Source organism: Enoplosus armatus, chromosome 14 (genome assembly GCF_043641665.1).
Source record: "Enoplosus armatus isolate fEnoArm2 chromosome 14, fEnoArm2.hap1, whole genome shotgun sequence".
NCBI classification, from domain to species: domain Eukaryota; kingdom Metazoa; phylum Chordata; class Actinopteri; order Centrarchiformes; family Enoplosidae; genus Enoplosus; species Enoplosus armatus.
Genome location: NC_092193.1, coordinates 14,095,198 through 14,163,633, shown reverse-complemented (window position 1 = coordinate 14,163,633; position 68,436 = coordinate 14,095,198). Strand labels below are relative to the sequence as shown.

The window sequence follows — 68,436 nt, the reverse complement described above, 5'->3', positions numbered from 1 at the left end:
ACATAACAAAATAAGATTTTTAAAGCTCAGTCCAGAAAAAAGAAAAGCGTGTGATCAAACCTCAGCAGTTTTCCAGTGGCTGTGGTTAGTGCAGCCCCCCCATAACCCAGCTGGGTGATGAAAAGAGATATTTAAAGCAACAGGAAGATTTTAAACCACATCTACTTCATAACAAGCCCTCCTGCGTCTAGTCACAACTATTCAATCCATCCAACTTTTGTCAGAATGTCTGTAAAGCTGCACTTCAATAATTCAGCCTTTCAGAATACAAATTTGGTAACTAAAGCAACATTTGTGTTAAGTTATTACGGTACTTTTGTTAGAAATGGTTAAAGTACACTCTTTGAAGAGCCATCACTCAGAAACTATTCACAAAGATACAGACTTTTTGCAGCAGTTTGCATTTACACTTGAAAGTTCTTGAAAGTGTTTAATCGAATGACCTTTAAGCTTTGAGGTTAATAAAATAATTTCCAATTTTTCAAACACCATAAAAAAGAAACAGCAGGCTACAATAGCACAGACAGCAAGTTTTTCATGAAGAGTTCATGAAAATCTGCCCCGTCAAGTAAAAACCCTCTCCTTTGTGTTGGCCATCAAAGAGGAAACAGACAGGAAGTAGCTGCAACAGGAAGTCCAGGCACGTTGAAGACTGCTCCCCTGGAGACCCCCGGGATCACAGCTCAGCACACACAACATCACTGTCAGCAGTGTTTATCTCCGCTGCCTGACTGCTCTTTGTTAGAAACAAACTAATTCACTTAGTGATCTAGGTTGCCAACTGCTAATGATTTCTAAAGTTTTTACAGAGATTAGATTATTAGTTCATTAGCCTGGGTTAATATGTTGTTAGTACGTGGTGTTGGCTCACTGCTCCTTTAAAATAGCGCTGATCTCCCACTTTATACAGATTACTATCTATCACTATTTTTTTGCCACTATAGGAACAGGCTGTGACTTCACCACTGATATATATCATCACCTTTAAACTAAACTTGTTAGAAAACTTTACTGATGTACACATCTAGCAGACAACATTATCATTAATTTAGTGTCGTGTTTCTGGCCAACTGATGAACGAAAGTCCATTATTCACTCTCTATTTGGTCTCTACCAACTCCAGAGGGACATATCTGGCTCTTTAGCTGCTAAATGCTCCATAATGTTCACCAGTCAGCTGCACACTGTGTCTGTCTGTTGTTTGGTGCTGGGCAGGTAGCATACAGTGGGTATCTACAACTTTTTTTTAAAACAGCTGACTGCTGCAGCGAAAAACAACTGAGTGAACCAAAACAGAAAAGTAAAACCAGGCCGTGAAACCCAAACAATGAGCTGAAGGATGCTAAAACACTGAGGGGAACTGCAGACTCGGGTGATAATTCTCTGATAGGTGTCATACAGGCAAAACCATCATGTAAGCACTTACCCAATCACAATATTGAGTAAATCTGCTTTTACATTACATTCATTTTTGTCCAAAGCAATTTACACGTTTTTCCTACGTATACACATTAGGAGCCATTTTAGGTTTCAGTGTTTTGCTCAATGCCACATAGTGAGAGAAGAGGCTCGGGTTCAAGCCACTAACCCTACAATTAACAGCCAACCCTCTCTTCTACCATCTGTGGCAAACATATCCATGTGCTGGATATTTAACATTTATTTATTTTCCTACAGTACGTTAGTGGACAGCATGAACTAGCTCCTCATTTCAAAGCAACCAAACATATGAAACACAGAGCACAAAGCCATGAAAATCACTGCACAGCTGTTAGCTGATCAAGTCCCCTCACTTCAGGGAAAGAGCATGCATGTTTTCATTCAAGCATTCAGTCATTTCCACCATCTGATTTCACTGATCAGTTCTCTCATAGCTTTAGAAGCAAAGCAGTATTTCTTCCATGGCTGGAGAGAATACTCTCCTGCCTCTCAATGGTAATTTCTTCTTTGTTGTGACACTGATGGACTTGCCTGGTGTTGGTGATGCTGGTTATATCACTGCTGCGACCTGAGCGACGCAGCTGAATCCAGCCAATCATTGTGGCATCTTTGCTGCAGTTGATAATGTGATGTAATCCTTTGGTGTAAAACTCACCATCAAATGACAGATCAGATTTTTGTCTGACAAGGTAATTCACCTTGTGTCAAAAATCTCACCTATCCATTTAAATGTAATGTATGTACTTGCGATTTGTCAAAGATCAACTGAAGAGTCAGATATCATTTTCAAGTTTCAGATTTGATTAAATATTAAATTTATAACCACAACTGGCTCTTGAGTGCAGTTACTCCGATCCAACACTGAGGTAATCAAATGCAAGCCAGTGATCAGTAACTACCAGCTATATTAGGCCCAAGAGACCGTTTACAAGATCAATTCTGTTCATGATTCCTCCTGAAGTCCTCCTCCTCTCAAAAATGTGTTTTGGTTATAGTTACTTCACTTGGATGTTTGAGCTTCACTGTGCATATGATGTACGTGCAGAGTTTGACACTAGAAAGCTGTTTTCACATTCGTCTGCTGAAGGGGGGAAAGTTTCTCTGCGCTCCACTTGAATCTGAATTTAACACGACGACGTACAAGCAGGATTGTGTGACATCACAGCTAGTTTGTAAGTCAGTCATTGTTCAATATGAAACCTCCAGCACACACACACACACACACTGAGGGAAGACTTTTCAGTGACGTAGGAGGCATCTTGTTTCCAGCAGTTAAACTTTTGAACTGAACAATATTTACATATTTAAAGATTCTGGATTAGAGATAAGAGAGAGAGAGAACAATATTCAATTAGTTAATTGAACTCTTTGTGGAAAATCAGACAAATAATTACTCAAAGCAGAGCAGTTTTATGTGTCTGCTGGGGATCTTTAATAATACTTGAATACATTAGGCGAGCACTTAAGCACTGTTGTTAAAATCTGAGGCGACCTTTGTCGGCCCTTTTTTGCTGCCGCTCCATTTTGTTACGAGTTCATATGATGCCAACAACATGGAGACACATCAGGACAAAAGTGTGGAGACTGTAAAGCTGTGCTCTGACATTTATTACTCACCCACTCACAAAACTCCACATGCACACACACGTCAGTCCACATCTTTACAAAGCATCTTAAAACCCATTTGTTTTCTCTGGCTTTCTTTTCATTTCATACCTTTCACTTAATTCTGTTTCTTTTTATGAAATACATTCAAAGGGGCTTTACTGGCATGGGAAACAGAGAGGATGTGAGAGGATTAATGCATTAAAAAGACATTAACACAGCTCATGCACAAAATTTCTGAACTGCTGAGTTCTAAAAGCAATGAAGCAGTGATTCCCTGTCTGTCTGTCTGTCTGTCTGTCTGTCCTCTCTGCCTCGTATACATCCCTCTTCCCTCCTTCTTCTTACTATAAATCACTTTGCAACTGTTTTGAAAAGTACTATATGAATATTTTTATTTCCGCTTCATGTGTATGTGGCGCGCTCATGCACATCCATCTCTCTGAAGTTTCACTACAAACTTTTAGCTGATGAGAAAGTTGTTACATCTGATCACCAGATTCAAACCATCGCTCATCCGTCCAAACTAGGCCAAACGAGGCTCTGAGGACTGGCTGGTTATGAATTGGGCCACAGTTCTCAGCGGCGCTGGGAGCTGAAACTGTGTCACTAGAGGGATGGCAGCAGTATGCTAACAGCCCCAGGTCTTGTTGAACTATGAGCGGCTGTCTCACATGTTGCTCTCCTCCACCTTGTAAGCCTCTCCACCATTTCATGCTCTCCAAGAGTGAAAAAAGCTCTATTCGCAGCTCACTGCTGGATCAATGGGTGTGATTCAGAGGTCTGTCTTTTCATCTCTCTCTCTTTCTAGATTTATCTGTCTGTGTGGCGGCCACTCAGAGACTCCCAGGTCTGTGCATGGAGGAGCAGCCGTTAAAAGCCTTCATTAGGAGCCGGAGGAATTACTCTTTAAGAGGGCAGTCCGCCAGACCACACTGAGGACAGGGGACGGGCCAGAGAGCGTGGAACATATAAAGAATAATTACTGACACGCAGGTCCATGTGAAAACATCACCACTGTTACTATCAAGAAAAGAAAAGCATAACAGTCGACTGCCTATCAGCTGTTCTACTGGGCTTAGAAAGGAATTACTTTAGTAGAGCTGAAACGATTAGTCAATTAATCAATTAGTTCATCAACAGATTCGTTCAATAATGGATTAAGTCTTTGTCAAAGCCAAAATACAGAAAATTCCAGCTTCTCAACTGTGAAGATTTGCTGTTTTTCTTGTCTTACATTATATTATAGTACACTGAATATCTTTGGGTTTTTAGCCTTTTGGTCATTTAAAGACGTCACCTTGGGCTTTAGTACGTGTGATGGGCTTTATTCACTATATTCTAACACTTTATAGACCAAAAGATAAACCGTTTAAGTCATTTTAAGTAAATATGTCCAACATTTCCTCTTTCCAGCTTCTCAGTTGCAAGGATTTGCTTCGTTGTCTTAGGTGATAGTAAACTGAATGTATTTTAGTTTTAGATTGTTGTTTGGACAAAACAACACTTTAAGGCTTCATCTTGAGCTTTAGGAGAGTGTGATTAGCATTAATCAACATTTTGAGTAGATATTTTAGAGCATCTTGACTGCCTGCAAGTAAAACAAACAGAAAGAAGTCATTAGACGTATGAGCAGCTTCAGTACAAGAGACGGTCAGTTTACTGTGTGTGTAGAATTACAAATTGCACTTGTTGACATGATGTGCTGACATGGTGTTGACCACTGCCATCAACCTTTAATTAAATATTTCAACTTTTCTTACATTACAATATTTGGTATTTTTCGGTTGTTTTTATGGGCATGAATGAATGTTTGTGTGTATTGTGTTTGCAAACTCGCTTGCCTCAAATTGCATTGACTTGTCTGACATTGTTGACAGTTATTGAGAAAATAATCGACAGACTGACTTTAGCTGCTGTCGTAAACTTAATATAACAACTCGAACGTTAGATCCTCGCAACAGTTCAGGCTGACAGTAAAGTACATACATCTTACATAATAGGCTTGGCCTGACTTCTCTTGCAGCAGGTTAAATCAATGACACCGTGACATGAGCAGTGATGTAGAGGATGTGACCTGTGAACTCATATGAAAAACTAAAATACAGACCTGCAATCATCAAGCCTGAAATTGTTTACATTATTACTCACTATATGGATACAGGAGACTTATACGTTTTGATTCACTTACTGCTGTTTAATAAAATAGAAAGAAGAAGAAATTGTTCTATTTGTGTTCATAATAAGAAGTCGTGTGTAGTTTAATGTGGTTTATATGACAGTGAGTGTCTGATTGCAGGTTGGTGTTTACAACATAGTCCCACTCGTAAGCCCCCCCTCCAACTCAACATCTGTCCACATTATTACAGATGTTAGATCATTATCCTAACAATGTTTCCCACCAATCTAATCCAGAGATGAAGACGATTGGGAGGCGCCACCTACCCGAGCCGAAAGCCTTGGCCACCAGCCACGTCAGGCTGCAGGATATCTTGGCCCTGGTGAAGTCGTAGTGATCGAAGCTCTTGATGGCAGGGACGATGAAGGTCCGTCTCAGCCCTCTGTCATCTGCCGCATCTCCCATCGTCTCTCTCTCTCTCCGGATCTACACTGCAGCTGGAGGACCAGTCAGCCCGAGGAACTCATCCTGACTGCGGATGACATCCCGTCCAGAGGAATTCAATGCAGCAAAATTTTCCCCCTTCTCCAGAAAAAAAAAAAAACTTTGAGCGTGGCCTTGATTGTTGGAGAGCACGACGAGTTGGATACCAAAGAGGCGCTCCTCGGTTACATGAGCACCATCCTCAGTCGCATGTCCTGAGGTTTCACTGGTAATCTTACAGCCTGACAGCGCAGCGCAGTTTAGTAGCAGGATTTCTGAAGATTTCCTCCATTCCCTGACATTTCTCTCCTCAGGTTGTCCGACATAACGGAGCAGCTGTGAGGCAGAGGAGGGAAGCTACAGCCCGACAGCAGAGGACACTTTCACACATCAACCACAGAGGCGGTTTGTGTCCATGTTGTTCCCCCTTTTCTTTTCTAACTGTTTTCCTCTCTCCCTCTGTCTCTCCGCGGCGTCTTCTCTGTGCTTTTCCTGCCGCACTGATCGGAGGATAGAGCGCACTGCGCACGCGCGATCCACCCACCCAGTCTGTTCAGTCCTGACAGGAGTCACCACAATGTGATGCACACCAAGGTGGAGTTAACTGGCAGGAGGGTTTCTGACTAATCCAGATGTTGTTTCCATGGAGAAACTGGAGAGATTCAAATGTTTTTTTAGTTTTTCACAAAATATATCTGTCTATATGCCTATATGATAATAGCTGTACATTTTGTAAGAAAGAAGAAGAGTCATGAATACCCCTATTATGTATATTTATTTTGTTTTCACTAGAAATTTGGAAAGATTTAAAAGAATATTTAGTTGGATAGGCTTTGATTGTTGCTTACTTTGAGTGCAGCGCTCCCACTCCAAAATATTAAATTAAAGGCTACAATTAGACAAATTGCACATATATAAATCTATTTTCTCAAAATCTTGCCCAAATTTCAGAGTATTTTTGTTTTGCATTACCTTAGTATGAGGATTCCTTGAAAGCAGTGACCGGTATAAAAAAAGGCAGTTTCAAGTGTTTGAAACACGCAGAAATTGCCAAAAGTACCATCAAGTGTCACTTTTTAATTCAATTTTATTTATTTACTTTACTTCATTTTAAATTTGTGGTATTTTGACGTGGAATGTGAACAGAAGGTCACGACTAATCATTGTAATATAACTGATTATCGTACATTGATTCTGTTAAAAGATGTTAAAGATGTTAAGAAAAGGAAAGAAATGCAGATTTTAGACACAATTTCTTAACTTAAGACTTTACACTTTTAAACACCTCAACTTCAGAGGAAGATGTGTTCTTTGTAATCCATTACTTTTATATGTGACGGCTGTAGCCCAGTTACTGAAGATCGACATTAGATATAATATTGCTCTTTTCTGGTAGAAATCTTGTGTCACATGTTTCATGTCTTGTTTTTGCTTCATTGGAATGAATTCTTACAATATTTAGAGTATTTAGAGTAAGAGGTGCAGCACATTATCCTATTAAAAGATGTCATCAGTGGCGTGCACAGACTCCTATGGGTAGGAGACAAAATGATAGAGGGACACTAGGGCCCCTGCACATATATAAACAGAGTTCAGGCACATATGTATACACATAAACAAACACACCATAAGCAAGAGTCAGTGTTGGGTGCTCGCCTGGCTGATAAGCAAGTCTGAGCAAATAGGATGCCATCAGAGAGAATACAGTGTCACCTTGTTTGTGTGACAGTTGGGGATAAATGAAGCATGTAGGTGTCCCCTCAGGTGAAAAAGGTGAGGGGTTACACCTATTACAGAAAAAGAATGTGCTTCATTATTTTCCCTATGTCTCACCAGAATGACCCTCAGGGTGTTCAAGTACCTCTCTGATGTGAGATCAGGGGAAACATGAAGCATGAGTATCCCATTCGGGCACGGACATAAACCTGGCCATCCATATCAAACCTATCTGGGAGGACCTGTATAGGATTCTCACCTGACAGTGACAATATGACACCTTTCTCTAGTTTAGATTCACAAACAGCCATACTGAATACTTCTTCTACCACTGATTGAAGGCAAAACACGCATATGAGGGGAAGATTGAGTAGAAAACCAGCAAACACATATGAGTTAAACAGCAACAGCCACAGAGAGACTTCAGGTGTCACTTAAAGCATCAGTATGAAGAACCTTCAAGTACATCAGAAAACACTACACGAGGAAAAAAACGACCTAAACAAAAGTATTTGTGAAAATGAACAGATGCTAACAAGGAGATACAAAAAGAAAAGAACAATAAACAAAAATGTAAAAAACATGGGAAATTACTGAAATGTTTTTTACTTGATCTCCTCAGGTAGTTTGTTTCACTGCTTGTCCTCATTTTCAGTCTGAACTATTAAAAGCAACCTGTCTGGGAAGCTCAGAGTGCAGATATGGGAACAGTGGAAAGGTCCCAGTCAAGTGTGAACCTCCTTTAGCTCTCAGATACCAGAATATTAGTGCTATTGGATGACACTGCACTTCAAAGATCCTGTGAAGGGTGATGGGGAGTTATAATGAGCGTGTGACAGCATTGCTCTCTAGTGCCTGAAGTGGGTTCATACAGCTGATGAGACCAGGAAGTATACATCACATATCGGTCAGTAGATGGCAGTCCTCTGCTACGTATTCATCTAAAACACCCCAGCTCTGCTCAATAGACCCTCTTTACAGCGTCCTCTCAAATCATTAAGATGGCACTCAATTGCTCTTTTGACAGTTTTATTGACCCTTCTTTCACCAACAGGTTTAAATACAGTCAAACAATCTGCAGTGAATATCCCCCCACAGTGGTTATTACAGCAATTTAGTGTTCAGAAAACATGATTATTTCTACATTTTTCACAAATAAACTCCAGAAAGTGTCTTTTTTTAAATGTTCATCTTTAAGCTTATTGCTCCTCCTCTCTGTACATGTACTTGTCTTTGTCTGGACCTCCACCCACATCACCCACAGTCATTTGAGAGTCATTACCAATCATAATGTAATTTGCATTTTCAATATGTATACTTGGTGGTGGCACAGTGGCAGGTTTGTGTGCCATTACAAGCCTGAGGCTCTCTTGCTCCAGGAACTGTGCTGTTTCACACTCTTTGATCAACTGCCTTCGGCTCTGGTTTAAATGCTTTAGTCTCTCCTGTCTCTCAATCTGCATTTGCACTCTCTGCTCCTCAGTCCAGATCATCCTCTGTCTTTGAATCCTCGCCTGAGACAATGACTTTTGGATTTTTCTCTCAAAGCTCTTGTTCTCCTCGAGTGGAACTATCGTCTGCAAAGCCATAGGGATGCTCGCTCTGGGTATGCAGTTCTCCCGTGGCAGCAGAGGGATAACAGTGTTGTACTTGTGTTTCTTGTTTATGGAGTTGATAAGGGCAGAGTTTGTCTTCACCTCCAGCATGCGAGTGTTGAAGTTGCGGGTAAGCAGCAGGAGAGTAAAGGCTGAGTTGTTGATTGCGTCCTCCACACACCTCAGAGTGCTCTTTCCAGGGACGGCAAAGTCCCCAGAGAAAGTTGCACCTTCACTACTGATGACTTTCTCCAGTTTTTCCCTCATGCTCTCGGCCATATCTGCGTCCTCTGGCGCATGCAAGATCGCAAAGGCATAAAATGTTGCCTCTTCCTCCTCTTCTGCGCCTTTACTTTCTTTCATTTCAAGTGTAAGAGGCATCTTAGGTAGGACAAAGTTTGTTGCAGTAGGTAGTGCGAGTTTTGGTTCAGCGGTTGGTTTGCTGGTTTGGTTTGGAGTCTCATTCTGAGCGATAAGACTGTCACTGTTCTGTGCATCTAATGTTTCATCCAGTTTTGAGTGGTTCTTTGCTCCAAACATAGGAGGTTCATTGGATTTAGGCTGAGGCTCCTCACATGTCTGAGACTGCCCCGGTGCATTTTCTGCTTCACACTCTCTAACAAGGAGGACAGGACCGTTGGCTTCATCTGATGTTTCTGGGGTTATTTTGTCGTCTTGAAATGAGGCCGTTGGAGGTATGCTCATCTCTAGATGAGTGGGGTATGAGGGCATTGAGGAGCTCGCCTGCAGGGGGCTGGGCAGACTGTGACCTCTCTCTGACTGATCCTGAGTAACTTTTAAAGTTGAGTTTCCTTGATCCAAGCTGCTATGAGGATCATGGTAAGACACTGACTTGAGATCTGTGGGGGAGCACATCCACTCTGCAAACTCAGGCCCACAGACAACTATAGCCTCCTCTTTGAGTCGATCATACTCCAGATCCTCACAATGGCTTGTTTTTTGGCCGTCACTGGAAAGGGCTCTCTTATATGCCAGATCTCTCAGACGTGGATCACACAGCCTCTGTTCTGACAAAACTTTGTAAAGGCGAGCCAACCCTGCCAAAGATTCTCCTGTTAGCTCCTGAAAATGACCACAATGAACGCCAAAGTCTTCTAGTTTCCCTCCACTTATCTGCCACTTTTCAGCCAGATAGTCAGCGAGGTAGTTGTCCCTCAGCGTCTGGAGTTTGTTCAGGGCCCGCGCCTCTTTCTGGAGAACGATCAGACTCAAGGCGTGTATGATTTTATCTTCAGGAGACTCACCCAGCTGGAATGTAAGGCTTAGCAGTCGCTCTGGAGGTGCTTTAACTATAATGTCAAAGACGTCTCTCAGTCCCGTCCCCTGATTTTCTTGTCCCGCGTGACTCATTTTCAGTTTTACTGTTTTACTTGCTACTCAACCTCCAGCCTATGACAGAAGCTAATCGGATCATATGTGGTTTTCCAACATATTCTTCTTCATTTCTTCAAAACACTTTTTGCTTTTGTTGAGGTGCACAATTTCATGGACATTCTTGTTTCTGTAATGAGATAAAATCAATGTATGGTTTTGTACTTTGAATACGTGTTACAAAAGTTGTACAGTTGTTTGTATATATAATATATAAGTTGCACTTATACAATTGCAAGTTGCAATTAAATTAAATAGATTCAACTTTGTATTATTGTTCCACCAAATTGTCCTTTAAACTGATTTTCTGACACTAAAATAATCAAAAACTTGATAACAGTGACTCACCGGCATGGACTTCTTGCTGCCGTAACATTACATTTCGTCTGTGAGCTTCCAGCTCAAACAAGGAAGTCACTTTCCAGTTCAGTTCGACCAGAAGAAAACTCTTTTCTCTTAACACGAGAAAAGTGCACATTTGAGATCGATTATATAACACCACTGGACGCTGTGATTATTGTCAAACTTTTGCTATAAAGTTCATCAGTAACTGTACCTTTGTCAGTTGTGGGCCTCTGCCAGCTTGAAGCACTTCGGCACATAATGATGATTTCACAGGTTGTGAAGTAAGGGAGCTCATGAAGGACAAAAGACAAAATCAGGAAGAAACATTCATGACTATTAAAAACCTATGCTCACCTCTATAACGTGTACTTTGTGACACTTGACACTGAGATTTCTCACAACAGAGCAGCTAATCTGCCAAACAAAAGTCACTGGTGACGAATGTGGAAATGTTTAGCTCCCTTCTCTCTTCAGCGCACAATAAGCGCTCTGCTGAGAGGCAAGTGTATTTTTATCCACGGAGGAAACCTCCAACCCTGTATTTACCAGGGGTGGGGTCACACCAGGCAGAGTGCAAGCCACCATCAAATCCCTCAATGCAGTGCAGACAGAGAGCCTTTGTGTTCTTAGTGCTGAGTGCAGTGTGATATGTTTACTGTACGACCACTTCTGAGGGATTACGGTAACTCTAATAGGAAGTGTGGTTTCTCTGTCTATTGTCATTGGTATGTATGTGCCTTTACAGAATAAAGTATCAGCATTCAGTTGAGCTATATAGCACATGCCACCAAGACCGCAGCTCTGTTGCTTCAAGCTGAACCCCATCTATAGCTAACAGTACACCAAGCCAACTAACAGACTGCATGAACATTATCTCAGAAAAGGGAGAAAGCACTAGTTTTCTGTTTTTGCGGTTTGACTTTTGTGGGAGAGTGGGGGGGGGGGGGGGGGCTTTCCATGATGTAGTTAATATGTAAATAACTGTATCAAGGGATATATATATATTTTTTTTTTTTTGGGGGGGGGGGGGGGGTACTCATGGTATTGGAATTATGACCAGGGATGGGGTTAAATAGCATTTTATCAAATCTGAATCAAGTTCTGAATCCACTTATTGAATCCCTTATTGAATCGTTTTAGGTAGTTTGTTGAGGAATGAGTACATCCCCTTAGTTAAAAGAAAATGTTTCATTTCACTCAGTATCATACTCAAACCACAGAGATTCAACTGTGCTGAAAGGGTGTACTTTCACCACATATTCTGTCACTGCCCTGTGACTTCCATTAACCCTGTCCTGACTCATTTTTCCTTTTGCTGCGAGGGAAAACTGTGTTCGATCCTCGCTGGGGGGGCTGCGGAAAGCCATTGAAGCAAAAGCAAAAACGACACAGTGGAAATATTTTTAATTCTACTTTATTATTCAGCAAACATCAACTTAATAAGTGTCAGATTTTACTGCATGCATGATGCACTAAACGTTACCTGAGGGTGAAATGTTGTTGCACTACATGTCACAGAATGTGATGGGTCACAGAATAAGGTGTAACACCGGCAGTGAGGTGAGGTGGAGCACTTGTCCTTCTCAGGTTATCAAAAATGCTTACTTTAACATGATTCTGTTGACTTTGTTGATGCGTAGCCACTCGTTTTAGTTGAGGCCGACACCGCCATGTTCAGTCAGTCAGTCTTGTTATCTGTGTTGCTGAGTTAGCACGTGTTTGTATACATCACCAGTTTTTGCAGATGCCTGTAGTGTCAGAAACAGACATGAGAGACTCTAATCATCTAAAAGAGAGATGAAGGAGGGATGTGTTGGCCGCAGAGCTCAATGAATCCTGGTATTTTACTGATCTGGAACCAAATCCAAAATGGAGCCGGCTATATATGACAGACAATCAGACAACTTACACTACATTACACATAAGTTAAAACATCATCTGATCTAATTAATATTCATAATTTTATTTGAAATCTAGGGCTTTCAGACCCTCAGAGCTGCCACAACTTTATTCAAAAATAGAGAGCGGCTGGAATATTCAAATTTTTGTGATGCTTGCCATAAATTTGGTACTTTCATATTTCAAATCTAATGTGTGCATTGGCTGTATTATTTTTCCATAATGACACAGAGATTTTAATTGGGGTACATGATTAAACGAGTTGTACCACTTCAACACTGTTCAGTATTATTTTTTGGATATTGGGGTGAAGGGTGTTTTTTTAAATCAAGGAAAAGGTGCAAAGAAAATATTAATAACACTTAGGAGGGTCTTTCCTTTTCAATATAGTGAAACGTAAGCCCCCCCCCCCCCCATAGCCATAGTATGCAAATGAATTTTCATATATGCCCCGGTATACCTCCCTAACACACACACATATGCAAGCAGATGCACACATGAAAGCACTCACACAAAACCCCCCACAACAACACACACACATCCGCACAGCCTCAGGATCATCCTCAGTCAGTTACATAACGGACTGCCAAACGTCCATCTTTATTGAGGTCAGTTCTTTTAACGAGAGACACGCTCTCCCAGCAGCTGTGTTAGTCAGCCTGGCGGTAAATCTGCCTTCACCTTCAGGCAAAACATGTAGTAAGAGTCTGTCACTGCGGTAAATCGTGGCTTTGTACATCTTCGGTAATGGTGTTTGGAGCAAATGCATTCTGACCTCTGCTTGTTTTTTGTTTTGTTTTGGTTGAAATATTATGTTGTTTCAACACAAACACATGCAACTCTCTCTTTACATGGATTATAACCATAAACTAAAATGCACAGATGTGTTTGTGAGAGTGGTTTCTGGCCGTGGGAGAGAGCCCTGAGGGAGAGACAGAGGGGTCACATATAAGAGGCTTTAGGGCAGACAAATGAAAAGGAGGCCCTTTCTTGGACAGAGACTACGGATTAGGATGAAAGACGTATGAGTGGGGGATGCTCTCTCCTTTTTATCTGTCTCACACGCTTGCTGCATCTCTCTCCCACATTCTGCATCACGTCTATTCAAAATGAGCGAGAAATAAAGAAGAAGATACAAAGACAGACACAGTGGAAGATGCAGAGAGGCAGATACAAAGCCAGATAGATAAGATAGGGAGATAGGGGCAGAGCAAAATACGAATTGAGACCCTGACAGATCGATAGCCTCTTTAGAATTCAGTTTGTGAGAGGCCGAGAGAGGCCATGCAACGCGCTGCTCTTTTCCCAGCCACTTGATTCGTCACACATGCTAAGAGAATTTAACACACTCGCTTCTGGCAGGCAAATATATGCTCCACACACATGTACATGTGAAGACATACTCAGATACAAGGCCATGCACTCATTCAATTGAGTGTCCACGCCCACAGTTTGGCCTGTATTGAAACATTCAATGAAACACCTGCGTGTCAGCCACTTCTGCACTCCGCAGAGACGTTTTTTGCATTTTACAACGCAGCATGTAGCTTTAAAATATCACGCAACAGTGCATTTAGTTCAGATAAGATAGAGGTTATATATGGATGGTTGCAGCTTGAGGTAGTCTACATACATTGAGTCCAACTCAGTCCATGCGTGTGCTGTGTATCAAAGCAAAAATAACCTTGGCTATCACGTACTGAGGCTAGATTATGTTGTTGACAAAGCGGGCCAATAGATCTAGAGTTAATGTGACAGTTAACTAGCATTAATTCAGGAGCAAAGGTAAATGAAGCGGGCCTGCGGACACGACAGGGGAGTGCAGTGTAGATGTAGAAGACGTGTGTACTGTACCACACTGGTCCATGCTTGGATGAGCATGTAGGCCATGCCAACAACAATGCATAATACAGCCTCTGGTGATGGGGGATGCATATGCACACACACACACACAACACCCCCACCTCACCTCACATACACACACACACACACACACTTGCACAAACACACACACACACACTCGCACAAACACACACACAAACTCACATGCATGCACAGACATTGACGGTGATGGGGCATGGAGCAGTTTATACTCATATCAAGAGAAAGTCTTTGATCAGTGTGACAGGAAGGGCACTCGCCCCAAAGGAATTAGCTAACTCTTGCCTTGCAAAAGCACATCCACAATAAATCAGGCATGTTTGCATTTGCCACAGAGGGGAGAGAATGTCTGATATTTAACCTCATTAATATGCTAAATGTATGAATATGATTTGTTCCGGTTCAGTGTCCAGTGTAGCATGTCCAAGAGTGGCATGATAACCATAAAGGGGAGAATGTGCAGAAATTCAGGTTGCAAGTATAATCCTCTCAATTTAATAGGTTGTTAAGCTGCACAAGCAATTTACATATGGCTTTTAAATTAGCACAACCACCCGTTTTTTCTCTCCTGTAACAATATAACAGGGTTATATACACAGCACACAGTACAGTATACAAAGTCTCTGTTTCTGACATGTTGAGGTCTGTATAACTAATTTTAACATTGTGTTTATATCTGCCTTTGGAGTGTGAAGTTACAGTGCTTTATCACAGATACAACTGAAACTCTTCAAGGTTTTACGTTTAATATTTACTTAACATTTTATGTTTATAATTTATAGTTTGAAATTTGGGGAAATATGTTTATTTGCTTTCTTGTCGAGGGGTAGACGAAAAGATTGATACCACTCTCATATCTGTCCATTAAATATAAGGCTACATCCAGCAGCTGGTTAGCGTAGCTTAGCATCAAGACTGGAAACAGGGGGAAACAGCTAGCCTGGCTCTGTAGTCATAACCTCCTGAAAAACCGCAACTTGTTATTTTTACACTTCAGTTTTTGGACAGATTAAACAAACAAGATATGGCGTGTTAGTTAGTGAGCTCCAGAGGTGCTGGTGGGAAGATTTTGTGCCCTTTGGACAGAGCCAGGCTAGCTGTTTCCCCCTGTTTCCAGTCTTTGTGCTGGCGGTAGCTTCATATTTACCCTGCCGACATGAGAGTTGTATTGATCTTCTCACCTGACAGTTGGCAAGAAAGTGATAAGCATATTTCCCAAAATGTTGAACTATTATTATTGTCATTGTTTCTCTCCATATTGTATTCTACTACTGTTACTTCCATCTGCTTTATATACAGTATACAGCATCTACTGAATTGCATGTCCTATGCTGATTTTTCCCTTTTTACAGTTAATGGTCTGTGGATAGAGTTGTTCAAATTGTAAAGCCCTTTAAAATAAATCTGTTTGATAAACTTGACTCATTTCTCATCTCATTTTGTCCAGTGAGAAAGGTTGCTAAAGGTTTTTAAAGTCGACCACCCGTTCATAGATTTGTGAAGAAGAGGAGAAAAGAAGTGACAGAACAAGAGCATAGAGCAGAAGAGGAGAGGAGAGGAATTAAAAACTAGCATTGTATCAGAAATGAACAGAACTAAAAGAATAAATGGACCCAATCTGGCTGCACTTGACATTAGAATAGCTGCCCATCCAAAAGCCCATGCCCAATCCCCCATGTCACTTTTGTCCGTCTCCAAACCCTGCGGATGCTCCGCTTGTATAGCAGATGCACATAACCAAAGGATGTGAGGCATGAAAGCAATGGGAAATTCATTACATATTCCTACCCCCCTCCGTTTGCCATAATCACCACAATTAGCAGACATCTGCAGTGACTCCAAAGCTGGGAGTGTATTCAGGCAATCAGAGCAGCTTCACCGACAGCACTGACTGCAGCCCCCTCTGTGATGGGCCTCATCCTGAAGGGAAGCATTCCATTAGAAACTCAGTGATTAATTGAGACGGAGAATTTGCTCCTGGCATCGAGCAAGAATGAAACCCGACAGGAGGTATCCATGATAGCAGAGTTGTACGCAGGGTTGGTGGAGGTGGTCCGGACTGTGCCATACTGTTGATGATGTGAGATAAGGTGCTCACACTGTGGTTCGCAATTAGCTGTATGAGAGCAGCCACCAGACAACAGCTATATGAAGATTTTCTGACCCATCAAGTAAACAAAACCTGTGTGTGTCTAATGATCATCCAGATTTTATAGCTACTTACATTTGGAGGCACAAAAACAGCGATTGGCTGTGATTTCTACTGCTAAAATTCCCTGTTCTCTTTTGAAGCTTGATACTTGATATTTGGATTCCCAAAATACTCAAAGCACTATACTGCTGTATGTTGTGCACATGACTTCAGCTTGTAGATAAATGTATCTCATATGTAAGGTTAAGTGCTGAAACTTTAAATACGTTTATTCACTTTCTTGCTGAGAGTTAGATGAGAAGATTAATACCATTCTCATATTTGTATGGTAAATAAGAAGCTACAGCCAGCAGCTGTTTAGCCGAGCATAAAGGCTGGAAATGGGGAAACAGCTACCTCTGTCCAATACTTTATATCACATTTGTTGAATGCGTACAAAAACACAAGTGTAAAAACTACATGTTGTGGCTTTGTGGAGGGTTATGTGCTGGATTATTTCTAGGCCCCCATAAGACCATGTCTTGTTTTTACACTTTACACAGTTTTTGTATAGATTCACAGAACTTGCTCAGTTGCTGGTAGGTGGATTTAAGCTAGCTTCATATTTACCTCACAGACATAAGGGCTGTCTAACTCTCAATAAGACAGTGAATAAGGATATTTCCTTCAAAGTATTCCTCTGAAGTATTTCTGACTGGATAAAGTGTTGAGTGGCCAACTGTATGTGCTCCATTTGTAAGAATGACAGCTCATTACTGAAGCAGTTGGAGATGTCACTCTCACTAGGCACAGTAAGGCACAGCCATGGTTTTAAGCATCAGCTTAAAGGATAATTCTTATATATTTTTAAACTTGGGCCCTAGTTTTACATATTTTGGGGTCTAAATGACTAATAGGTCCAAAGGTTTTGGAATTGGTCCAGTAGATCGCCTCAGCCAGCAGTCACAAGAGGGGCTGCAATGGCTGCAATGTAATCCTGGGGGGCAATGCACCCGTCAAAAGTACGTCCACTAAAAGAGCTTGTTTTTGCCAGTGACAGGCTCAGATTGTTATTCTAAGTATCTGACAACATGTTTAGGATCCCTACAGAGATAGAGTTAAGTTAGAGTTTAGTTAAAGATCCTTTTTGTTTAACCAGAAACAGACGCCTCGCTCTGAAAGCCCGTGAGAGGTGAATTGGAGAGAGGAGTTTGGAGTTTACACAGAGGAACTGCTCGCAAGAATTTATTTCCAAAGTCATAGCTAGGTAGGGATCCTTTCCATAATGTTGTCAGACGCTTAGAATAACAACCAGAGCCTGGCCAGGTTTAAAAATACTGGAATTATCCTTTAATACGTTGTCATGGAAATCAACAGTAACACATCGGACCATTTGTGTTTGAGTCCAGGGCTGGCTTGTGTCTGGATCACACATACATATGGATGTAAGAGTATATCTTGAAATGTAGTGTTTACTGTTGCACAAGTAGAGAGGAGTCATAAAGTCAGCTACCTGACGCAGGAATATAATTTCACGACGTCTTTGTTGTGAAAATTCGCTTTGGCGAGTGTTTATCCTTTCTTAAGGGTTAGGGTTAGGGCCACCAGCCATAGGGCCTTTTCACAACCTGGAAACCCAAAAGTAGTTCTTATTCGTGGCTTATAACTGAATGCGTTGATAAATGATTCATTAACCATCCAAAAGTCACAACTTATACATCTGTTTTAAAGGCTGCCATATCGGAAAGCTGTGCCAAAATCTTTAAACCCAGAGAGAAACACATGACCCTTCAATTAAAAATGAAAATGTGAATTGCACCAAATATGGAATTATAAGGTTTTCACATGATAGCAGTCACACACATAAACTCCCACATGGTTAGATTTGTGAAAGAGCTGTGATTGAAGCTGCAGCTAAATTAAGAGGAAAGAGAGATTAGAAGCTTAAAGGAAATCAAGCCAAGGCTGTTGCTCTCATTTGAATGTTTGAAATTAGACTGAATGTTGAATAAATCTAGGTGCTATACTTCTGAGAGCATCATTCCCACCAGTTATGCAAATGAGCCTTCAAATTCACACAATAATGAGATGATGTGCCGCTTTGTTGAGATTTGAGCGTGCTATTTTATCGGTTTAAGGGAGACAAGAGCAGAGCGTCTTCCAAAAAAAAAGAGCTAATTTGTGGTCGACGGCCTCTTGACTGTCGTAAAATTGTAGAGTCACAATGAAATGGGCGTGATCCTCCACTTGGCGCTTCCTTCCTTCCAGTCCAAGGGTCTGGGCCTAATAAAGGCCTGTGTGGTGCAGCAACAGACAGACCGCCTTTCTGCTGTGTGGAGAAATGTGTTCAATCACCATGGCTACCGGTCAGAAGAAGAGCCCCCGCTGAGGTTATTAGGATTTCTCTGTCTGCTCACACACCGGCTCAGTATGCAGGTTAACAACTCACAGTCTGTATTATGGATGTGAATCTGTGTGTGTGTTCAGGAGGCCTGTAGGTCAAGGGTGATTTAGTATTGTAATTGCCCCTCTACAGAAGGAGTGGTGGAGTTTTTAATTCAAAGCATCATCTCTAGAAAAACGCCTAAAATGGACTAACCCGGCCTCCCAACAGTAGCACTGATGTGAGAAGGGGAACATGAGAAAGCTTTGAGCGGTATTGATTCAGCCGAGTACTCTCGGAGCGAGTACCAGAGGATCTGAAGAGAGAATTATCCATGCACCATTTCCTCCCCTGCTCCTCTGTGGAAAATTCTGCATTTCCAGCTTTCTCATAGCCTGCATACAGCAGAACACACACACACACACACACACACACACACACACACACACACACAGGACAACATACACACTCTTATACAAAAACACACACATGGACAGATATACACATACAGAAAGTCACATGCACAGACTTACTTGAGGTTTGATGTTGCAAAAATAATGGTCGTTTGATTTATTTATAGTTATTCCCTTCCATCTGTTAGTCCGGCATATTTTATTTTTGTCCAACTGTAATCTTAAAATAGGACAAACGTCGGAAGAGGCACTAAAAAGAGAAATATACCGCTGTAATGGTGGAAATATTAGGGTTTTCTTTATGTCACATCATTTTTTCCTGTAAGAAATTGCCATTATGGGGTTATTACAGTGATCCCAGAGCCTATATTAAGCACTATGAGGTCATTATAAACACTAATAGCCACCACAGACACTCTTGGGTTAACAGAAGTGCTTCAATGTGACTGTTAGTCCATATGAAGAGATTATTGGAAGCCATAAACTGTAGTGGATAAGTCCACCAATGAAATCTGAATTTCTGAGACACAGGGCATTGTCTGCATATGCGGCTTTGCCCAGAGGATCCTCCTCCTCCTCCACTCCCCACCCGGTTTCTCCTGAATAATACACGACGGCCCCCGCTCGCCCAGCTCGTCCAATGGCAGACGCGCAATTTTATCAAGCTATCTCCTCTGAGCCAATCCCGCTCCTCCCGGTGATCCCTGTAAACCGGATGCCCTCCCTCCTGCCTCTCAAACAGACGTAATCTGTGGATCAGAGAGGGCAGGCGCTTCAGTCGGCGTAGAGTTGGACTCGGACGGAAGTGATGAGAGTGAAAAATACCCACTGTGGCAGACTTGACGAAATCGCATCGGTCCCACCTCGGCAGGACAGTGAATCCTGCAGTTTTACAACGCAGGAGGTGAAGGGAAAATGTTGTAAGTATGCATCATGTAAAATGCATAAACTATAACCTGAAGATATGGAGGATGTGTTTTGTTAAATCCAGCAGAAATCTGTGCAAACTGATGCTTTAGTCAGAAGGAAGGGATGGAAGGGACGGTTATTTAATATCATCTGTTAGAAGAGAGTATTCTGCTGAACATGCACGTGAATGTGAAACTCTGACATTGTGTGATGGGGTCTGGGTTGGCGCTCAGTACTAACAAGGCGTCTCTCAAACCGGCGCGTGTTAAACATACCGGCGGATAAAAAAAATCTCAAAAGAGCATCCGTGTGACTCGTTGGCTAAAAAAAAAACGTGATTTCCGATTGGTCTGTGCATCCCCTTTTTTTTCTCTGCACACTTCAACTTTTATCATGCTTTGCAAGACGCGTCGATGGTACACAGTGTACAGACAAACGCTGCTTCCGTCGCTTGGAAAGTTTTTAACGGTGGCTTTAAGCAGCCGGTGCAGCCCAAAGGAATCCTGGTGGGAGCCTCCCAAACAATATAACTTTGATTCATTTCACTCAGCAGACAGTCTCCTGTTTCTGACGCGGCCTGGAAGTCGGCGAACACTGATAAATGGTGGCTATTATTTTTCAGCTGAACAATGCGCACCGGCTTTGTGTGGACCATCTGTCATTGTATCGACATTACAGCAGCCCTCCTGCCCCCCCCCCCCCAAAGAATCCCAAGCTGAGACACCTGAAGAGCAGAAAGCAGACAGCGATCATTCAGAGCCGCCACCCCGTCTCTCGCCAAGCCGTGACTCATGGTGGATGGGTGCGTAACGTAGCCAGAAAAAAAAATAAAATGAGCACCGGAACAAAACTGGTGCAATTACAATGTTTGAGTCTCGTGCATGGCCGTTTTTGTTTTTCAAACGCAGACGGGATTTGGAAGAGAGCATGTAGACAACAGGGATGGCTTTGCGCATCCTGAATTCTCGGAAACTGTCCTTGCGCATCTGACTTCCTCCCGGAATTTGGGCCTCCGGCACATGGCAACAAAAAAAAAAAAAACAGCCAGACTGCCATTTTCAGGGTGGGCACTCTGAGAGGATGCACACTGACCAAATAAAGCCACTTCATCACGAGCGTTACATGCCCAGTTTTGTTGGGACACGACGGCCTAATGTGCCACTCAGTTTTGACCCTCCAGGTAGTTTAATGCAGCTGAGACTGGCTTTTCTTTTAGAAGTCTGTCGTTCTTGGTCTCTCAGCGTGCAGTGCCAAGCACTAATATGCCTTAAGGTTAATGAGGCAGTCTCCATAAATTCTTCTGCCATTTGGATACAGCCTAGCAGGTCTATACACTTAGTGCAGCACTTCACTTTACTGGCTATGGATTGTACACAGTGTGCTTGTAATGGAAAAGACTAAATGCAAAAAAACAAACATTTACCTAATGCAGACAGGCATTTAACTTGCATTTCTTGTACATAATACAAAAAAAAAACTATCTGTGTCAAGAGTTATGTTAATAGTGAATGAGCAGTACTGATAGATGTGCTGTGATGGCCTCACTTCCGTCCCTCTCAGAGTTGAATTCACCCATGAAGAGAAAAAGCCTCCTGCTCCCTCACAGCGAATGTCCGAGTGCATATCTCTTGTAGGGCTTTTAATTCAGTTTGGAGCTGCTCTCAGAGAGTTATCAGTGAGTGGAGCGAAGCCGCTGTCTTCCTGCTGCTTCTATGTGGGCACAGGGGTGGTTGGATGTTGGCTTTAGCTCATCCCCATGCTGGAACTATGATCATCATTCCCGTGTAGCTCATTATCACACGTGATGAGTTTCATCAGCAGCACCCCGCAATTATGTAGAGAAGCAACCTGCCATCACAGTGGAGAGGCTCTCGGCCACAGATCGCTGTTGTTACACGTCGTCTCTTTCTCAGCAGAATTCATAGTTCAGATTAAAAAATAATGTTCCTATAGTTTTTCTTCAGTCAGTGAAAAATGTGGTGTTGTTAGCATCAGGGAGTCCCGTCTCACTTCTCCCACCATCACATGACTCCCAGCAGACACCCAGCTCTTTCCACTGAACACACAAATGAGGAGGAAGAAGAATGCTTCCACACGTTCTTCCGCCTCATTCTTTTCAGTCATTAAAATACAAAACGCAAACTTTTTGATTCATTATTTCTGAGTCATCTGGAAGACGCAGAAAGCACAGATGCCCAGTGGACAATGACCTAAATTCACAGAAGAAGAGGTTAGACCTAATTTATGGGTTGTTTTTTTTTGCTTTTTCCACCTCACACTTTATTGTACGTCTGTGGATCCAAAGCCACACATCTGTTTACCACATCCACTTCCACTGTGTTCACGCGTTACAGGTAAATGAAGTTAATGGGTTGAACGAGTTCATAGCAGCAGGAACCTGCGTCCATATGTGTGTGTGTTTGTGCTTCTCTGTGTGTGCAGTGTTGGGTAAATGGAAAGGTTAGGTAGTGCACCCTGCCTCAGGCACCACGACATACTGCCTATCTAGATGAGTGGATGACCTCTGACCTCTTGTCTAGCCAAAGTCTCGGGTCTGCTCGGGTCAAGCCAGGTGGCTTTCAAGAGCCTGTTGTCCCTCTCAGGACCACATGACACTTGAACTCTTTCCACTTCAGGACCAAACGAGTTCTTTCGGTTGATTAAGAAACTCTTACGGCTTGTGTGTGTGTTGTCTGTGTTACATGTAAAGTTATGGATTAGGAAACGCAGATCAAGAGGTTAAACTGAGAACATCATAATTAGATTTTAGCCCTTCTCTGTGCTTAATAAAGTCAGACATCCAAAAGTCGACACCAAGATTTTGCAACGTCCTCGATATGAGAAATAACAGATATTCCAGCGAGTTGTCAAAGACTTCACTCTCAGCTCCTTCATGAGACGTTACAGCTGTTGTGGCCCGCTTTTAATAATGAAGCACAGTCGCCGTAAGACAAAAACATTACATTAGTCCCCATCTTGTCACAGCTGAGAGAAACAGCCTGTCTCAATTCTGTCACAACATGCTCGCTATTGTATCGCCGTGCGAGAAACTCCCCATGGAAATTTTGGAATCTTTCCCATTGTTCCTAAAGGAAAGGGGGCTTTCATATGGAAGTGGGGAACGCCAGGAAATGACAGGCATTCTTTGTGGACTATTTGAAAATAAACTTGTGGGTTCTCGCTTCCTTCTCGACAGCTAAGCAAAAACTAGAAATAAGAAGAGAGGATTATGGCCTTAACAATCCCTCAATGGCATTTTCACTTTCTTACTGTTTCCTGCTGCAATTTGTCCCGAAAGTATACTTTCTTTTTACAGCATACTGGAGACATGCCATCAGAGTTTCAGCTAAAGAGCTTTTGTCAAGGGCTTTTCACTCTTTTCTCTACAGTTTCCTGAATGGGTGCATTCTTATTTTCCTCCTTATTTGTCCTTATTTTGCCTTATCTTTTCCCCCTGGCTTTAAACACAACCCGCTGCCCGAGCTCTGCTTTATGAGGCGTGACAGTGAGGTCTGGTTGCCGAGGCAGGCCGCGTGGACTGGAACGTAAAGCTTTACATTCAGGCGGCTGTGGTCGGGGCTCGGGGAGGACTTAAACTCCCTTCACCCCCTATACGGTACCTCGTATACAGGACCTGCCTTCATTCTGCTGAGCTGGCATGAAAGTGCAGAATTGGAAGGAGGAAAAAAAGAGCCAGACCTGCCTTCCTTAACCTCAATTTTTAATTGCACTCATACAGTTGCTACCTTTTTTCATAAGAAGAAGAAAGAAGTGCACTGACTGAAAACTAAGAAAAGTAAAAACAGGTGGTTATGATTTAAGTTTCTAAAATCATATAAAACATTTTTTCTTTGTCATCTTTTTGAAGTGTGCTTTGGTACCAGGTGTTCGTAGTTCTCTGCAGCTTTGTACCACTTCCCTCTTTTTTGAGATTTAATAACAGGTTTTATTTAACAGGCTCTTCTGTCTTAGCTGGTCAGTCTTGCTGTACTTCAGATTAACACTCACACCTTACAACCCCCCCCCCCCCCCACACCTCCTCTCTTTCTGTCTCTCCTCCTCCTCCTCCTCCTCCTCTTGTTGTTTTTCCCACCAGGCCACTGGTAGTTCCCAGGTATTTGACCAGTGTAGCGTAGCCGGGAGGCTGGCTGTTCTGTCCTCTGTGAGACAAAGGCAGCGTGCCTCAAGGAGAGGGATGAAAGGAAACGGGGCTGTGCAGCCACTCCTTTTTACAATGGGAAACCTCCTTAGTTAGGTTGTAGAGCAAATAACCACCTTCTCTCTTCCTTTTTTTAACAAGCACTGAGACTGTGAGAGTGTGTCTCTATCTTTTTGTAGTAGGAAGAGCAGTGCTGTGTGTGTGTGTGTGTGTGTGTGTGTGTGTGTGTGTGTGTGTGTGTGTGTGTGTGTGTGTGTGTGTGTGTGTGTGTGTGTTTATATGTATAGATGAGTGTGCATGCAAAGAGGAATGGCTATTCTTTATGTCTGCACAGAACGTTTTGGGGGCTTTCTCCTCCTTACACCTGCTTAGTTTGAGCCGACAGATGGTGCTTCTCTTGTTAAAGATGTTTCCTGTGTTAAGGTTTGTTTTTGTTGTGGTTTAAACTGTAAAGAGAGGGTTTGAAATGGAGGGAGGGAAGCATAAAGGACAGCTTTTAATAATGTAAATGAATCTGGAGCAGTCCAGCTTCATCAAGTGATTCAAATGATTGATTATACTAGCATTCAAATCCCTTAAGTTAAAGCAAATAGTAAAAGCAGTAAAATGTAAGTAAAAACATTAAGTCTTGATGCGTTACACGTGTGGTTCAATTGGCAGTCGGCAATACTGAATACATCTATTGTTGGAGAGTTTAGCACATGTACCATATTTTATGAGTGTTTTAAAAAAAATCTATTTTCTGTCTAAATGTTGTGGAGGACAAGTACAAAGTACCACATGAGTAAAAGTATTTTCCATCTCTAGTTTTATCAAGGATTTTTCAGTCACATGGTTGTTATTCAAGGACACACTTGTATTAACAATATTTTGCCACATTATTACATGTTCACAGATGAGTTGAATTATATACTTGTATGTTCTGCGTCTCTGCTGCATACCTCTGGCTGCTCAGTCTTGTGTTATCATCTCGGGTGGTAGTCAGGGGGAGGGAGCGGAAGCCGCAGGAGTCTTTTATGGCTCCAGCTCCAGAGACAACCTGTTCTCAGGCACTTCTCTTCTGGCACTTTTTTATGACATCATAAATTCCTCCATTTCCTCTGACCAGCCCTAGGTGGGTATAAAGGACATACCTGGCCAGTAATTGTCTGTCTGGCCCTCTCATCTGTCAGCCTCCTTCTACTGCTGGTGACTTCCTCCAGAGCCAGACTCTCAGACTGCCTGAAGATACTCAGATCTTAGATCTGCACGGTGGACCAATAAAAACAGTGGTTCATTTGATGAGTGATAGGGCAAAGGAGGTTTTTCTTAGACGCCTTTTACTGCGTCTTTGTTGGTCTTTTAGGTCAGCGAGGAGAGTCGGCCTGGCTCCCACGTTAGTGGCCTTTCTGCGTGCATGTGCACTTCAGAGCGACACTCTCAGACGGGTTGATACCTTTTGTTTGTTGAAGTCTGAGGATGAAGAGCAGAAAAAGAAGGATTAGGGGGAAGAAAGGAGTTTTTTGGTGGAAAGGAGCCCTCAGGAACATTCAGCGTTCACATTCATCTGATGCTCGGCTGAGGCTCCTCGGGGAGGCTGGAACAATACACGCACCAGCATGACAACATTCCTCGGGGTTAAAAAGGTCAAGGGCTACCCAGCGACCCCACCCTGCCAATCAGTCCCAAGGCACTAACTTCGGTGCCTTTGTTTTTGGTTTATGTCTTCGCACTTGTTGAACAGACTCTCCACCTTGTGTTACAATGTGCCCTTTGCTCTCTAATAGACTACACTGGCTTGGAGCACTTTCACTATTTTATAATGTTCGTTAAGTCAGTTCTGGCTTAGGTAGCAATTGTTTAAATGTACATTGTTCGGGTTTATAAGGAAGGAGATTATATTTTTTTTCATTTAAAGGGAAATCAGAAATGTCTGCTGCACAGGAGAAGAACATACATTTGCTAGAAACTGCAAAAATACTATACTTTTTTATGTTTGCAGGCTGTGTCACATATAATATCCCAGCCAGATGTTTGGAACGAAACGAAAGAACCACCACAAAGCAGCCAAACTGTAATTTAATTGAATTACCCATATTTTTATTTAAATGGCCACTTTATATAATCAGCCCACAAGGTCAAATATTAGGCCGCGGGCACAGTAGGTCCTCAAAGTCATATTTTTCCCCCCTTATGAAAAACCCGGGTTCAGTTTTTTTTGTGATTTTTGTGAACACCACAGCACACTTCAAATGAAGTCTGAAGGCTGCCATTAAAGTGGAGCGTATGCATGTGTAGGCATGGAGTGGCGTGTGAGGCCCCTACAGGCAGACTGCAGGTCTGTTAGTCATTACGAGTGAATGTACAGTATACACTGGAGTGGACATGAAGCTACATTAAAGCCTCGCCCACGGCCACATCAGACCACCCCAGAGACACACCACTGGCACTTCCTCCACCCGCCTCCATCGCTCAGCCTTTGGGGGGAAGTGCGTTTTGGGATTTCCGGAGGATGCATTGCCCATTAATCGTTTGTTGATTAGGAAACTTTCAAGAGAAAATCAGATTAATTGTGAATTTATATAATAGATGCTCACAGTCCCAGAAAAAGTGGTGCTTTTTTTGTTTTGTACAGTATAAAATTAATCTCCAGTGTTTTGTGTTTATATCTGCTTTTGTCTTCTATCTGTAGGTATTTACATTGTGCCTCCTGACGCTGACTTTTATTACTCAGTGAAGATCATTTCTATCAGGTACACTGCACATCATTGAAACATCTTCATAAAATCCTAAGTTTCTTTATTACTGAATATTCCTTGGTGGAGGAGTATCGCAGAAAGACGTCTATAAACCTCCTGAATTTTATCCCGCACACTAAATCGGCTTACAGTCGAGGAAGGAGACACCGCTCTCTGCTAGTCTGCTGCTAGAAGTGAAAGCCTATCTGGCTGCAGCTGTGGAGGAGCACCGAAGATGGGGACGTTTGTTGTCAGGAACAAATAGAGGCCTTTTAATTTTGTCTAGCAGCTGACGCCTCTCCCCACCCACTCCTCCAAAAACCTCTTTTGTCAGTAATGTAGAGTGGCCTGCTTGGGCTCGAGCGAGCAACCATGAGAGTTTCATAGCAGGAAAAAAAGAAAAAGTGCAGGGTTTGTTGTTGAGGAAAGGCCCGGCTGTTTGCCATATGATGTAATTATCTGCTATTTTAAAAGATTATCTCCCTCCATCAATATAGTGTTTAAATGTGTGTCTGTGTGTGATTTGATCTCTGGTTTGTACCCCCGGTGTAATGTTGAGACTCTGTGGCCTGCAGCTTGGCCCCCCATTTAAGCTGGGTTAGCTATGATCTCCCCCCTTCTAACCCCAATCCCTACCCCCTCCGTGATCCCTCCCTCTCACACACACACACACACACACACACACACACACACACACACACACACACATACATATATACAGAGTTTCTCAACACAAAAGAAATATTCAGCTTTAGAGAGGGGGGTCCCTCAGAGGGCGCGACATTGAACTGGGGGGATTAAAAAGAAATGGCTGGCTGACACTGTGGTTGCCATGGCAAAAGACCCCCCCCTCCCCATTTTGTCCTCTCCCTCGACCCTCCGCCTATTTTTCATTTTAGGTCTCATTGTGGGGTGAGGTGTGTGTGTGTGTGTGTGTGTGTGTGTGTGTGTGTGTGAGTGTGAAGGAGTTGGGAAGATGTAATATGGCTTATGAATTTAGTCTCTTATCTGAGCTGGTCTGCTTCACTCTGAGAGAAAAGAGACTTCTAGTTCACATGCTGCAGTTCAGGCGACAGAAAAAAGCAAGTAGAAAAAAGGTCTAAAAAGCTCTAAAAATTCCTCTTTTTTTTTTTTTTACTATGCAGGCAGTTTATAGTGTTTTATGTTATTTACTAAGTGGATGTAAAAATTATACTACATTATTTGACTGCCTACTGGCGAACATATTTCTTTTTCTATGATCATACAAATTAATTTGTGCGTGTTTGCATATTCATAAAGGAAAGCATGCCGTGAAAGAATGCAGAGGCAATAAGTCAAAGACCCAGCCCACTCGCAAGACAAAAAACCAAATTGTCTGTTTTATGACCTTCTGAATTATATCTGCAATAACGTGACGCATTACTCATCCATTGTAGCCAGCCTGTTATCATGCTAGCCTGACGTCGGCCTCCCACAGCAGAGTAATGGATGCAGGTCTAGCCTGCTCAATGACATCAGCACCCTAAGCCGATGAAACGGGGCGATGAATGACCATAGATCAACGTTCACCATCCTGACGTCAGCCCCGCGGTCCGTGCAGCAGCGCGGTGACACTGTCGGCAGTTGTTCCCCAGCTATGGCTCGCCTCTCTGACAATGGGAGCTCTCAGCCTGTGGCCGGGCGATGGCTGGCGTATAAAAAGCTTGGCTGCACAGTAGGACATCGCGGCATTGTTCTCTGGACTGTCCATAAGAACCGTGGAAGATATTTCTCTAATATTGTTCTGAGAAATGTCAAACCACAGAGAAGGGGGGGGGGAGTTCAGGATTGATTTTATTCATATAAAACATTTATTGTATTTATTTCTTGTAAAACTTGTATGATTGAAGGGTTAGTTCACCCAAATTGCAAAAACATTTTCTCTCTTAATTCTAGTGTTATATATCCATGCAAATAGTTTAGTTTTTCATTTGTCTTCCTTCACCCCAAAGCAATGGAGATGGCTTATTTCTTTGGTCTGTGTAGCTCATTGCATTGAAGTCCCTGTGACAACTGTATTGTGGATTATTTAGCTTAAATGTCATTTCTTAATGCTGTGACCATAACTAGTTAACAGCAGAAAACTCAGATGGCTAGACACCACAAAAGGAAATGTAATTTTAGGTGAACTGACCCTTTTTAAAGACAAAAATGCCGTGCAATATCACTGCTAACAACTTCCTCTTCATCTGTGTTTCAGATGCTGTTACGGCCAATTTTGAACAGGAGATAAAAGACTTCAAGTTCCTCTGATTAATGAGGTGGTGGTAATGCAATAAAGCAGATCCTCTCAGTTTATGCTCCAGCTTAAAAAGCACCACATGACCATGTATAACATAACCAGAGCCCTCTTTGCCCCGTGGACAGTTGACTCACTCTGCCACTGTCCTGTGTCATTATGTCCCTGTGCTGTGCGACCTGACCTCTGTGGTTTGAGCGACGTCCTCGGCTCTGTCCCTGTCCCCCGCTTGTCTGACTTGTCTGTCCTCCCTCCTCTACGCCCTGCCCTGTCTGTCAGCTTGGCTCACACTCACTTCTGCCGTTCCCTGCTTGCCTCGGTGAACATTCAACGCTGTCGGTGAGTTTGGTATGGATCACATAAAAACCATCGACCGTTGACTGTGCCCCGCGGCTCGCTCCTGCTCCTCCTCCTCCAACGTCAGGAAAGAGGCAAAAAGAAAAACGAACAAAAAGGGCAAGTGGGCGCATGCAAATCCAGAGACGAAGACCCACACACACACACACATGCACAAAAGTGACACTCTGTTTCCACTGTACCCAAAGACCAAAGGTCACAATCAACATTCATTGCTGTCGCTGGGTTGGACTGTGTAGAAAAGCTCACTGAACAATGAGTGCAACTGTGGCCCAGATCTGCCTGACTCGCTCCTCAGCCAATCAGCCGACCGGATGTGAAACACTCTGATTTCTTTATTTATATACTTCTTGTTTTTCACTTCTATTTTCTCCTCTCTTCCTCCCTCCCCGGCGCTGGGAGTCTTCAGGGGAAGAGAGAGAAAGAGAGAGACAGAGAGAGAGAGACAGAGCGAGAGAGAGAGAGAGACACAAATAGACTTCTGGCTGCTTGCTTGTCCTCATCCTCCTCTTTTCTCCTCTAATTGGTGGTTATGTGTGCAGCAAGGGGGAAGGAAGCGGAGTGAATGTGTAATCATTTGGAGTCTCTTCTCCTTTAGATGTTTCATCCCTCTCTTTTTTGTTTGTCTAATTATATACTGAGCTCGGTTAACTCTGTGTTAACTGTGCTGGCAAGAATGAATGAGCGACAGAGAGAGAGCGGGAGAGGGAGAGGGAGAGAGAGGACAGAAAAGGTGGAGAGATTATAGCACCAGCGAAGTTATCTGGTTTTTAGTATATTTCGTATAATATTCTTCCCAGTGTTGCTGCAGACATGCCCGGAAATAAGCAATATTCAAATGCAGGGAGAAGATTGTTTTCTCCTTTTTTACTGAGCACGTCTCATTATCTGTGTTTGAGTTTCATGAGAGAGTTTGGTTTCCTGCCTGTCTCTCTCTGTATGCGTGTGTGTGTGTGTGTGTGTGTGTGTGTGTGTGTGTGTGTGTGTGTGTGTGTGTGTGTGTGTGTGTGTGTGTGTGTGTGTGTGTGTGTGTGTGTGTGTGTCATGACTGAGGACCTGTCTGCTGATCTCAGAGAGCAATGTGTTATTTTCTTTCTGTACTAAAGCAGCCCGCTCCCTCATTGGAAAACACAGTCTATAACCTTGTCTTCCTTCAGACAGTCTGGTACCGGCCACGCTGCCGCCATTTCTCATTGCTCCCGTCTGTAACAACTCTCTGACACTGTGTCCTGTGTCTGTAATTCATGTCATGTAACCCCACAGCTCACACAGTTAATATATATGTAGTAATGTGTTTCATGAAGTGCTAACGTTTGCTGCAAGTTTTATGCCTGATTCATTAAATGAATTCAATAAAGTTAAATCATAATCCATGCATTAGTGTCTGGTGTGATTATTTACCGTGTGATTACACTTATAATTCATAGTCAGTGATGTTTTACTCCAGAACATCCTTCCAACTCCCTCTTTCCTGAGTCACTCTTTTCTAACAGTATGTACTCCCTCTGTCATTTAGTAACTAAGCCCTATGTTATGTCCCTCTCTCCCCAGTCTCTCTGTATTATTCATAGAAAAGCACTCTGTACAGTGGTGCAGACCAGTGGAGGTGATGTAATAACGGCTGCGAGCGTGGCTCCAGACCGTCATTTGGGACGGATTCATGCGACAGGAAGAAACTCTCATTTGTTTGTCTGTTTTCAGCTTTGTTGGTGTGGCCAACAGCTACAGCTGATGGTCATTGGACTTGAAGCACATCCATGACGAAAGTATAATTTTTAGCAGTTTAAGAACATTTCAAAGGCCCACCCACGATGAGCCCTGCTGAGCAAATGTTAAGGTGTTGAAAGAGAAGGAAATAGTGTGGAGATGCAGCTAGAAGTCCACATCATCATTTGATCTAGCACTGAGCATTATCATCATGCTGTGTGATAACACGTTTTCACTTACTTACATAGCACTGGAACAGCAAAACATATAAAAGTGTTGCTGAAACAACACTTCTTCTTTGAAGTGACACTACCGCCATCCAGTGTTCAAAGAAGTTTTTACATGACATCATGTATAAGCGAATGTTCACTCTGTAATTATTGTGGAAATGACAGAAAGCAAATCACACTAAGCAGGTCGTTATTTATTTTTATGGTATGATTTTAACTTATTGTGGTTCTACACTATATACAATATATATCAGAATCAGTTTTGGTCAAGTATGTGAACACATTAAAGGAAACTGACTCTGGTTTTTCATTGCTCTAAATGGACTACACAGAAATAGACGTACAGCTGAGAACAAGGACAACAAAGTTGAACAAAGGTTAACATAAACATTTAACATGTACATACAAGTAGGTGAAAAAAATATGTATATGAATAATATACTAATGAATATGTATAAAAAATATATATTGTATATAAAAAGCAACAATGAACAACAACTTACAATGTCCATATACAAGTCAAACTGTTGCATACAACCGTGCAGTGGTTCAGTGGTGTTCAACAATACGCACAGAGGAGTGTGTTCATTGCATGTTCATCATCAACATGTTCTTTTACAACCACAAAACCATTCATTGAACAATTTACTCTTTTTAACAAAACTTTAATGTTTCTATATTACAACATGCACAAATACAACATCTTAAAATATAAACAAAGAGTATAAAAATATGACAGTAATATTATACAATGCTCTTGACATTTTGTCATTATCAGCATTTTTCTTAAACCGACTTCAAACAGAGTTATGAAACTGCGAAACATCATCGGTGACTGGATGACAGGCAAAGGTGAGAAAGAAAACAGTTTGCTTGCTGCAGCAGGGCTCCACCGTCTCTCTTCAAAAAGCAAAACAACTCTATTTCTGCACTTGTGAAGTGTGGATGTGAACTCTTTGTGCTTTGTTCCTGCAATGAGAATTGATTAAGTTATAATTTTGGCTACACTCTTGTGAAGATATATTTCACAGCCTGCAGAATGAATGATGATGTTTGTTAGTTATGTTGCACCAAGTCTTACCTTAAACGGTCGACATAGTCCATCACCCAGTTCAGGGCAGGATTGGTGCATGCTTTACCCCTCTTCGTGTGGAAACTGTAGATTAAAAGGAAAGAAAATGGACATTATACACTTATAATAAACACTGATGTTATGTATGGTGGCTTATTTACTCTCTGATTGAGAGGGAGGAGATTAACACAATCTTATTGATACTCACATGATGGCATTGATGGGACACAGCTCTGTGACGGTCTGGACTGAGTACCCCTTGATTGGACGAAATGGTATTTTGGTTGTCATGTAACTTCGACAACACTGATAATACCCTGTGAAACAAGAGAAAAGATGATCAGATTAGATTCTGGAAAAGAAAAGGAAAATCCAGAGAGAGAAATACATCACAGCCAGATTTGTACAGATACATAGAAATAAATGACAAACCAAATAAAAAAACAATAAAAAAGAAAGAGGAGGCAGGGGACAGGGAACCCAGTACGTACCCACAGATGTGCTCGTGGCCAGCACACAAAAGGTGAGGAGCGTGATCACCATCACTGTAGCTTTGATTGACACCATGTCTTCCTCTGTGTTGGCAGCAGTGACTCTGAGCTGAGCTGTTGTCTCGTCTGTCGTCAGGTGGAGTTAGAGAGGTTGTGCTGACAAGCTTTTGATCACAGCAGCCTTATATATTCCTCAGAGAGACAGGAAACTTCCTTTTCGGAAAAGACAAACTCTCTGAAGAGATGAAGTTTCACAGAAGACCTCATTGTGCCCTGACTTGACGTGGGCTGCAACAAGTAGGCTGTTTTGAGGTGGTACAGAGGTTCTTTTCTAGGTCAGAGGAGCACTTACTCAAGAACCATGCATCGAACGGAAAGAAAAGTACATGGGGAGCACTGAAATAGGTCAAGATACGGTTGATGTCTCTGTAATTGTGCATCATGAACTTTCCACCAAAACCACAGCATGTTTGAAATAGGGGCTAAATTTTCTCAATGTGATTTAAAGCAAAGGTTCACAATTCAAGCCTAACTTAAAACAATACTCGTGTGCACACATGTAAATAAAATAGTTATTGGTCACTGTAGTGGTCCATCCTCTCTAGACGTGAAGTGTGGACGACAAAATCCACAGTGCTCATTGAGCTGTAAGTGATGCAAGGCTTCAGCAGTCTGAGTTAGTCAAATTAAGTGGGTATCTTCCAAGGTTAGTCTTTTTTGTAAAAAAAACAACAAGATGTGAGTATTGCTTTAAAACGGACTTTAAAAAACGTGAACCTATCCTTTAATGAAAGGGATATTTTAGGAAACCATGTGTCTGTGAGAACAAGACATCAAAGACACCTACTTGGTAGAAAATACTGAAAATTCAGAAAGTCCCTTTATCACCCATTTGCTCACAATAAGGAGTTGTTTGATAAAATAGATTTAGAATCAGCATGCACAACACCAGCCATCATTGATTTTATTATTCCTATCCCGTGAAAAGGGCTTTTTTAAAAAGACTGAAGCACGGACTTTTCTTTGACTCATAGACTGTATAAAAGGATGTCCTTAATAAATGTGTTGTATTTGAATTAAAAATAGACTACAGTGTTTTACTGAGAGAGAAGATTTTTTAGCATGTTTGAAGGTTTCGTGATACAAAATGTGCTTGAATTGACTCTGACTTGCTTGTCACTACTTTTACTTGGTGGTTGCAAACCTTTATCAGCAATGGTGATGTGTAATATTAACCAGCGGTGCCGACTGACGAGTTACTAAATCAGTATGAATGATAATTGGATGTGAGGACAATAAATACAATGAAAAACGGAGTACGGTCTTAATTAGAGACTAAATGTCCTTTGTACATTGCCTCATAATGTTTGTATGCAGCAACAAGGTCAGCAGGAAGTTATGTTCTGAGTTATGGTTTACTTTCACACTCATGTATTGTTTCTTGTTCTCAGGTCTCGAAATGTAGATACCGATCACAATGAGCCTACCTTATCAACAATGGTATTATAAGAAGTATTCAGATATTATTAGGATATTACCCTTAAATAAAAATAGCAACATCACAACATAAAAATACTCTATTGTAAAAGTACTGCATTTAAAATGTTACGTAAGGAAAACTATTTTGAAAAAAATATTATCAGCATATTTATCAAAAGTAAAAGTACTCATTATGCAGCAAAATGGCTCCTGTCAGTGTTGTATTATTGTATATTATTATTGATTACTGTTATTATTGTGAAATGAGCACTGTTAATGTTATAGTTGGTGGAGTAGCAAATGTTAAATATGTCATATTATAAACTGATCAGATCATCTCATATAAATGTAGTGGAGTAAAAAAGTACAATATATGCCGACCCACAGAAGAGGGGGTTTTGTACCTTTATTGTGGTAAAAGTACGCTGTATGCCACACTTCCCTCCTGACCCAAATACTTTACAGCATTGGTTTTTTCCGGCTAGTTCCTCAGTCTGCGGTGGAACAATGACATAATTTACCATTTGTCAGAGTATTTAAACTTCACTGCCAGAGATAAACTTTATCAGTTCATCCCTTTTGAGAGTCCACATCAGAAAACTGATTCACTGCTGGAGAAAAGCTGTGTGAAGATGGCAAAGCTTACTCTGTGTGTCTCCATTATACTGGTGCTGCTGATGACGCTGGGTGAAAGCAGTAAGTATGACTTTGTTACTGAGAACAGTTGTTGCCTGTATATTTCTAGATTCTGTACTGTTTTCATATTTAAGAGGCTCCTTAAACATGTTGACATGTTTGTAATGTCTCTCCTGTGAAGGTCCCATGAAGCTTTGCTGCACACAGTACCAAGAAAATCCAATCCCAGTGAAAGTGCTGAAATCTTACAGAATCCAAAAGGACACAGAAGGCTGCAACATCAAGGCAGTAATGTAAGAAACAACAATCAATGCATCTGAAAAAAACACACACTAATATAAGAAACAGAAATGTCAGCTCTGCTTTGTAGTAATGTCTTAACTTCTTCCTTTGTCTTAATACAGTTTCAAGACAGTGAAAAACAGACCTTTCTGTGCCAATCCTGACAGCGAGTGGGTGCAAAAGGCCATGGACTTTGTGCCACAGTAAGTTAATTTCTCTATTCAACCAGTCTCTGTGCTAAAACACAGAACTGGCATTAACACTGAGTCAAGATGCAACAATCTTATGTGAATTTAATGTTTTCTTTTTATGTCTTTCTAAATAGAAAACATTGAGCAGCAGATCACCTGATGAAATCAACAGACACCAAGACACATGAATGTATTATTTTAAAGTCAACAAATCTTATATTTTCGTATTTCTTTAAAACCAATAAATTGAATATTTTTAAAAACAATTTTCTGTTTCTGTGTTTATCTATTAGTACATAATATAAGTACATGGATCTGATGTTTTTATACAAATTAGGACATTACAATTTCTGTGTAGCCATGCTACAAACTTTTGCTGAAGTAAACAAACACAAGCAGTAGAGAGTACTCAAGGATCCGAAGTAAGAGTACTCAGCCTTGTGTGTCCAATTTGGGGATTTTCATGTTTTTCAATCAGCTGAAGAGGGAAAGGAAGGAAAGAAGGAGGAAAGAGAAGAAGGAATAATAGCAGGAATAAAGCCAGGACTGATAGATAAAGGGAAAACATAAGGAAGGAAGGAAGGAAGACAAACAAGAAAGAAAAAAAGAAAGATGGGAGGAGAGTGGGGAAGTAAAATAATAGTAAGGACAGTACTTGAGTAAATATACTGCCACTTTATTAGGTACACCAAACTAAAACTAATACAGTCTACTGCAACAGCCCTACAATAAATCCCACCTTCATGAAGGTTCAGTTTTTGTTGGAACTGGGCTTAGTTTACTCTATTTCTAATAGTATAATATTATTTCTAATATTTAATCTACGCTCATTGATATTGAAAACAATGAGGATGACAAAATATCTGAAACAACACTTATATAATGCAATACAATGACCATAAAATTTAATTTGTCGAGTTTCAACAAAAACTGAGCATTGTAACATTCATGAAGGTAGGATTTATTGTAGGGCTGTGTATTAGACTGCACTATGTTTAGCTCCATGAGCCTAATAAAGTACTTTTATTCCATACAAACAAACACAGTGTGTAATTCACGGTACCAACAGTAGGTGGCGGATGGTACAGGAAGGATTCTCTTTATGAATGAACTGCTGCTGGGTGTCCAAGCGGAAGGGACTTTACGTGTTTTCATACTGAGCAGGACGTCATGTCTGGTTTGGATGTAACCGTTTTAGTCATAACCAAATCTTTCATGCTTTAGGATGAAAAGACAAATTGTGATGTGTGGTGATGGTTGTGAAAACATGGTAAGATGAAGCGACACGGAGATGCTAACGTTACATCTAACTATGCATTTCAAGCTAGCTGAAGCTAACGGTTAGCAGGCTGCTGTGTTTGCTATGAAGAATAAAAGCTACGAGGGGGGAGATGCTTAAAAGAGGAGAAAGGTAAGATACAGGAACATAGAAGAGAGCCACTTGATAACCTGCTCTGTTTGTAACATTACAGTTTAGTTTGGAGATATTCGTACGGCTTTTCCTTATATTAATATTATTACCTCTATTTTAATAAGTGGGTAACCGTTAATATATGAATTTGTGCTCATCACTAACGTCATAGGTTTTTCCCCCTAAAAGACACCTTTACTTACATACCTACAATGGTGTGACAATATGTACCCATTGTAATATTATAATATACTAATATGTATGGACTTATGAGCAAAGGTGAACTTATATTGTTTGTTTTGATGTGATAAATAACATACACATAACACAAAAAAGAAGAAATATTCACAAAAGAAAGAAGAAGAAAAAAAACATGTAGTCACAGATGCTACTGCAAGGTGCAGTTTTCTGTTGATTCCTGTGGTCTTGGCACAAAACCACAAATCTACTAAATCTATACTAGACTATATAATGAAACTATTTTCTTTTTGTATTTTAGCACGAGTGTGAAATGTACATGGAGGCCAGTGAGGAAGGTCACCTCTGGCTGAGGTTCACCCACTGACCCGGCAGGTACGATCCAGGTTGAAAAGAAGCAGGAGCCATGAAAGAAGAGTGCAGGGCAGAGTGTGGAGGCGAGGCTCTGTTTGAGGACCCGGACTTCCCCTCTGACGAGACGTCCCTGTGCTCTGACAGCTCTACGCCCATCGCCAGGTTGCAGGGAGACATCACCTGGCGACGCCCACAGGTTAGACCCAGTGCCAAGGGCAAATGGGAAATGCCTCCTTGTATGTTTGTTTTGCCATGGTTTGATGTTTATATGCTGTTGATGACATCACAACTTTTGACTTGCATCAACAACAAAAGAAGGATTTCCCTCATCAGGTAGTTGATTTGATTATGAAAGAGTGCCTACAGGTCCAAAGTCATTGTTTAGTATTTCACAAAAAGCAAATATATGTAACAAAAAAGACAAAATATAATATTTTTCTGACCTGACAAAATGATAGTGTGATGGCCCTGACCAAGTTAACAATTTCTGGTTCATGACGGTGTAACCAACTTTTAGTGAGATCAACATTCTTTGCCCACTTTCAGCTTTGACCATTTAGAATAAGACATTTCTGCACCTCATTTATTTCGCTCCCCAAAACCCAAATCCAAAAGTTATTGTAAGTCGTCTTTAAGTCAGCGTGTCTCAACTTACTCTCTTTATGTCTGATTCACACCTCCAGGAGATCTGCCAGTCGCCAGCTCTCTTCCCCAACAACATCAACCTGGGTCATGCAAAACAAGGCTTGTTAGGAGACTGCTGGTTTCTCTGTGCCTGCACCTTCTTGCTCAAGAACAAACATCTACTGAACAAGGTAGCAGTTCTGGCTTTGCAAAGACTCTGGAGAACTGAATTATGGGCGGCTGAGTGGCCCAGTAGTTGGACCAAGTTTCTGTGAATATGCATGTTATCAACCGCATGTCCTACACGCCTGTACTGACTTAGTCTGTGACTCTCTGTAGGTGCTGCCTCCAGACCAGCCACAGTGGGGTGACAGCAGGTACAGGGGCTCCTTCCAGTTTAGTTTTTGGCAGCAGGGACACTGGACAGAGGTCACCATTGATGACCGCCTGCCCTGTATCAACTCCACTCTCTGCTTCTCACGCTGCCACTCCCCCTCTGCCTTTTGGGCAGCCCTGTTGGAGAAGGCCTATGCCAAGTAAGCAATGCGTGGAATTTCCCTGTCTTATCTCTCAGTTTAGATTGTCTTTGTGGTGCTTTTGGAAAGTTTTATTAATGTTGTAATGCATTCCCAACAACATAGTTAGTGAAGTTTGGAAATCCCATTTCCTGTCCCTTCTATCCGCTTTAGGCTTCATGGCTCATATGAGCGTCTGTGGGCAGGACAAGTGGCAGAGGCCCTGGTGGATTTGACCGGGGGTCTGGCAGAGCGCTGGAGCTTGGGAGACTGTGGGTCAGAGGAGGAGCAGAGACCAGAACAGGACAGCGACAAGGTCAGGAGGAGAAGGCTGGACCTGAACCTTCTGTATCCAGTGAAAGAGCAGTGTGCGATCAGCTGCTCCACTCACAGCAGCCCCGGAGGTCAGAAAAGAGCTTTCTTGCAGATACAAGTGGTTTTTGATCCTGTATCACATCACCTGATGGCCTTGATGACTGTTGTAGGTGCCAGCGAGCTGGGTCAGTACCATGCGCTGACTGTCATGGAGTGGTTGGATGTGAAGATGGTGTCTGGGAGCGAAGTACTGCTGCTCAGGATCAGAAACCCCTGGGGAAGATGCTGCTGGGGAGGGGCCTGGATAGGGAGGTAGGCATGTGTGTCATAGTAAAGATTTGTCCGTTGCAGATGTGTGTAACCTCAAAAGGAGTTTTGCTGAATCCAAATGTCCAACCTCCGGACTTGTGGACTGAAGTGCTAACCATAATCACACCAAGTCTGAAAGGGTGCTGTGCCACAGTCAGTTAAAATGTGCTTCAGACCTTAGTGGTTGCCATGGATATGACCAATGCCATGACAGTGTAGATGCTATTGGGCTCTCTTGAAGTGTGTAGAAAGTCCAGAGAAAGTGTTTATTATGTATTTAAACAGCCTTTTAGGCAGTCATATGTACACACCTGTAGTGCGGAGAAAAGTCCAGACTTTGGGATCCGGCCTCGGTCTGCAGTCACTCAATCTACCTCTTTCTCTGCAGTGGTGCCGGTTGGAGTTCTGTCGACCCTGTTTCTGCTTTGGACCTACAAGCCAGGGTGGCAGAGGGCGAGTTCTGGTTGGATGAAACTGAATTTCTGTCCCAGTTTGATGATGTCACAGTGGGCTACCCTATCAGTGATGAGGGGCACCTAAAGAGCATCTATACTGGTAAATTCCCTTATTTTGCTAAAGAATGTTTTAGACTTACACTCATTGACTGTCATCTCCTTAGCGCCCTTTCTAACTCTGACAACTCTCCTCTCCGACAGGAAATCTGCTGACACACAGCCACCAGCTGGCTGGCCGGTGGATGAAAGGGCACTCTGCAGGTGGCAGCCGAAACAGCAGCAGCTATGGCAGCAACCCAAAGTTTTGGCTCAAAGTGTGTGAAAGAGGAGAGGTGCTGGTATCCCTGCTACAGCACAGAAAATGGAGAAACACGGAGAAATACGCACAAACGCCGCTCGAGGATAGGAAGAACACAACGCACCAGCACTACCAGGCTATCGCTCTACACATGTGGAAGGTTTGTGCCATCACGTATAAAATGATTGTATTTGTGTCTTTGCATCATGTTACTCACATTTATTTCTGTCACTAGGTGGAGAAGAAGCGTTTTAATCTAAGCCGGATGTTAAACAAACCTACTTGTGCTTCTACTCACTGCCACGCCTATGAGAGAGAGGTGGTCCTCCATGGACAGATGGAGCCTGGATACTACCTGCTGATCCCCAGCACCTACCAGCCAGGAGCTGAGGCTCGCTTTCTCATCAGGGTCTTTTCTTCGTCTTCCACATCCCTCAGGTAAGGACCAGTTAAAATAAGTTTGTGCAAATGATTAATGAATTTGAGCCCTCCAACTTTCTTAGCTCCATGAGTTCAGGAATGACAATAAATAAATAGTGACATCTGCTGGTCAATTTGAAAAACACCTTTTAAAAGAATCAACTAATAAATTAAACCTTTTATCCTTTTAAACTTCAGCAAGCACACATAACCTTTTTTACAAAAGATGGATTTTCCTGCTTCCATGTTCCACCATGTTAAGTGCTGTGATTATAAAAATGTATTATGTTTCTGATGGAATTATTCGTGACATAACAATGCTGGTTTCCTCCTCAGTGCCCTGAAAAGCCCAGCACCTTCACTGCCATTAACAACAGATGGAGAGTGGGAGACCGCTTACTTCCAGGGCTCGTGGGTGGAGGGAAGGACGGCCGGAGGAAGCAGGAACTTCCCGTCTCACTTGCAGAACCCATACTTCCCTTTTACAGTGTGTGATGAGGCAGCAGTGACATCAGGAGTTAATGTCAGGATTACCCTGCACCAGAGCCGCCCTGACACTGATCTGCACCCGATTGGCTTCCACATTTACAAGGTCAGTCAATCATTAAGGGAGAATACCAGTGTCATGTATAGTTATGGGCCATTTATCTCTATATACGTTATCCTCAGTCATTTGCAGTACAATCTGTGTGTGTGATCAGTTTCAACTCGACTTTAAGGTGTCTTAGCTAGCTTAGTATTAGATACTAGAAATCACATCTAACAAAGTATCTGTGAATTACTGTTTTAGAGCAGCTCTGGTATAAAATAACTGGCACACAACTAAATAAACACGACAAAACAGCAACAGCGTCAGACCCAGTCCAGGCTACATTATTACTGTGATGGATTATCTTGTGCACATTCCCCCTAGTCATATTGCAATACATTTATTTTGGAAAACAATCTGTGTAGAATGTAATAGATCTTTGAAATGTTTTAACACTAACCTGGAGCTTGAAACTTCTTCAGACAGTTTTTCATTCTGTACAGCAACAAATAGCCTATTCTAAGGTGGAAAAAAACAAGCACTCGCATATTTGTTTGATTTGTGTACAGTGTAATATGCACATTAATCAACCTGAATGTTTTGAAAAAGTGCGGGGGTTAGCTCAATGACTGATTTGCACTTGTAGTCCCAACATAATTTAAAACAGATAACAAAAACTTTAAAAAAACATTGCATTCAATGAAGTAATAATAAAAATAAGAGAAAATATGTTGTGTATATGTTTGTTTTAATGAAGTTTAACTATAATACAATCAAAGAGTTATAAAATGTGATAAGAAAAACTGTCAGTTCATACACGAGCACAGCTATTTTACATTATGCTGACCATGTGAACACTACCACTGAATGATTTCACTATGTATTCAGTTCCCAGAAGGGGAATGTGAGCAGACATTATCCAGGGACGAGGATCCCGTGGCCAGTTGTGTCCCTCACTGTTACACCCAGGATGTCAGTCTGACCTGCTGTCTTCCTCCTGGAGCTTACACCGTAGTGCCATCCACTTATCAGCCTGACTGCTCGGCAGACTTCACCCTCGGCCTGGCTCGCAGAATACACAGGTTGACTCTTTTCCTTTGTTTTAATCTTGTGATCAGAGCGTGGTTGCGCAGCTAATAGCAGTAGCGTCAGGTATCATTATTATATCTTTTTCAGAAATAATAATGGATGTGTGTTTCTTTCAGGAAAGTGATGAAAAGCCAGGAGACTCTTGGAAGAGCCATTCAGGAGGTTAGTTCATTGGATGACTCGGCAACACTAGCTGACAAATCTTCTTTAGTTCACCAGTGGCACAGGGCCTTCATCATGCTGATTTACTGCATACACTATACAACAAGACTGAATCAGTTACCCAATGAGAGCTAGACTCTCAAACTTCAAAATAAAAGCACACAACCAAATGAAACATTAACATCAAGTACAAGTATATATTTTAAAATCTGGGTGAATATTTAAAACCACTAATGCAGTTAAAAAAACATTTTTTAGATTACTGTAAAAACATTATAACAACATAAAGCCAAACATATCATGTAATGATGAAATGATTAGTCAATCAATTGAGTTGTTGATCTACAGAAAATTGTTTGCCAATTATTTTAATAATCAGTTAACTGTTTAAAGTCAGTTATCAAGCAAAAATGCCAACCATTTGCTGGTTTCAACTTTTCAAATTTGAAATATGTTTTATATTGGTGTAAATTGAATGTCTTTAGGTTTTGCCTTATTAGTTGGACAAAACAAAAATGTCACCTAGGGGTCTGAGGAACTGTGATGGGCATTTATCACTATTCTGTGACATTTTATAGACTAAAGTTTTTATCCATTAACAGAAACTACAGTGAAAATAGCCCTAGTGTTATGTGACATTGTGGTTAACAAGCCTTCTTGTCATAACTTCTCACTTTCGCTCACATTGTTTCACCACCAACAAAGCTCAACACATCAAATGGTTCTGTTTTTTGGATGGTTGGTTCAGCAGCCTGACAGCAAGTCCTACCTCGAGGGCAATTCAGGGCAAAAGAAATCAATCATGCCCACCTTAAACCTACTTGTTTAAGACTGTGAATGTGGTCAGAAGATGGCAGCACTGAATAATCGCTCTGTGTTGCTTTTGTGTCTTTATGGGCGGCAGATCTCTCACATCTCTGTGATGCAAAGCTAGTTCTCTGGGACTGTTGCTGCTCCACTGACGTCGCCTCACCTCCCTGTGCCTGTTGGCCCACGATGAAAGAACCAGTTCTCCCACCCACCCTCGGAGGCTGTATGTGTGCATATATGTGTATGTATGTGTACCACCAGTGGCCGAGAAGGCAGGCGGGCAGATTTAGTGGGAATGTGTGTGTCGGGAATCCTAGAAACCCCTTTATCCTGAACCGCTGAGGCTCAGGGCTGATGGGTTGCCACACACTCATCAGCGATTAGGACATCAGAGGTTGTCGGTGGGCTGGGCTGCTAATGAAGTATGACGGGACTGGCTGGTGTAAACAAACAGCCGCCATTGAAGAAGGCCGCTGCTGCTCTTGCTCATTCAGTCACTGGTGCGCCTGCCGACCCGGAACAAAGGGCCCTCTCATGAAGGTCCTCACCGAGGCACAGGGGTCAAGGGGCGAGGGGATGGTCTCCGACAGCAGAGCCAACCAAACCACACCACACCATACCGTGCCATACCATGCCAGAGCTTTCCTCCCATCCCTCACCCGCAGTCACTCTGCTCCTTACCTAGCTTGGATTGTTTGTCTCTAGACACGGACGCAGTGTTTTCTCAGTCCCTCTTCCCCAAACCTGCCCACCATCCAGATTAACTCTAAAGTCAGGCCAAAACCTAAAGAAGTCCACTTCCTGACTCCATCCTCACCCCCCTCAGCTCCCTTTTTGTGCTCCCCAGACTTGGTCCACAGCTCTGCTTATACCTGAACAGGGCCATGGTTTGAAGTTGCCGCAAGAACAGATGACAAGCGACGGATGGAAGGGATGAAACGAGGGATGAAACGAGGGATGCGGCACATCAGAGGACGCTGCTTCATATGAAGGAGCTGCCAGTCCTTTTTGTGTTGAGGCTGCGTATGTGTGGTGGTGTGTGTGTCTGCCTGCTAGCAGCCATGTCTGTGTGTTGAAGTCACAGGGTTTCAGAGACTTTTACAAAGCTATAATTAACTGATTAGAGTGGTACTGTGCTGTGTATTTATTATGTTTGGGAGTTTGTGAGGAATAAAATGTTAACTGATAACTGATGTGTCCCATGTTTTGATGTGATTTCGGCCTTATTTTGCATCATGCATGTTTCCAGTGAGTGTAAATGAAAACATTTGGTGAAAAACCGAACAAAGCTCGTGTGTCACCCCTGAGCTCTCCACGCGCTTCACCACGACACAACACAACACACGGCGTGCGCGTACACGTGCTGCTGCGCGCGCCGCCGTTCCTGCGGAATTCAGGAGGCAGTGGTCGGACTCCGAAAGGCTCCCACCTAGAAAATAATGAACAACAAATTTGACGCGTGAGTACCGCTAATCAAAAGTTTGTGTGGAATATCTGCCAGAGAGTGGATTCCCCGCCGTGACTGCACATTCACGGGGGAGCGTAACGTTAATATGGAGGCTGTTGCGTGTAACGTTAAAAAGAGAGGTGTGTCAGCTTTATTGCATGGTCCTGCATGTTGTGTGTGTGCTTATAAATCCACATGAGAGCGAGGTCCACACACACGGTTGCATTTACAACGAAGGAAAGTAACAAAAGGGATTAAATAGTATTTTATGGTGGGCAATATGCTGTGTTGCTAGCTGTAGCTTAGCCTGGCGGAAGTCGAACAGGCCCTGAATCCACGGTGTGGTAGTTGTTGAGAGGCGGTGGAAGGAGCGCGCAGTCTCGGCTCAAACTAGACTCCCATGGGCAGATAACTAACAGTGTGTTGTGTGCTATTAAGGGTCAGAGTAGTTTAGGTGGAGGTGTGTACGTGTGCATCATTAACAGTCTACATTTTTGCAGTTAACAGAGTAAAAGCACACTCAAGTTGACAATGTATTAGGCGAACTTAGCTAAATGTAATATAATGCAGCAGCCCTGCAATGAATCATATCTCCATGAAGGTTGTAATGTTCAGTTTTTGTTGATATGCTTTTAAAATCTTGTCTGACCCATCCATATCAATGTGGGCACTCCTAATATTAGAAATACTTGTCACAATAACACAGAACAGTTCAGCAGCACAAACTACAGATCTAAACTTTCATAAAACTCTGTTGCATTAGACTGCATTAGTTTTAGCCATGTGTCCCTGTCAACAGAGTTGTGAGTCTCCCTTAATTTGAATATAATCAATGCATGACACAAACGTTTTCGTTTTTCTGCCTGTGTTTCCATCCAATCCAGTCTGAAAGATGACGACAGTGGAGACCACGACCAGGACCAAGGCTCACCGAAAGACGGTGAGAAGGAAAAAATTGAAGACGAGGACAGGGAACAGAACACCTCCAAGAAAAAGGTGAGCGCCTATTAAAGAATGACTCATATATCTCTGCCGCAGAGACATATGAGTTAATTGCAGGGCTAAGTCACTTTGTTGTTTTCTGCAGATGGTGGTGCCAGGGGCGGGAGAGCACCCTCTTCAATACAACTACACCTTCTGGTACTCCAGACGCACCCCAGGGAGACCTGCCAGCACTCAGAGCTACGAACAGAACATTAAACAGATTGGCAGCTTCGCCTCGGTATGTCGATCCTCCTGACCTCTTTAGAGAGGGCGTACAGTAGACAAGGAGGGGGCACTCAGTTAATGCTGACTCATTTTCCCACAGTTGTTGATATAAACATTTCCTGTCCTTCCCAAGGTGGAGCAGTTCTGGCGTTTCTATAGTCACATGATCCGGCCAGGTGACCTGACAGGCCATAGTGACTTCCACCTCTTCAAGGAGGGTATTAAACCCATGTGGGAGGTGGGTTCTCATTTGCTGGGATCTTGTTCACTAAAGACCTCATCTTGTCAAACTTTGAATATATTTGGTTTTCTAAATAAAAAGTCTGAAACTCTGCATGTGTAGGATGATGCCAATAAGATGGGTGGGAAGTGGATCATCCGCCTGAGGAAAGGCCTGGCATCTCGATGCTGGGAGAACCTGATCCTGGCCATGCTCGGGGAGCAGTTCATGGTAGGAGAGGAGATCTGCGGGGCTGTGGTGTCAGTACGCTTCCAGGTAAACAAACAGACCTGTTGCACCTAGTCACACACTGCCTGCTTACAGTATACTCAGACCGCCTTTTCTGCTTCTCTTCTCCAGGAGGACATCATCTCCATCTGGAACAAAACCGCTAGTGACCAGGCGACCACTGCCCGCATCAGAGACACCCTCCGCAGAGTCCTCAACCTGCCTCCCAACACCATCATGGAGTACAAGACTCACACAGACAGCATTAAGTATGTATGTCTCATCGTTTTATTATATTCTCTTCAACCTTTCTCTCTCTTTCACATAAATGTATGCATGCTCACAAACTTAACATTTTCTCACCCAGGAGGGATTACACTTTAATTATAATGCCTTAGTGTTGCTTCAAAGAGCAGAATTATATAAAACAGTGCTAATATTTCCCACTTAGACTGATCAGATTTGGATGTGATAATCCTTCTTTTGCTTGTTCCAGCTTCTTAAATGTGAAGATTTGTTGCCTCTCTTTGTTTTATTTCATTCTAAATTTTATATATTTGGGTTTTGGATTGTTGAAAATTAGGATTAGGACCATTTTCTGACATTTTATTGAAATATTTAAGTTAAAGTAGTATTACACTTACTTTTATTTGACAATTATGATTTACTAATTAAATACTAGCTTAAAAAAACTGTCAAAATCAGTTTTTCTGTTTTTTCATTGTTATTTGTTGTGTATATATTATAAGATAAAGAAAGTAAAGTACAGCCATGTATGCAAGTCCACCATGTTTCATGTGCTTTTGCAGTAAATTGATGTTGTTGTGATTCTCACATTGAAAAGTCATGAGTATCTAAACCGTTTTCTGTGAATGATGATGTGCTGCATTATCCTTTGTTTGCAGAGCATGGGAAGACTTCCATGGTCTGGTGAATGCTAGCGGCGGACGTTAACCCCTCACACAGAGAACCTCTGCAAGAGTAAGAACTGTTGCTATATTAGTTTGGAGATAAAGACGTAGTTTTTCTCTGGTGTACTTTGCATTATGCTAATATTGCTTGTCTCCGTTCGTGGTGTGCAGGTGTGTGTATTTGTGACGTGTTGGGGGATGACGAGTCCAGGAAAGGATACCTCTACGTGGATTGGCACTGTGTAACATGAAGACAGGAACAGAGGAAAGAAGACCAGTCCTTCTTTGTGTCAAATTGGAAATCCTGTCGACAGAGCACTGAAGCCGAAGAGAGAAATATGCGTTATTTTTAATCAACCAGAGAAGAACGAAGCCTCCAGTTTCTTTTTTTTTCCCCTTTTTTTTTTGAATGCAAGTTGTAACATCTGTTAACTTGCCACCAGAGGGAGGCCATGTGACTGGTGTTTGCTGATCTGGTCATTAGCTGTTAACAAAGTGTACTTGACAGAATACAACAAAACCAATCTGTTATAATACTAGATGAGATTTTATTGCTTAACATTAACATCACACTTCCTGCTGTTAAAATATGTTTGTGTTAATCTGTTTTATTGGGACTCAAACAGGGTTGCAGGTAGATGTTATTTTATTACAGTGCTGTATTTTAACTACAATTCCTCTGGTCATTTCGAACTAGAATGATGATTATTATTGTGTACGATATCTTTGTAAATACAGTCCAATTCAAAGATCACTTAACTGAATCAGCAATGATTCTCCATCTTTGACCTGGAAGTTGAATCCCAAAGGAGGAGGACCATCCTGTGCTGGGCAGAAGGTTGTATAACCGGCATCTTAAGAATGGACTGCCAAGCTGCCTAAATCACTGTGCCTGGCCCCGAGCCCGACCCGAACCAGTTTTTCCTTCTGTCTGTTCTGTCCTTGCCCCGCCTTTAAAGAATCCAAGGGGATGGGCTCTGCTTTAATGTCCTCAACAAAGGTGTATAGGACTGCTGAAAACACTGACCTTCACTCCTTTTCCATTTTGTAGTATAAGAAATGAAACTGGGCCCAGAGTCAGGGTCTGCGACAGTTTTTATGAATTCCTCGGGAGCATTTTTTTTTTTTTTGTGGAACCATGTCAAGAAAGCGCCTATAGTTTGTTGAAAAACTGTAATGCTGCCCATGTTTGGTGGTGTGATGATGGGTGCAGGTGTGTGTCAAAAGTGAAGAAACACTGTTGGATGTACACCTGATGGATTATAGCAATAAATGTCAAATATGCATCTGCTGCTAAAGCTGGTTCAGTGTCATTTTCTTTCATAAATGTATGTTGAATTGTTTTAAAGCCATGTTCTTCCCATGAGACATCCCCAACTGTTGTTATACAAATACTATTCAACGATGCAGTCTCTTGTACCCTAAAGTGGCTTGGCTGGAGTGTCCATTAGCTGTAGATCTTGAATGATGTCAGTTTGCTCATGATTGATGCTTTTCATCAATCAGCTCATTTCAAAGAACATGTGATTCTGTAGAGAAAATAATGAAAATGTGTGAGTTGATCTGTGAGTTCTATGGACTTTTTTCACAACAGGCATTTTGATGTATCACAGTAGGAAGAGCGTGTAACATAAACAATGTCTCCATTCTCTTTGTGTCCCAGTGAGTCAGCATGTACAATACCAAGACCCAGAAACTGAAGCCGCTAAATACAACAGTATGTATGACCGTATACAGTGTCTTCCTGCAAGAGTGATAATAGAAATGCATATGCTTACCAACAAGAAAGTGGCTGCCAGCAGCAGCAGTTTAGTGTGTGATTCCATACTCAGTGGCACTGTAAGAGTGACACAGATTTAGAAATGGCACAATTACTCATTTGGAATGGGGAAGAATAAGCTGAGGGTACCCCAAAGCCCGACATTGCTAAAATTAGAAATACATAACGACAGTAGTTCCCAAACTCTGGGGCATTGAATAACCCTTTACATGACGTGAAATGTACAAGAAGAAATATATATCAAACAGGTGATACTCGTCAAGCAAACATCAACATGCAAAATCCAAAGTATAAATAAGCTTTCTGTTGAGTTCACAGCAGAAGAGCCTTGTATCTGTGGTGTTAAAAAATAACTTTTTCATTTGCACAAAAGAAATTAATGAGAAAGATATGTGGGAAAGTAACACACAGGTTCTTAATAATGTTATTTAAATCCTATTCAACGTGGCTTTGTTTTGGCCTCCAAAGGGTGACATGCCAGAAGAAGTTTGGGAACCACTTCATGAGGAATTGGAAATCACATTTCATTATGTCCAACTCACCCTCCAACCCAAAATATTCATGGTCCATGTTATGTTCGTCATTGAGGCCGGGCCATTTCTTCCATATTGAGCCTATTTTCTCACCAATGTTGGAGACAATCTGGTGTTTGATTAAAAGCCAAAATTACTGAATGAAATACACATGTACAAGCACATGTTTTATTCTGGGCTGCTTAAATGTTACTACCTGGAATTGCTGGTTGGAGAAGCAGCGGCATGGACAGCAGGAGCCCTGGATCCTGATGGTAGAAGCGCCGTCTGAATCACACACCTCCAGGAGAGGGGTGAACATGCTCCACCTGAAAACACAGTCCGCCAACACACAACAACATTTTCCTTACATAATCATGGAATAAGCAACCTGGCAGATACACTGGCCAGTACTTCACACACTGGCGTAGCCCAGCCTTGATGCTTGGGTGATCACATTTTCAGCTGTCATGATTCTGCAGCACCAAAACCATTGTTTGCTTGGTGTCGGAGGAGTTCAAATTAGGGCATGCTTTATTCGAGCACAACTGAGGGAATATTTATACCAAGTCACTGAAACCTCTGCCAGGTCAGCCTTAATTGGACACAACTTCATTGAGTGTTGCTTCTGGAGAACTCTAAATTCGACACACAAAGGCACCCCAGCTAACCCTGCAATCAGATTTAGGCCAGATGAAGAAGGAAGTATTTTGGTTTGACTACAGGAGACACGGGTGCTGCAATTCCTCCCATTAGCCAACATTCCCATTATAGGAAGGATGCCGCATTCCTTCCCTCCCAGCAGCTCATTCGCTGTGTCTCCGTGCAGACAGCTGTTTTGTGCATTAACTCTTCCAGGTTTAGACTACACACAGCAAAGGCTCTCGCTGCTATTTACAGACAGGCCTGGGCATCTGCAGTGGCTCATGGTGGCCAGAGGCTGGGAGTGACATGGAAAAAAGACTCATATGACAAGTTGTTCAGTCTGAGAATGCAAAGTGTTACGATTGCTGGTACAGTAGAGGTCAATTGGTTAGAGGGTGCATTCACCCAAATGACAAAAAACATGAAAAACTACATTTGAAATTGCCATCTCTGTCTATAAAATGTGTCCTGTTACTCTGGTTAACCCACAGAACATGCTGACAACAGTTTTTTAGGGACAATAAAAAGTAGTTTTAATGAAAACTTTTCACAGCAAAGTCCAATTTTTTTTTCTGTATTTGGAAAGCGTTACAAATCTCAGAGACAGATATCTCAAAACTTGGTCAAACAGTCTCAACAAACCAAAACCAGACAGCACTAGTAGGTAACTAAGTGGGAAAATTAGGTTTTCTATTTGTAATTTGAGTGAGCTGATCCTTTTATTAATAAGGGTGTTTGATGAAAGCCATCCATCCATTTTCTGTAACCGCTTATCCTTAGCAGGGTCGCGGGGGGGCTGGAGCCCATCTCATTGGGCGAGAGGTGGGGTACACCCTGGACAGGTCGATGAAAATCGTATTTTATTTTTTCTAACTGAACTTTCATTACTAAGATGAGGTAGAGTTGAACTTTCAAATCCAAGTCCAGAGATAGAAGTACTCACATCCTTTACTTCAGTAAAAGTTTTAATATCACAATGTAAAAAAGAAAAATAATTAAGATTTTAAGTAAAAGTACTGGCAGTACTAGCAGTATTAGCAGTGAAATGTACTTGATGTATCGAAAGGAAGTACTCATTATCTGGGATAGCCCCTTTCAGGGTGTAAACGTTATTTTTTAATATATTATATTATTGAATTATTAGTATTTATGCATAAATGTGTAAGTAGCTCATTTTAACAACTTTGCGGGATAGTTTCATCTATAACAATGCACCATATTTTATATTTTACCGATCATGTGTTTTACATATAAAATCTTAATCTGCAAAGTAACTAGTAAATATAGAATTTAAATAAATTTCCCTCTGAAATGACGTGGAACAGAAGTATAGAATAACATAAAATAGAATAGAATAATAAAGTAAAAGTAACTACAAATTGCATTTAAGTACATATGAAAATATGAAAAGTAAATGTACTTATTTACTTTTCACCACTGTTCAAGTTAGAAAGGGGCAATAGAAACATGTTGACTGTCCTACCTCTGACATACAGTGCCAATGAGCTGTTTCTGAGGTGTGTAGGCCCTCATCTCCATCAGGCAGCAGCCGAGGCAGCAGGCGTCTACCCGAAGGGGCCTTTCAAAATAAAACACCTGGCGTCCCTGACAGTCGAAGCCCTGCAGGGAACAGGCCCGAGCTGGACCGCAACACTGGAGGCACACACAAGAACTCTCTGACGGGAGGGAGAGATCAAGGAGAGAAAACACTGAAAAACACCATCATTCACTTTCTCTTTATATGAGATGCAGATGGGATGGATGTTCCCAGTGAGACACATGTAGCTGAACAGGGACCAGTACCTTCCACAGCCACAAATAACTGTGACCTGCTGCCTCCTGTGGTGATGCTGTAGATCCTCCTGGGAACACACTGAGGACCTGCAATGACGAAGCACAATTCTTTTAAAAACATACAAATCTCTGCACTGCAAGTTTCCCCTTTAACACACAGACACACAACATACACAAAAGCAAGCCCTCCTGCTCACCCTGCAGCTCTGGCCTGGCAGTGAAGTGTATTTGACTGACTGTTTCCAGCACAGACATGAAGTGTGATCCCGCTGCACCTCCAGGCCACTGCTGCTCCACCCTGGGCCTGTTAGCTTCCCCCGGTGACTGCATGAAGCCGTTCTCCAGCTTCCTCCCAGGAGCCAGACCTGACGGCTGCTCATCAGATTCCCAGTCAGGAGGCGTTTGGTGGGTTTTGGGTCCAGGTGAGGGAGTGTGGCACTCACATGAGGGCCCACAGCGGCTCTGGAAAGCCCTGAAGATCATCTGGATGTGCTTCTCTCGCTCCAGTTGACCCAAGGGAAGAGGCTGATTGGTCACAGCTGACATGGTATAAAACTGAAAATATATGCGGAACTCAGCAATTACATAACCACAACAACGTATATGTCATACTGTGTGACAGGCCTGTATGAGACGTCACTAGTTTATGTTTGGATGTAATTATTCTGGTAACAGAATAGTACATCACAGTTAACCAGGATGTTTTCATTTACAGAAAAAGTCACTGTAAACTGAAAAGTATGAAATTAAAGTAACTCTAAACTGTGCCAGATGGCGCTGGATACATGAGGGTGGGATACTGAATGAACCTGATGAAGAAAATTAAGAATAAAAATGTTATCTTTAAGCAGCACCATGTCATTTTAAACATATAATGAAGGAGGTGTTTTTCAGTAGCAGACATACTAAATCAATGGTTCCCAACCTTTTTGTGTGTGACCTTTAATACAAAGCGATGTCTACTTGCAACCCAACTGTCACAGTTGCCAGCAGTGATTTTCCCTTCCTATTTCTGTTTCATGTAAATCATTTTTAGGTGCCCGAAGAGATAAACTGCACAGTTTATGAGCTTAAAGGTTCATTATTGGTTTTGGAAATAGTACTTTTAACACTAAATTCTTAATTCAAAGTCCACTTAAAGTATAGAAAGTAAGCTTAGATTAGAAGATTAGAGAAAAGTCTGAAAAATAAGAATAATATGTGTAGTTTTGAAAATGGAAATCAAAACTAAAAAACTCCCAGGTTGGGAACCATTTGACTAGATAAAAAATAAGCCAACATACACCTTTGAGTTTAAAACTATAAATAGCCCTCCTTAGACTTAGACAAACTACACAAGTAAATAAAATAAAAACTTAACTCTTGAATTTACAGAGAAAGCTCAAGAAAAACAACTTTTCCCTACCACACAAGTTTGCTTACAGCAGGCCAGCAGATCCAGACAGTTCTCTGGCACCAACATAAACATCCTCCTCTTAAAACACAGTGATTTCATCACAGCAGCCAGCCGCAGCCTCCTTTTTATTCACATCACACACACTCAACTTGCACTTCTTTGGTCCCATTCTGCAGCTGCATGCAACACTGTATATTCCTCCACAACAAAGATGATCATAGTACCATAGTGACGCCCTTCTTTATGTCCTGCATATAGACATTGATTGATACAACAGGTTACCAAATGGTTAACATCTTCTACCGCATTTTACCCTTATAACAAAATGAGTGTGTGAAGACAGAAAATACAGCAATGCTTACCATCTGTGGTCAACCTCCAGGTACCTTAAGACTCTGATAGTCTAAATGTCAGAAGGAAGAGACCAGGCAAACATCCATGAGTCGTCATGATGAGGAGGGGTGTAGCACAAACCTCCTCATCACCTCTGTGTGTTTGTGTGAATATTCACGTAGTAATGTTTGGCTTTGTGAGTGTGTGTTTGTCTGGAGAGCTGTCCCCCAGCTCAGTCTCACCCCCTGACTCTGTTTCCATCCCAACCAGCCGGATCTGCCTTTTGTTGGGTTAGAAAGGCACCACTCAGCCATGTAATTGAAATCCTGCTTCCAGAGGTGGGGGGGCTGTGGACTGGGTCTGTGTTTTTCTGGGGGGGTGTCAGTGCTCTCTATGTGCCTTGAAAAAGGTGTCAAACACAGGAGGATTAAGACATTTCTGAGAGTGTGCGATCACAAGATTACAGTAGTAGTTTTATTGATAAAAGCATTTGACTGTTGTTCACTGTTTACATGTATGATCAACAGCCTTGAATTTGATCAAAGTCAACCGCAGGTGAAAAGTAAACTTACAGCAAACAGTGAGCTGGTAACAGGAAAAGCTTAAGAAATTGCTTTTTTTTGTCTTATACAGCATTTTATGCAAAACATGAAACCTCAACCTCAAAAGTCAGTCACAGCTGATAGATGATGCCAGCATGCGTCATCACGGATCAATCGTGGCATCCACACAGCTGTGGAGTGGATACTTTATCACCATGACCAGGCCTTTATGACTTTGTGATAGTCCACAGACCCACATTACTAAATGAAAATACACACAGCTGTATCTTCTCCATCCTCTCTGTGCCCCAGTCATTAGGGAAAGATCACTGACGGACGCTGACAGATTTCCTCTTCGGTTAAAAGGATAAAATCTGGAGATTTTCTCCTGGTTCACCCCAGGAAGTCTGTCTCAGTGAGATTGTTTATTGGAGGAAGATACTTCTTGGGATCCCCAAGGAAAGGCGAGGAGGGAGGCTGGTTGAAATGGCCCATCAGGAAGATCCCGATTGTGCCGATAAAAAACACCAACGCCATGACAATAAAGCAGACCCTGTCGATCACCCGGGCGACCAGGAACCACTCTTCATTCTCCTGGGGGTTAAGAAGAAAATGGAGATTATCACTGATGTTGATTTAAACCCAAGAAGATGAGCAAATGTACAAATGTCGAGCTCACATTCTGGAAGTTGCTCTGTTGCTTTGCAGTCTCAGCTATGTGTTTGCAGGAGGCCACACACTGCTTCAGCTCTGGAGAGGCCTTTGCCAGGCTCATACTGAGCTGCTCAGCTGTACCGCCCTCTAGCCCATCATCTGTGTACGAAACAGACCAGAGTAACAAGGGGAAACACACTTTCATGTGCACTTAAACACATGCAAACTCACTCAAATACGTACGTAGCTTCTCTAATACTGATTTCATCAATCCGTTTCTTTCTTTGAGTCTGGCAAACATGAGTTCAGACCGAGCTGTTTTCATCACATATTCCTCCGCCTTGGTAATGAGGCTCATGGAGCTGCAGCGTCGGCAGGGGACCAGGAACACGCCGTTCTTGTCAGTAGGCAGAGTTTCACCGTTTCCAGTGTGTGAGGTGTTGCCATTGTTTGGTGTCCAGGGTTGCATCTGCATCCTCAGCAGCCGAGGCAGGATGTTTAGGAGGACCTGAAGAAGACACAGGGTCAGAGGGTCAGAGGCAAATAGACCTGTGTTGACTTCACATTGTGTTCATTCAGTAACTTAATGGAAATTGCATTTAGACAAGGCTTTGGCCACAGTCTCACCTTTCGGACTTTGTCTGTCAGCCTGTGAGTGTTCGGGGTTCTCAGGGAGACGTTGAGGACTATCACACAGTTCATCACTACCATGGTGGTCACTGACATCACAAACATCAAATACCTGCAGTCAAAGGTTCATATATCACATCTTTTTCAGCACTCTTTCAGATGAGCAGTAGGTGAACTGAAACTCTGAGCTGAAATCACATGAAACTTACTTTCCAATAAGAGGCACTGCCTTCGAAGTCTCTGGAACCTTCTTGGCGATGAGGAAGAGGAACACAGTTTGGCCCAGAAGAGTGGCAACAGACATGGTGCACTTCTGACCACCGGCTGCAAATCTCAAACCAATATTCAGTCGATAGAGGTTTTGTGTTGATGAAAACGGATACTAATGACTTATTGTAACCTCGTAGAAACAGACATCTGTCTTGTCAACCACATGAAGGTCTGGAGAAAATCTTGATGATGAGATCTTGGAAATCCTGAGGCAGTAATTTGATTGGCTGTAAATCTGAAAACACTCCAGAATTCATCTAGTTACAGCAGTTCCCCTTATAACAAGACACCATTGATTTTTTTTTGCCATTTTCTAGTATCTTTTGTGCTTTGGATTCCCCCAGACTTGGATGAGGTTGATGTGACAGAGGTGGGACTACCAAACATAAGGTTTTAGACACACAAAGTGAGTAAAAAGACCTTTGGCAGGTAAGTAGTAGACAAGGAGGCAGAGGGAGGAGAAGAGCACACAGGGAGCTATGATGTTGATGACGTAGAAGAGGGGCTTTCTCTGGATGATGAGGAAGAAGACCACCTCCTGGTACTCCAGCTCATCTTTAGTGTACTGAGTGTTGATCACCTTCTTAGCTGGCCTGTGTTTGATGACCCATTCTCCATTTTCTAACAACAACAACATTAGAGTCTTTCTTTCTGTTTTAATTGCAGAAGCACATTTAGATAATCATATAGATCGTTTTTTTCTCTTATTAAAGATATTGCTGTACCTGTAAAAGCCTCGGGGTCAATATCCACCCACTCCAACGTGTGGTTGTCCTCCTCTTTGAGAACCAGTTCGATCTCATTGGCAGAGTAAGACTGGGAGCTGAACACAGAGAGAAGACATGTGGTCTGTCACCACAACACAACAAATACAACCATCTATTCACGTTTACAAGACAGGAACCATGAATGAAGCATTGTTCCTGGTTTGGACACTGTGGATTCTATTTAGACACAAACAAACCCGACATGTGCACATGTGAACTGAGGGTCGAGATTGCAAACGTACCCTATCAGAAATTAAACTAACCACCAACAAATGTCTGTGGATTTTTATGATTTTGTCTCCCACTAAATCTAAAAACTAAAACTTGTCAAATTAAATGTGTATAACTATATAATGTCCTCCTCAGCATGTTAATATCCCCAAATTCCCAGAGACCATAGCGAGGTCATGCCTTCAGAGTTCTCAATGGTAGATATAGACATGCGAACATATGAAAATATTTATTCTAAAATAAGAAAAAAAAATTAGAGATACATGAAAGATAAATGGTGAACTTGAGGTGCTTTATATTCTCAATAGAGTTACAGTATTTAGTGATGTTTACGTGTACTGCTCACTGGCCTAATCCCAACACATCTCGTCTCTACTCACCGGAAGACCATGGTGCAGTTCTGCCAGTCAAAGGGAAAGTAGTTGACAGTGATGCTACAAGCACTGCGGTAGATGGCAGGAGGCAGCCAGTACACACAGCCGTTAGGAGACACCAGTGCATTGCAGTAAAGTGCTACCTCGAATTGTCCATCCACGCTGTGCACAGGTTAGAACAGAGGGAAACTCACATTTGCTGGTGTGTCGAACCCGTATGTTCTTCCAGTAACATACAGCTTCCGTACTCTGCATCATTGATATCTAACTTTTTAATAATTGTCCTTTACAACATAATTTCAAAAGGAAATCCACTAAGGAGGCAAGATGCTCTCAAAATCAAATTTTATGGTGTCAAATGTGAAATAACACATATAAAGAAAGCAGAACTCTCTCATATGTAATGTTTTTTTGTTTTTTTTTAGCTTTCATTGCTTTCATACTCATTGTTGTAAGCTACACAGTGCGGCCATGAGGGAACTCCAATGTGAAAATTTGTTAAGTGAATGGTGTGAGTGTCTCGCTGGCTGAGACCAAATCTTGTGTTAAAATGTGAAGGTTGTTCCGCTCACTTGTTCTCCAGTATGACGTCTGGCAGCCAGATGCTCTTCGAGGGGACCCGCAGCTCAGAGGTGATGTTCTCATACAGAGCCGACCTGGGTGGTTGGTCCCATCTGAGCCTGTAGTCGCACCATTGCTACATACAGAAAGACTATGGGTTTGACTTTTGAGCATGTCTTGCAGATATAGTATGTTATTATTCACCATCAGTGCAAGCAGCTAAAAAAAACCCCAGCAGATGAGGTGCGTGTGTGGTTACCATTTCTATCCAGACGCTCGTTGTCAGGGCCTCCTCCTTTTCATTCTGAGGAGAGATTGTTGAGTAAACAATGTTGTTGCAGACACTGGCACTCATAAAAAACACCAGACTGAACTCCACTCACCAGAGAGATGAGGTTTGTGAGCGTCATCTTGATGTCGACCTGAGTGATGTCACCGCTCTTCTCTGTTGGCCGCACGTTCTTGTTGTAGCCCTTCATCAAATCCTTGAACAGTTCCCCTTCGAGGTTGACTGCTGATGCTGCTGACAAACCACAAGAAAGACTGAAACAAGTGATGGGACTCATTTAAAGGGGAACTCCATCAATGTTATACATACACACACACACACACACACACACACACACATATATATCCTGTGAAAACAATTGTATAATGCCTCCTGTGGCTCTGCAAAGAGGTTAACCCCGGTGATGTCATAATGATGTCAGCAGGCATGGGCATTTAGGAAGTGGGGGTGTCTAATCAAAGATGCTGAGTTGCATTATGGGAAATGTAGGATCCTTTGTTTTTGGACTAAAAGCCAGGATATCTCAGCTTCTGCTACTCTGCTACTGCTACAATTCTGACCATTATTTTTTTAATCTGCCTCTTGTGAGTCCCCCAACTATGTGTAAGTGCAGTACAAAGTCATTGGAGGACTCCCAACCATATAATGGTGATGAGTAGATTACTTTTTTAAACCATGATCCCAGTTTAATTTCCAGTGGCGACTTTGTTGGAACACATCAGGACAGGAGTGAAGAAGAAACTTTCTTTCTATGTAATTCAATTTAGTAAAGTAACATTAAAACAAACAAACCTTCTAAAGAGAGCAAACTAACTAAAGTGAGCTGAACACCTGTCTAAGTGGCTTTTATGTAGGTTTGGCAAACTTACAACCACGAACAAATGCTGATGGTGTTGGTGGTTGGTATCTAGTATTGCAGTAATTTCAACCCGTAGTATTGGATATCACAGCAAACACCTGATGGTCCCTTCAGGCAAAATGTATGTGAGACTGGAATCAGCATGCTCCTATAATTTATGTCTGATTTACCAGACTACAAATTTTGTCTGGTTTTGCAACTCTGTATATATGCCCTGCCAAATAACGCAGTACAATTTAGTAACAATATCTATTTACAGCAAAAGTAGATCCTCTGTCATTCCTTACTGAACCCGTCACAGTTTGATGTACTGCAACCTTTGTAATGACAATTGTCTGGGAGATGAGTACCACATTTTGTTTGAATGTGAGAACATTAGTAATGAGTAATGGGGAAAGTACTATAGTACTAGTAAAAGTACTGTTTAAACAGTGTTTCTATGTTTAAATGATTTGCGTTACTACAGTTGGATAAGCCAAAAGTTAATTAGGGAAATTAGGTCCCTTCTTGATGAATGTTGTACTGAATCTGAATGTTGCACTGAATTCAATTTAAGTCTGAAACCACACCATGCAAATATCTAGAAACTAACAAGACTGTATAGTTTCCTCTAAATGAGGCTGATCGGCCAGCGTTCCTACCTGCGGCAGAAATCATAACCACCCTTACGAAGAGTGACAGAGAGAGCGGAGGTCCAGAATCCATTAGTGTGGGTGTTTGTGCTCCGAGACAAAGCTATGATCACTAATCTGATACACATGGACACTACTTGATGGAGCTGCTGGCACTCGGCCTGTGTGTGTGTGTGTGTGTGTGTGTGTGTTTGAATGTGTGTTCGTGTGTGTGTGTTTCCCAGCAAAAGTCAGGGCTTGGGCTGAAGTGAGGGTTGAGGTTTAGAGGAATGGTTGGGGGTTGGTGGGGGAGTTGATGATTGTTAGGGTTAAATCCAAGAGTGTATTTCCAGTACTGAATAGCCAGCTGTCACAACACACACACACACATACACTGGGAACATGACATGCACATAGTTTAGGCATTGTACTGAATACATTGCTGCCCCCCAAGTGTTAAGGTACACCATGAAAACACACACTGTATTGTAATTCTGTTCAGTGCACCTGGCTATTGTCATTCAGACGTCCACACGAACAAAGTAATACAACTCGTGGATTCTTTTAGGGCAAATTTAGCACAGCAGTGATCTATAAAAAGCTAGCAAACAGCCATCAGAAGCCATTGTTAAATGTGCTCTCTACAATAAAAGGATTACAGACAGACAGATAAGACGATAAAGGGAGACAGCAGCAACACTGTGTGTGCCAGAAAGTTAAAAGAGCCGTACAGTGCACAAGAGAACAGGTGGTAAGCCTCGGCCATTTACAGCACACCCTCTGTGATGGCTGATCAGGCTCTGTGGAGGTTGCTGGCACATTTGTGGCCTGTCATTACTCTGTGTGCGTGTGTGTGTGTCACAAAAATACTTGTTCCTGCCATGATTTGGCACACTTGCCGAGACACACATAAACACACAACCAGAGGAAGGAGTTGATGTGTTGCAACAGAAGTATGTGTGTGTGTGTGTGTGTGTGTTTACTCAGCTGTTACACTGTATATCCCTCTTTTAGCACTTGGACTGGGCGTAAAACTACCATAGATTAGTGGCCAGAAATTAGTTGTGAAGTTACTTTGGTTTATTTGGGCTCATTCAGCCTATCAGAGGCTGAGACTTGGCAACCCCAGCAAGGTGGACAAAAGTCAACACACAGCAAAGACGGGGCTTGTCTACGACTCAAAGGTGTCACTTCCTCAAGCAACAGTTGTATTTACTTGCAATGCTCTGACTCATAACAGTCAATAAGGGACTCTAAAGGTTAGCCTACGTCTGTGTCCAGTTACAATTCCCCCGTCCTGGAAATATGAAGTGAAGACAGCAAGGAGGTGGGAAATACTGGTCACCAAAGCACAGCAGCTGCTGTGTTGATGGGAAAGCTTACCCCTAAAGGGTCGGAGGACTGAGGTCAATCTGTGGTCACAAGAGGAACCAATCAGCATCAAAAACCTGTCTCGAGAGAGAGAGAGAGAGAGAGAGCGTGTCTCGGCAGAACTGCAGTACACCAGCAGCAAAATACTGCAGGATTAGCAGCATGACTCTCAGCTAATTTGAATATCTCACATCAAAAGTTCAATTTGGTATTACATAACTACAGATTAACATCCAACAGAATATGCCATATCATTAATAACAATTTTATTTATATATAGGTTTTATTTTATTTGTTTTTACAAAAATACAAATGCTTTTCTCTATACAAATAAATATGGTAAGAATAAGGTAAGAATATGAATAATATATACAGTCTGTGTGCTTCACAAGAGGCTCAACCTTTGCAAAAGACAATGTGAATAACTTATCATTTTGTACAGATTCATAAGTTAGACAAGGCTGCGTCTCCAACCACATAAAAAAAAAAAATCCTGTGGCATGATGGGTGGTCGATTGTTGGATTGATACATTCATGATTGTGTTTTCATTTAGAGGTGCTCAGATGGACAAAATGGTGCTTTTCACAGGAGACGGCAAGAGAAGTTTGTGTGAGCATGCGTTTTATGTGCGTCTCTCGAGGGGTTTCTGGTGCTTTTCAACGGGTCTCTTTGAGAGAGTATGTAATCCTTTTATTCTATCGTCTCTCATTTGAGTCTTTCTTTTATCTTTCAGGCCATCTCTTGCTGTTATGATTAAGTTAAGTCTTGAGTGCCTCCAGTGCCAAAGCGATGATCCTTGGCACACTGCGGTAGAATGACTCATTCTCCAGGCCCACAAGACTATAGAAGGTCAAAGGTCGTCCTCCCACTACTGCTCTGACCCGTGCCTGGTAAAGTCCTCGATCATTCTTGGAGCTCAAATCAACCAACACCTGAACAAAAGAGAGAGAGAAAAAGGCATAATACACAAGTTAAAAAATCCTTTTACCGTTGCACATTTGCTTCTCTTGACCTCTCCATCTTACAAGGTAATTTACCTCTTGGAAGTTCATGCGTAGGTTCTTGCTTGGGATGTTTAAGACCCAGCTGTAAGACTCTCTGACTTGGCTGACTTGCTGTGAGGACTCTCTCACTCCAGGACAAACTACAGGAACAAACAAAAACATTTCATCAGAGAAATAACATCAACCATGAACAAATATCACATGGATTCTTTTTTAAAGGTATCTAATGAAAGACCGGGTGTGGCACATACTTTTTCCACTGGCACCGGGTATCTGCCTCTTGCGCAGAAGGCTCCTGTATTTTCTGTGAAGACCTAAAGTCTTTACAGCATGCCCAGCTTGTCTGGGGTCAGCGGTCGTCTCTGTGTGAGCGCCCTCAGTAAGCGGCTGAACAACAGTTGTTGACTGCACTGGAAGTGGTAATGCTGAAGATTTGAATTCTGTTCTGTCTCCATTATCAACAAAAGTAAAATCCTCAGACATGATGCTCCATTTTATATCAAGAGAAACGTCTTTGTTGGACAAGGTTTCACTTTGTGATGCATCTTCTGTCACAATTTTTTCATCTTGTGTCCTTAATTTCTGAATTTCATTCATCAGGGCTGTTAGAAGTGACCAAGGCTGCTGGGATTCCTGGGAGGAGGAGGGGCTGATGTGGGCTGGTGCTCCAGTGGAAGAAATAGGAAAAGGGGGACTGGTGGGGGACTCCTTTTGGAGATAGACTGTGTCCAAGTGCAGGATGGGAGGAGCAGCTCTGGAGTCCACTTTGGAGCGCAGAGCTGAGATAACAGATTGAAATTCTGCCTCCAGCTGATGTACTGAGGAGTCCTCTGTCTGGAGATGACATGTAAAAGCAGAGTTGGATATTCAGTTTATCTTCAAATAATTCCACAACAAACAAAGTAATACAACTCGAGGATGCCTGTGCTCTTTGATATTGCGAGGCTTATATTAAAACCTAATCATTAAACATCAAATTTTCAACCATCAACCATTACTGATTTCGACACTTTTCTGAATATTCAAACATCAGACAGTGCTGGGAATATTTCAAAATGATGTGGTGCAATGCGATGCAACTTCATCCACGTTTGGACATTTTAGAAATGCAACCTACCTGTAAGAAGAGGTTGTCCTCCTGTCTTGTTAGAGTGGAAGAGATGTCTGTGGATGTGTCAGTGTGTTGTTTGTCCAGGTCCTCAGCCATGTTTCTCAGGTATTTCTCCCAGTCATCCACTGAGGGTCCCACCTCTCTGAATAAGGCTGGAGGAACTGGAGAAGGACCCCGCTCTGTTGGCACCACAGCTCCACCTAGCTGTTCTGCAAGTAATAAAACACCTGTTACAATAGTGAGCAACGACACAATTTCTAAGCAAACCAATGCACCTGAGAGAGAAAGTTGTACTGCAAAACACTGCAGGAAGTGAATGGGTGTTTGCATGGTTATCAATAAGTTATCAATAAATTAAAGTTTGGACAGAAGATGGAATAACATAATCTGTCAGTCATGTACCTTCAATCTGTGTGAGACCATGGCTCAGGCTCAGGTCCCTCCTCTCTCTGGTGTGAGTGAAAGCTGTGCTGTAGATATGCTCCACCAGCTGAGGCAGAGTCTGGGTGAAGAAGGTCAAGTCGACTTTGTCCCTGATGTAGTCCTCTGCCCTCTGGAGCAAGTCCAACAGGGTCTGAAGGAATGAACGCAACTCTAGACGGCAGAGAGAGCGAGCAACAGATCAGATACCTCAAAGCAAGAGTATACTTAGTTTTTGTTCTATGTCCATCAAGCTGAGCTTTTGAATAGGAGTACTCACGACATTTCTTGAAGCGGGTGAGGCACTTATCCTCGGCCATTCGGCTGCAAGCACTGGCAGACTGGCCAGGGGGGCAGGTCAGGGTATATAAGCGACAGAGAGAGCTGAACTCCGACCTCTGTTCCTCCTCCGTCATTTCTGTTGTCTTTAGAAGCTCCGGACATGTTGGCTCCCTGCTTCCAAAGGACTCTAAAAAAATTAAGTACAGATTGTAGTACTGTAGATAGTATTCTAATATATAGACGTATGTTGTAAAAAGAATTTGCTAGAAACTCACTTTGTATCTCAGCCTGAATCCAGTCAGAGAAAGCAGACACCCGAGTGTAGACTCCAGGCTTTCCCTTCTCCCCACAGCCGTCTCCCCAGGAGGTAATGCCATAGAGCTGGAACCGACCTGAAATTCGGTCCTGGTAGATCAGGGGGCCTCCAGAGTCTCCCTACAGATGACAGCAAACCCCCCCAAAATTAATAAATGCTGATTTGTGGTCTATAGAAAATGACAGATCTTTTACAGTGAATTAAAGGTATGTCAATTTGATAACTAAAGACACTAAGGTCACAAATAAGACTTAAAACATCTTAAAAGAAGGACACTAACTCCTCAGAAAATTATGTTGATCTACCCACCTGACAGGAGTCTATGCCTCCAGAGAGATAGCCAGCACACAGCATAGTATTGGTGACCAGTTCTTTGCCAAGGGTACTCTTACAGGTGCTCTGAGGCAGCAGGGGCACCTTGGCCTCCATCACCACGTCAGCAGATGGGCCGTCTGTAGAGAAGAATACACGCAGAAATGCACCACGTTATATGATGAGTATTGATAGGTTAAAATGTTTAGGCAAATTTGCTAACTCGCAACAGCACATATTCTCTCAAAAAGGAAACAAGAAACATTTAAGCTTGATAGCACAAAACTGAGCCATGAAGTGAAAATCCATGTCAACTATCTCCGACTCACCCTCATAGAGGGAACCCCAGCCTGCCACCAGACATGGACTGCCAGTAGGGGGCTCCATGCCAGAGGGGAGACACACTGGGGTGACACGGTCGGACAGGACCACTGGGGATGTTAGCTCCACCAGGGCTATGTCGTTGTTAAATGTCTTTGGGTTGAACTGCAGGAAGTGGAGAAAGTTTGACTGAATGAATGACTTGAAGACTGATAGACTGATCTGGTTGTTTGATTGGTTGAACAGGCAGGTGTGATGGGAGAAATAATAGTACATTATCCCTATCCCTATCCAACTATATATATCCCATACTTTGGATTGTTACCTTAGGATGAGGGATGATCCGGTTCACTTTGAGAACCTGCTCATCAGGGTCAGTCTTAGTGATGTCAAACTCCCCCACCACGGCTGTCCAGTAGCTCTCACTACGGCTGCTACAGAGGTCAAAACAAGAGAACAGGGAGTCAGAGGAGAAAAAAGGTGTAATAATCTCAAATGCTATAGACAAATCAAAGATCTTATTATAGTTACAGAAAACAGTGATGCACACTCACCCGGCAAAACAGTGAGCGGCAGTGACCACCCAGGAGCTGTCCACCAGGACCCCTCCGCACATCAAGCCACCATCTAGCTGGAGGTTGACCAGCCAGGGCCAGCTGCCTGGAGGAGCAGGAGAGCCGCCCACAATCCGGGAGCGAGGCTGTGTGATGTTTTGCACCGTGGACGACCTCTGACCACACACTGCTGCTGGGACAGAGAGACACTGAGGGTCAAAAATAGGCAGCAAAATCTGCTCTTGACAAACATTGAATACTGGAGCTGTGCAAATGAGCCTCACGCCTCTTCACTGACTTCACTGACAGAGAAAGTAGGATAATCTGTATGAATGCATGAATACGTCTTTGTCAACACATGTATCCCCTCACCCTGTGCATGCGTCTGTGTAGCAGGTTCCAGGTTCTGCATTGTGTTAAGCAGGCTGCACTGGAGGACACGGGCGCTGCAACTCTCACCCATGATCCTGATGCAGCTCTCCTTGTCCAGTTCACCAGCTGGGCAGCGATGCTGATAGTACGCACAGGCCTGGCTCAGAGCCCAACTCCGCTCAGCTTCATCTTGAAGCTTCTGGGCCTTACTGATGACATCACAACTGGGCTCTGATAAGGCACTGGCAGGAGACGCTGTTGGGTGAGAAGAGGAGATATGACAGACGTACAAAGAAAGCATTGGTAATACAGGACAATGTGACTCAAGATGCTCGAGAATGAAAAGGGCAAGAAGAGTAATATTTTACTTACAGCAGGACCCTGACAGCTGTCCACAGTCCTGAAACAAACAGGGAACGCAGCCCCGGCAGCCTGCTTCAGCCCGACTCCTCTCAGATGACGCGCGCTCGAGAGCAGACAGGGCACTCGTCATGGCCGCCTCTAGAACCACAGTGCCACGATCAGACAGAGCTGCAGGAGATGACAGGAAGAAAGAGAAAAGAGAGAACAAAAAGTTATAAAATATATAAATATTTCAAAATGTATTAAGATGGGAGACAAGCTAGAGAAGAGGAAGAGGAGATATGCTGAGAGAGAGAGACAAGAACAGAGTCAGACCGATATATTGGCCAGGCTGATATGCAGATATATATATATATATATATCAGTGTATATATCAGCCAAGACGTAACAAGAAATTGCAGAACAATAAGTATGTGATAATGTCTCTATTACAACTGGTCATGTCTTGGTCACAACTGCTTCATAAGCAAAATAAATAAATTCTTGCATGAAATGAAGTATTGACATCAGTAACGGCCTCAAAATCCAGTGTTGGAGTTAATGGATTTTGATGAATACAAGGACATTTAGTGAATTCTGACAAATTACCAGGAAAAATGTGGCAACAAGCTGATAGGAAGAACCTCCAGGTCGTTACATGGAAGACAATCATTCGCTGTGGAACGTCATGTGAGTATGTGAGCATTAGTATGGACTGGTATGTGTGTGAGCAACCCCCTTTTTCTCATGCTGCTCTTTGAGCTCATTGGCAGCGTGTTAGGGAAGCTAGCTCACGCTTGTCGCGCTGGTGAGGCTTCTGCAGACACACATCAATCGGGCCGCCGACCCTGCGGCCCCCCTCTGTGCCGCGCCACATCACAGGATAGGCCACTAACAACAACAATGCTGATTGAAGACTTAATTAGAAGGCCAGGGCTGAGCTGGCAGAGGCTGGCGGGCAGGGACAGGCCGTAGGGGCGCGGGCTGGAAGCCTCGGGGCGGCTGGGACCCCAAGTCCCTTGTTCTAAACACTCCAAACACACACTGCCATCACCAGCCGTTTGTATGAAGGCTCTGCTGTACTAGGCACTTCAAACAGAGAAGGCCAGAGGTCTGCAGGATTTGACAAGTTTCTCTGCAGTAGCTCTTTGACAAGCCTGCCTGAGAAAGTGTAAAAATGACACCAATGCAGGCTAAAGAAGACAAAAACACGCAAGGGATAATATTTCTATTCTTTAATGCTTTTGAAGACAAGCACTGAAATGCACATTGTAATAAAATGTGTTGTATTACCTCTTTTAAGGCTAGACACCTGCTGCTCATAAGTAAAACACTAAAGCATATACGGTATGTATCATCCAATATAAATAACAAAGTAGACGTATAACCAAACTAAACATTTCCAGGATTTGTACGTGTCAGCTGTTTGCCACCAATCAACTTTTACCAGTATATGTGTATTAGGCTATCTCATCGGGACAAGCAGTTTCACCAGATGTTTTGTCCACTTAACTCCTAAAGAGATATTAACGCTTTTAAAGCATCGAAGCATCATCAGTGTTGGTTTGCATTGTTCTGACTATGAGAAAGTTCCTATGAAAAAGATAAAGATTTGTCTATAAGACATTTGAAGTGCTGCAAGCAACATTTAATTAGTTAGCTCCATCTTTTAGGATGTCTGCAAACACTCATGCTTAAAATGCAATAATCAGACATCCAAACTATAGTCACTGACAAGTGCTGTTGTCACTACTATAACAATAAAAAACTAGTATAAGTTACCTTTGAGTGCACTCTGGGGCATCCTGTAGACCTCTCGACCTGTCGGGGCTCCCAACAAGCAGTCGAGTCCCATAAGCAGTAGTGATATCAGCAGCAGCATGGTGTCAGAACATCAGACCTCCACTCCACAGTGACAACCAGCAGACAGGCAGGAGGCACGTGGAATGACCGAAGAGGATGCAGAGGTGCTGGAGATGAGGCTATCCTGCAGCGTTTCCAGGTCCTTACTGTCTGGTTGCTCCCTGCAATCGCTAAATGTCTCCCTCCTCCTGACTCTCTGGGCTCTCTCCCACACTGTGGTGCAGGGCATCTGTCTGTAAGTTTACTTAGAGAAACAATAGGTGCCTGGAGTGGTCCCTGGTATATATAGAGCCCCCAGGGGAACACCAGTAACAGGAAGGGGGGAGAGGATAGGAAAGAGAGAGGGAGAGGGAGGGAGGAGGGAGAAATGCTCCCATGGCCAATACACAAACAGATGAATTCATTAAGACTGTGACAGCAAATCGGGTGCAACTTGCCAAGGCTGGACATTACAAAGAGGTTTGGTTCTATGAAAGGAGACAGAGGGAGGGAGAGAGAGAGAGAGATACAGATAGGGAGGGGG

General features: G+C 42.4%; 9 protein-coding genes across 10 annotated transcripts in view; 3 read left to right on the top strand and 6 right to left on the bottom strand.

Moving 5' to 3' along the window:
* camsap2b (calmodulin regulated spectrin-associated protein family, member 2b) overlaps positions 1-5,629 on the bottom strand; it is a 33,479-nt gene extending 27,850 nt beyond the window's left edge. The window contains exon 1 of the mRNA XM_070918132.1: positions 5,491-5,629. Within this exon, the coding sequence (XP_070774233.1) occupies positions 5,491-5,629 (139 nt within the window). The remainder of the gene's footprint in view (positions 1-5,490) is intronic.
* A 2,746-nt stretch (positions 5,630-8,375) lies between these two features.
* Positions 8,376-10,946, bottom strand: ticam1 (TIR domain containing adaptor molecule 1). The gene is made up of 3 exons (XM_070918887.1): positions 10,907-10,946; positions 10,699-10,805; positions 8,376-10,480 (listed from the first exon to the last, which is right to left on the bottom strand). Exon 3 carries the CDS (start codon positions 10,327-10,329, stop codon positions 8,563-8,565), a length of 1,767 nt encoding a protein of 588 aa, XP_070774988.1. The 5' UTR covers positions 10,330-10,480; positions 10,699-10,805; positions 10,907-10,946; the 3' UTR covers positions 8,376-8,562.
* A 21,524-nt stretch (positions 10,947-32,470) lies between these two features.
* Positions 32,471-33,423, bottom strand: ccl20a.3 (chemokine (C-C motif) ligand 20a, duplicate 3). The gene is made up of 4 exons (XM_070919457.1): positions 33,305-33,423; positions 33,022-33,130; positions 32,823-32,897; positions 32,471-32,710 (listed from the first exon to the last, which is right to left on the bottom strand). Exons 1-4 carry the CDS (start codon positions 33,378-33,380, stop codon positions 32,662-32,664), a joined length of 309 nt encoding a protein of 102 aa, XP_070775558.1. The 5' UTR covers positions 33,381-33,423; the 3' UTR covers positions 32,471-32,661.
* A 1,941-nt stretch (positions 33,424-35,364) lies between these two features.
* ccl20a.4 (chemokine (C-C motif) ligand 20a, duplicate 4) lies at positions 35,365-36,158 on the top strand. Its single transcript, XM_070919458.1, has 4 exons — positions 35,365-35,479; positions 35,601-35,712; positions 35,824-35,904; positions 36,027-36,158. The coding sequence occupies exons 1-4, from the start codon at positions 35,416-35,418 to the stop codon at positions 36,034-36,036; spliced, it is 267 nt and encodes an 88-aa protein (XP_070775559.1). The 5' UTR covers positions 35,365-35,415; the 3' UTR covers positions 36,037-36,158.
* A 1,008-nt stretch (positions 36,159-37,166) lies between these two features.
* capn10 (calpain 10) lies at positions 37,167-44,570 on the top strand. Its single transcript, XM_070919202.1, is given in 14 exon segments — positions 37,167-37,303; positions 37,803-38,051; positions 38,539-38,670; positions 38,819-39,015; positions 39,169-39,398; positions 39,480-39,621; positions 40,007-40,173; positions 40,275-40,531; positions 40,607-40,809; positions 41,128-41,383; positions 42,209-42,402; positions 42,526-42,571; positions 44,229-44,295; positions 44,298-44,570. Coding segments are annotated over 13 exon segments (2,109 nt in total). The 5' UTR covers positions 37,167-37,303; positions 37,803-37,907; the 3' UTR covers positions 44,372-44,570.
* Positions 44,571-44,736: 166 nt separating this feature from the next.
* Positions 44,737-48,694, top strand: eif4e2 (eukaryotic translation initiation factor 4E family member 2). 2 transcript variants are annotated; one of them, XM_070918619.1, is made up of 8 exons: positions 44,737-44,840; positions 45,713-45,824; positions 45,916-46,050; positions 46,171-46,275; positions 46,381-46,533; positions 46,618-46,754; positions 47,391-47,466; positions 47,568-48,694. In XM_070918619.1, the coding sequence occupies exons 1-7, from the start codon at positions 44,821-44,823 to the stop codon at positions 47,437-47,439; spliced, it is 711 nt and encodes a 236-aa protein (XP_070774720.1). In that variant the 5' UTR covers positions 44,737-44,820; the 3' UTR covers positions 47,440-47,466; positions 47,568-48,694. The 2 variants fall into 2 exon arrangements, with proteins under 2 accessions (XP_070774720.1, XP_070774721.1); XM_070918620.1 differs by having other exon boundaries at positions 46,618-46,758.
* A 204-nt stretch (positions 48,695-48,898) lies between these two features.
* Positions 48,899-52,673, bottom strand: LOC139296254 (phospholipid scramblase family member 5). The gene is made up of 7 exons (XM_070918618.1): positions 52,325-52,673; positions 52,137-52,214; positions 51,817-52,009; positions 49,906-50,017; positions 49,719-49,818; positions 49,175-49,233; positions 48,899-48,925 (listed from the first exon to the last, which is right to left on the bottom strand). Exons 1-7 carry the CDS (start codon positions 52,671-52,673, stop codon positions 48,899-48,901), a joined length of 918 nt encoding a protein of 305 aa, XP_070774719.1.
* Positions 52,674-54,791: 2,118 nt separating this feature from the next.
* chrng (cholinergic receptor, nicotinic, gamma) lies at positions 54,792-59,738 on the bottom strand. Its single transcript, XM_070918801.1, has 12 exons — positions 59,675-59,738; positions 58,269-58,405; positions 58,145-58,189; positions 57,897-58,021; positions 57,331-57,486; positions 56,678-56,775; positions 56,373-56,573; positions 55,892-56,006; positions 55,680-55,794; positions 55,296-55,560; positions 55,078-55,211; positions 54,792-54,992 (listed from the first exon to the last, which is right to left on the bottom strand). The coding sequence occupies exons 1-12, from the start codon at positions 59,736-59,738 to the stop codon at positions 54,792-54,794; spliced, it is 1,656 nt and encodes a 551-aa protein (XP_070774902.1).
* A 2,036-nt stretch (positions 59,739-61,774) lies between these two features.
* prss56 (serine protease 56) lies at positions 61,775-66,927 on the bottom strand. Its single transcript, XM_070918800.1, has 14 exons — positions 66,846-66,927; positions 66,081-66,239; positions 65,796-65,963; positions 65,337-65,529; positions 65,108-65,216; positions 64,791-64,947; positions 64,459-64,601; positions 64,109-64,268; positions 63,832-64,020; positions 63,534-63,725; positions 63,138-63,340; positions 62,716-62,854; positions 62,054-62,160; positions 61,775-61,948 (listed from the first exon to the last, which is right to left on the bottom strand). Exons 1-14 carry the CDS (start codon positions 66,925-66,927, stop codon positions 61,775-61,777), a joined length of 2,175 nt encoding a protein of 724 aa, XP_070774901.1.
* Positions 66,928-68,436: the final 1,509 nt, after the last annotated feature.

What these genes read in the sequence shown, in the direction of transcription:
- ccl20a.3 (XM_070919457.1), bottom strand. Translation starts at nt 33,380, where the DNA reads ATGGTGTCAATCAAAGCTACAGTGATGGTGATCACGCTCCTCACCTTT. An exon ending in GGCCACGAGCACATCTGTGG is followed by an intron (nt 33,131 to 33,304) that starts GTACGTACTGGG and finishes CTTGTTTCACAG; the next exon opens with GGTATTATCAGTGTTGTCGA. An exon ending in GACTATGTCGACCGTTTAAG is followed by an intron (nt 32,711 to 32,822) that starts GTAAGACTTGGT and finishes TTCTCATTGCAG; the next exon opens with GAACAAAGCACAAAGAGTTC.
- chrng (XM_070918801.1), bottom strand. Translation starts at nt 59,738, where the DNA reads ATGGATTCTGGACCTCCGCTCTCTCTGTCACTCTTCGTAAGGGTGGTT. An exon ending in GGTTATGATTTCTGCCGCAG is followed by an intron (nt 58,406 to 59,674) that starts GTAGGAACGCTG and finishes GTTTGTCAGCAG; the next exon opens with CATCAGCAGTCAACCTCGAA. An exon ending in AACAGAGCAACTTCCAGAAT is followed by an intron (nt 54,993 to 55,077) that starts GTGAGCTCGACA and finishes CTTAACCCCCAG; the next exon opens with GAGAATGAAGAGTGGTTCCT.
- ccl20a.4 (XM_070919458.1), top strand. Translation starts at nt 35,416, where the DNA reads ATGGCAAAGCTTACTCTGTGTGTCTCCATTATACTGGTGCTGCTGATG. An exon ending in GATGACGCTGGGTGAAAGCA is followed by an intron (nt 35,480 to 35,600) that starts GTAAGTATGACT and finishes TCTCCTGTGAAG; the next exon opens with GTCCCATGAAGCTTTGCTGC. An exon ending in TGCAACATCAAGGCAGTAAT is followed by an intron (nt 35,713 to 35,823) that starts GTAAGAAACAAC and finishes GTCTTAATACAG; the next exon opens with TTTCAAGACAGTGAAAAACA.
- prss56 (XM_070918800.1), bottom strand. Translation starts at nt 66,927, where the DNA reads ATGTGGCGCGGCACAGAGGGGGGCCGCAGGGTCGGCGGCCCGATTGAT. An exon ending in CTGGGGTTCCCTCTATGAGG is followed by an intron (nt 64,602 to 64,790) that starts GTGAGTCGGAGA and finishes TCTTCTCTACAG; the next exon opens with ACGGCCCATCTGCTGACGTG. An exon ending in TACGCATGAACTTCCAAGAG is followed by an intron (nt 61,949 to 62,053) that starts GTAAATTACCTT and finishes TCTTTTGTTCAG; the next exon opens with GTGTTGGTTGATTTGAGCTC.
- ticam1 (XM_070918887.1), bottom strand. Translation starts at nt 10,329, where the DNA reads ATGAGTCACGCGGGACAAGAAAATCAGGGGACGGGACTGAGAGACGTC.
- LOC139296254 (XM_070918618.1), bottom strand. Translation starts at nt 52,673, where the DNA reads ATGTCAGCTGTGACCAATCAGCCTCTTCCCTTGGGTCAACTGGAGCGA. An exon ending in ATTGGCACTGTATGTCAGAG is followed by an intron (nt 50,018 to 51,816) that starts GTAGGACAGTCA and finishes CTGTGTTTTCAG; the next exon opens with GTGGAGCATGTTCACCCCTC. An exon ending in TGGCAGCCACTTTCTTGTTG is followed by an intron (nt 48,926 to 49,174) that starts GTAAGCATATGC and finishes TTTTCTCTACAG; the next exon opens with AATCACATGTTCTTTGAAAT.
- eif4e2 (XM_070918619.1), top strand. Translation starts at nt 44,821, where the DNA reads ATGAACAACAAATTTGACGC. An exon ending in ATGAACAACAAATTTGACGC is followed by an intron (nt 44,841 to 45,712) that starts GTGAGTACCGCT and finishes CATCCAATCCAG; the next exon opens with TCTGAAAGATGACGACAGTG. An exon ending in AGATTGGCAGCTTCGCCTCG is followed by an intron (nt 46,051 to 46,170) that starts GTATGTCGATCC and finishes GTCCTTCCCAAG; the next exon opens with GTGGAGCAGTTCTGGCGTTT.